We start from the raw sequence: 72,089 nt of genomic DNA on the forward strand, positions 1-72,089 counted from the left end.
TGAAAACTTTCCTTTTTTGGCACTTTCTATATTTGACACTTTTTGGCAGTTTTAAGAGCATTTTCTCCAGAATGTCTCTTTACACCTAATATCTACAAAACATGATTAAAACCACAAAATTAAGCAGAAAATATGTAAATAAACATCAAGAACATAATGATAATATGTACTAAAATATGCTCTATCAAAGATGCATCATAGAAAGTATGGGTACGAGCATAAACCTTGGTTTGGGTTAGGATATGAGCCCATTATTGAAGAAGAAGATGTAAATATATATATGTCAATAGAGATTAATTTTGTCAAAAAGAGAATAGATACTAGGACTGAAGATGCTAAACTACAAAGGGTGATGGACGAAGTTCAAAAGGTGATAACAATAATTAACTTGGATAAGACTATAAGCTAGAAACTGGGTAGCAAGAGTTCCATTTTGAATTTCAACTATTATTATACTATTGATAATAGTAAGGACATATTTATTTTATACGTATTTCTTTAATTTTGAAGTAAAAAAATTAATAAGATGAGTTCTCCATTTACTTATTTATTTGATGTTGATCTTGATAAGTACATACATAGCAATTATAATCATTCAAATAAATTTCTATTAATTTATTAGATTTTTTATAAATTAACTTAGGTATGCAAAAAGACAAAAAAAAAAAAAAAACAGTAGTTTCCAATTTATCTTTAAAGAGTAGAGCTAAATTTACAACATCATTAATAAAGTATTTTAGAATCCTTTGTTTGGTCCTACAAAGATATTACTCAGTATATGATCCTCATCTATCTCAACATCAAGACAATTAAGCAAAAGATATATCATCTTAGAGTCGCATGAGAAGAAAAGATGATGTAAGTGGTCAAGGAGCTAATTGATGTGGACATCATAAAGATAGTGGAATACTTGAGTGGTTAGTCAATATAGTCTCAATTATAAATAAGGGTGGCAAAGTTAGGATGTGTGCTTACTAAAGAGCTTCAAATAAGGTTGAAGGATGATTTCCTTCTATCTCACATTAATGTTATAATTGATAGGGCTATAAGAAAAGCTATATACTCCTTCATTGATGGATTCTCAATATATAATCGGATTTTTATAAATCTATAGGATAAGATAAAGACGTCTTTCATCCATATGGGAAGACCAACTGCTATAAGGTAATGTCAACTAAAAAATGTGGTTATGACCTACTAAATGATGGGCATAATGTTATTACATGCATGATTCATAAGAATTTAGAAGTATATGATACGGTAGTCAAATATAATACCAAGAAAAGTTACTTTAAAGTATTTCAGAAGTTCTTCCAATAGGTCATCAAGTGCAAGCTTAAGATCAATCCAAATAATTGCACCTTTGAGTCACTATAGTAAAGTTCCTAGTTCATCAGATCAGTCAAACGAGGAACAGATAAATCCACATAAAATAAAATCCATTTAAGAGATGTGATGTGAAACTCAGAATCAACCTGTAACTAAGAATCTCATCACATAACTTTGAGAAAGAGGATGTTTAACCTCAAGCTCTGCAATCCTGGTTGAAGCAACCTGGGCCTCCTTAGCTTGAGCCTTTAGCTCAAGAACTTGGCAATGTAACAGGGCCATCTGATCCTCAGTAGTTTTTGCTTGATCCTCAAAAGCCAACTTAAAAGCTTTGGACTCATTTAGCTCAGCCTGGAGCTTATCCACTGACTCCAGGTTCTTTCATGGTGCCCTCAACTTCATCGACCTGAGTCTTCAACCTCGAGCACACTTTAACCAAGAGCCTCATATCCGTCTCCCGAGTGTCAAACTCTCGCCTAAGGACTTTGTGGTGCTCTTTGGCCATAAATACGCAGAGGGCACTCTCCAGAGTAGAGTGCATGTCATTATTAAAAAGCTCGTTTGTCTCGAGCTCATTCAGATGGCGGCAATCCATGGGCCTTAGGTCACTTTTGATTAACAGGATGCCTAAGGTAGGATCATCAAGGAGTGAAGGCGCCCGGTTTAGCTATTAGTGTATTTGCCCTGGGTCATTATCTTGAATATTTTTATATATCATTTTGTTTATTAATAAAAGAGATTTTATTATCATTATTATTTGTTTGCATGTTATATAATAATGATTAACATCCCTAATTACTTATTATTATGATGATAATAATAAAATATGACTAGTATAATTATTGGTTGATAATCATGAGAAGATTATGTGTATCTTGATATAAATCAATAATCATAGATACTTATTAGAGAATATAGTATTGGATGGACTCATATTAAGATCACTACATGGGTTATTATCATAAGTGAATTTCAAGATAGTTATATTTTAATTTTTTAACTTGAGATTGTCATAGTTTCCAACATAAGGATTGTTATGTTTTGACATAACCAAACATTATCTTTAATCGGATAATCATAAAGGTTATGATTGAACATAATACAAATTATATAGAGTATATTGAACAATCAAGATAGAATTTTTCCCTCTCTTTGAGAGAGATATCTTCTGGGTTCCTCGATAAGTGAGACTGAGAAATGCATGGCTATGCTCAAATGAATTGATAATGTGATCAATATCATTTGGTTTTATCAGTCTACTTAGAGATCGAGAAATTATAAGTTTGAACATTATAAGTTTGACATTGACCATGACTTATGTTCAAACTAGATATCGTGTGATAAAGGGAATAATACATGTTCTGTTTATTAGGCTTTATCGGACTATCGATCCTTATATTAATTGGGTAGTCATAATGTCTTGCTAGAAGCCACTTATGATTTATGGATCTTGTGGGACTGGGCCTATTGCCAATTAATATGAACCTATTGAGTCACACACAAAGGAACGTCATTAATGTGCTATGTCATATTAATGGGCTAAGAGCCCATTAGTATAATTAATAATAATAAAGGTGTTATTATTATTAATATTAATTATTTATTATTATAAGATAATAATAATTAAAAGATCTGTAGTCTATCTGTAACTATTATAGATAAATGATTTTTCATTTTCTTTTAAAAGGACTTATCATATAGATATATTAGTATTTGCGATATTGTGATAGTTACGAATACAACTCTTTTATGAAAAGAAGTATGGAAAAACGAAAAGACTTAAAAAACGAATGAAAGACCTTCTTTGAATTGCGGGAGAAAGGTTTTTTGAGTGATCATTTTTCTGGGTTGTAGATTGGGGAGCACATAGCTAATCCATCCGTTGAGAGAACTAGCACTCCAAATAGAAACGTTCGTGTGGATACCATCGAGGGTGTTCGTTTCAAAAGTAGCACCATCAATCCGGAACAATCTCTTTTTATTAAGTCTAAAAGGTTAGTCTCTTATCATTCCTTTCGAATTAAACGAAGCACTTAAATCCTGAAAAGGGAAATATAGATTTTTTTTTGCTACGTAAATTTGGATTGTAGAATCTCTGGGTTTCCTAACATTAGCACCAATGCCAGGTGTTGAATGCTCGGAGGCCATAAGGATTCAACCCCCATGCTCGCAGGAGCAGGTTCAGAAGGAGCGGGAATAGCAACAGGTAGTTTAGAAACTAGGGCAGAAGACGCCGACTGTAAGTGGAATGACTCTTCTACTATAAGATGGGCCGAGGGAGGAGGGAGCATGAACACTTCTTCTATAGGGTGAGCGCGTTTAGCTGGGGGACCAGTAGCGTCAGTAACAGTCTTGCCTTTATGAGTAGCATGTGCCACTTCAACAAATTTGTTTTCAGACCCAACCATATCTGCAAAAAGAGAAAAGCAAGTAAGTGTAAGTAAGACAGTTTGAATTTAAAAAGGCAGAAAGAGAAGTACCATAATCTTTAGCTAGGGAGGTGCCTTCCTCAAGGCTGGAGAGGCTAGGCAGGTGAGGATCCCGAGTTTGACTTGCCTAAAGATGACTCTGCTAGGACAAAACAACGCTCCTCACCATCTAGGTAATATCAATTTTCTTCAGAGACTTAGCCACTGTTAAAAGAGAGGCTAAAGCTCCATCCTCCTCCCTCCTTGGTGGAACTCGATTCTTCCTCAGTTCCACCCAAAAGTACCAACTTGTTTGAAGGCACCCAAAACCCCAAGCGTTTAGTGACGAAGGAAAAAAAATGTATTTTTTTGCCGTTTCAATTAAGAAGGTATCCTGTCAAACATGGATAGATGTTTTTGCCTACTAAAATACCAAAATTCTTTATTCTTGTGGTACCCAATTGGTACAGTTGGAAAAAGAGGGCTACACTTGGCTCGATGTTGTTATTAAGGCAAACGAACCGAAAGGCTTAAGATTCTCCAACTATTGGGATGCAATTGGGCAATCGAAAACTTATGGAACTAAAGAATGTCGATGAAAAATGGGTCCATGGGAAATCGAAGACCTTCCTTCAATTGCTCCTCGAAAACCATAATAGTGTTTTCTGCAGGAAGTAAGTCATTCACACGAATGCAGGGAGAAAGGGCAAAGGTACGAAAGGACTCTCGAGGGATGTGATATATGTCATAAAGGCATTCTACATCTTGCTCTATAGGGCATAGGAGATGTCACTAATAAAACTACCCTCGCTTTCTAGAGCCTCCCTCAATGGAATGATGGGGGCCAGGGCACAGATGGGACCATCGGAGGAGGAGCTTGAAGCATAATCCCCACTATGAGAAAGAGAAGAAGTATTCCTATTCATATTGAAGAGAAGAAGAAAACAGAAGTTACTGAAGGAAGTATAAATGGAAAAGAAGCTTGAATAAGTTTTTCTGAAAGAAAAAGATCACAGGAGAGAAGGGCTCTTATAAGACGGTTTTGATGGCATGCTTTAAATGCAACATGATAAGTAATGTAGTCATCATTAAAGCGCTAGATAGATGAAATGACATAAGCGGCCAAAAGACCAACCTCAGGAGGCCACATGCCCTAGACCTCAAAAACAACTATCTCCTTTGAATATGAAGAATCAAAGACCAGCGGAGGGACATCTGATACTACACAACAATTACTCAAAGTAAGCTATAAATTGTCACCACAAGACAGGGCCACGTGGCAATGACTTGATAAATAGAAAACGTGGTCCAGCACAAGGAAAGGAAGATCCATACACCTTAATAACCGATTCGTCATCAAGACTCGTCGTTCCATTAATAAGGCGAGTCTCAGTATGAAGTTACCGTTAGTAGACATAAACCAGCGTATTTCCATTATGCCTGTAATCACGAGATTACCCACAAATTAGTTGGCAGTATCCCTTATCAAGCAGCCGGTCATATTGCCATCGGATAATTGAAAAATACTATATTTATCCCACCTTCTTACTATATAAAAGGAGAAGAATCACAAAGGTAAATGTACTTACTAAAGTTCTAAGCAATTCATTGCATTTTCTCTATTCTTTAGTATACTGACTTGAGCGTCGAAGTGGCTGTTGTGGGTACTCATCACCTCACGTTCTCTTCTTTGCAGATCTAGCCAATCGCAACGTAACTCTATTTTGACCACGTCATTAATCTAATATCTGCAATAGCAATAAAAATAAATTATCTAATACTAAATAAAATAACTAACATTGAGAATTGAAATAGTGAAAATGAAGAGAGTTAGGAGATTTTAAATTTTGGGAGAGAATTGAGAGAGTTGGAAAGAATGTAAAAGAAGAAATAAAGAGAGTGTAGAGAATATGTAATAAGTATTTGGAGGGTGTAGAGAATTGTGAAATAAATGTGTGGATAGAGTATGAGAGTGTATAGAACAGTGAGATAAGTGCGTGAAGAGTAAGTGTATAGGGTAAATGTTTAAATTGCAAAATTTTTTAAATTTGGATAAATTCTAAAAAAAGAAGCTGTCGTCAGGGCAGATACAAGGGTACAAAGTAGGCGGTAACAAAAAAAAAAAAAAAAAAAAAAAATATATATATATATATATAATAAAAATTAAAATTTTCACATCTCGCTCCGGCTATGGATCTAAAAAATTTTCTTTATACCTAATTTCTTTCATAACTTCCAATCTTGAACATTTTTAAAAAAATTTTTGCATACTTAATTCCATCTCATAATCATTAGTGGTATGTTTATTTTGTATTTTAAATTATTTTTATTTTATATTATTCATTCAACTTTTTTTTTTCATAATAATTTATTATAATCATTAAGGATATTCATTTTTATTTTTTGCCAATTGATTCAAAAAACTCAACGTTGGCGCTTATTTTTACATTTTAATACAATTCTTTTAATTTTGATTTAGTTCACTCAATCTTTATATTTTTGTGCAATTTTAACTAATCTGTAAATTTTTAAATTTAATAGTCTAATTGATATGCCATATGTATTATTATTAGGCTAATTGACTAAAAAAAGTCCAAAGTTTGTGTCATTTTGCATTTTAATATAAAAGATTAAATTTTAGATAAATTGACTTAACATTTGTATTTGAATATAATTTTAGCTAATTTTTAAAATTAAAATTAAAGATAAACAATCTAATTATTAAATATATAATTCACAGCTTCAGTAGTAATGAATTTTGTTTGGCTAAATGCATATTTGCACACTATCAAACACTTTAATTTTATTTGTGACCAAATAAAGACCTAAATTTTAAAAAAATATTACTTCTAAATACAATTTTACTAAATTCATGGTTCAAAGTTGTATTTAAAAGTAATTTTTTGAATCCATAATTAAATTCATGACTTTAAAATTGTATTTAAAAATATTTTTTCAAATCTATGATTTAAAAGTTATATTTAAAAGTAGATTTTTTAAAAGTTTAGGTATTTTAAATAATATTTTTTTTAAAATTTAGGTATTTAAAAATAGTATTTTTTAAATTTTAAATATTTATTAGATTAAGATTAGAGTTGAGCTATTTAATAGGTAAAAATATTAAAATACAGGTGTATATATATTTTGTCAATTTGATTTTATAGTAATAATTATGAATATTTTATAATACACATATTATTTAATCCAAAATAATATATATAGTATATATAAAATAATTAAAAATAATATATTTATCGTCAATTGCATATTTAATAATATCTTTATTGTTAAAATTAAATATATTATTTAATTATATTTAAATATGAATTAATATTATTTATATATATAAAATTAGTTTGTATTTAAAAAATAATAAAATATTACATTTAATATTTTATATGAACTTTTATATTCTAATTTTTAAAAATTAGCTAAAATTTCATTAAAATATAAATATTGAATACTGAGTCCATTTAAAATTTAAATGTTAAAATTAAAATATAAAATAATATAAATATTTTATTTTTTAATCCTTTGATTATTAGTTTATAATTAAAAAATAATATCAATGATACATGTAATATGCCAACTAAATTATAAAAATTTATAAATTGATTAAAATTACACTAAAATATAAAAATTAATTCAATTAAATTAAAATTAAAAAAATTAAATTAAAATATAAATAATAACAAATATAAATTTTTTGAATGAATTTACCTTAATTTTTTTTAATTATAATATTCTCCGGCTATATACAAAATCTTAATTCCTTACTGATTATGGTGCATGTCCAATGCACGAGAGCAGCCTTCGAGAGACGCTTGACGCCTCTTTGATAGCGCCTGCAAGGCGATTAGTGAAGACACTGGCTTGCCTGCGGCCTGTTTGACAAGCGGCAGACAAGCATGCCATCTAGCAAAAAATTTTTGCAAGACGAGATTTTTGGTATGGAGGAGACAATAAGCCTTTTTATCTTAATTTAAAAGAAATTATTCTGCTGGTTTGACAGGTGGCACGACCAATGACAACTTGCTTAATTCTGCTGATGTGGACATTTTGACCCAGTTAGCAAATTCTTCTGTCCCCGATGACAATAATTTTTTCTTTTTCGATACTTTGTAGTAAAAAGCCCTCAGTGTCGTCGCCTTCCAATAACAGTTAATGTAATACCGAAATTGCCCCTCAGTCGGAGGAAAATTTTCCCTTTTTCTACCCATCAGCTTACATTGCAGAGCTCTTTGCTCTTCCTTTCTCACCTTCAAATTTCGACTTGGCAGCGTTCTCCGATCCCCCGATCGGCCGGTCACTATTAACATCCATGACTCTGATGACTCCTCCACCATTAGATGTAATCGCCATAATCTTTGCTCCTTTCTCTGATAACATCTCTCTCTCTCGTCCACTTCAATAATTCAATTTCGATTTTGAAATGATTATTTACTATTTTGATGGTTATCTAATTTACCTAAAAAAAGTTCTTTTTCATTGACTGTGCTTAGCTCTTAGGGTTTCAATCAGCAGATGAATCTCTCGCATTGACTGTGTTTTTTCCCCAATTGAAAATATTTTTAGCAGCAAGAGGACGATGAGATGCTGGTCCCACATAACGACTTCGCTGATGGTCCTCAGACTATGGAAGGTACATTCTGTTCCTGTCCTAAAGAATACTGATTGACTGTTGAAGAATTTGGAAAATCCTATGATTATTATTTTTTTGAGTAGGAGGTTGAGTTCAAATGGGTACTGTCATATATTTTATTTTTGTGTTCTTCCTCGACAAAGATTATGAATGCTGAAATTAGTTTCATGTGTTAGTTTGAATTTGGCAGTTAGTATTACCATGTAATGCTCAGTTGAGTGTAGGATTTTCTCTAGGAGTGCATGTCGCATTGTGGTTAATCCTTTTTAGGCTTTTAGAACTGTAGCAGACGGTTGCTTAAATTGGAGGAACTGATGAGGGCTTTTTATTTTTTTATTTTGGTAAATTGCAGTTTGATTTCTGTTGCTGTGCAAATTGAAATTGTATTTATTTCTTGCTGTTATGCTGCATTTGTTTGAACATTTAACACTTGGTTGTCAAAAATAAAAAAATACATTTTGATATATTTGGTTTACAATTTTTGGTAGCACCGGCGGAAGCCGCAAGTGCAGTTGATGCGCAATCAGTGGATGACCCACCATCAGCAAGGTTCACGTGGACAATTGATAATTTTTCAAGGATCAATACTAAGAAGCTCTACTCTGATACTTTCAATGTTGGAGGCTACAAATGGTATTTTGATCTCATACAATTGCAGCTGACTTTGGTACTGTTTCTGGTTACCTGATTTAGTTAAGATTTTATTGACCATTTAAATATGCATTGGTAGGCGAATCCTGATTTTCCCGAAGGGGAACAATGTGGATCATTTGTCCATATATTTGGATGTTGCAGATTCTGCAACTTTGCCATATGGGTGGAGTAGGTTTGCTCAGTTCAGTTTGTCTGTTGCCAATCAAATTCATAAAAAATTCTCGATTCGGAAAGGTATTGTTTCTCTACTGGTGGCATTGACTGTCTATTTTGTCTCATCTCTCTACATCTCCCTATTGATGTCCTTGTGCTTAAAATTTGCCTGAATTTTTGTTCTTAACTTTGCTGGATTGTGTAACTTATAACTGGTAGATCTATTTCCTTTTTTATTTTTAAACTTTTCATTTGGCAATCCATTAAATTGAGCAAAGCTTGTTATCATATTACCTTAGCTTGTTTGAATCTGAATCCATTTCTATATCAGCTGTGATTTATTTATGTTTTATTTTCAAATTAAGGTTCTTTCTATCCATTTTTTTTCGTTTTTTTTTTCTTTTGGATACATGGCCTCAACTTGTATCGTTGGCAAACTTTGCTTGATATCTGTCAATGGATTTGCAAATGGGTATTCCAGGCCTCTTTTGATTTTCTATACATACTTCTGTTTGCGTGGGATAGAGTTAGGGATTATTAAGAGCGATTTTGAGAGAATGAGAGCTATATTTGTATTGAATTTGGAATTTCAAGGTGAATGATTGCAAATCCATAGTAATGTTTTCAAGAAAATTTCGGAAAGTAGTCTCTCAAGTGACAAAGAAATTACAACAGCAAATTAACCAGAGGAATGCCAAATGCGAATCCTTGGCTTAGCACTCTGCTGAAAAAAAGTTTACTTCTCTTCTATATCCTAGTAACTGATGCTCACAGCCTTTTTATAACTTTTTTTCTCCTCACATATAACACAATGGCCTGCTTCATTTCCCATTTTTCTTTTGGATCCATGCTGATTACTGCCATATCAATCCCAGAAGATTCTGCCACCTCATCACCTTCAGCTTTTCTAGATCTTCTTTGGTATAAACTCTTAATATATCAGGCCCTTGCTTTCCACGGTTGTTGCTAAACTGGACCTGTATCATTGCTGTCCCCATGAAGAACAGCCTCGGCCTCTAGGCTATAATGTGGGAATTGATTCTATAAGTCCACCAAATCCAACGAGGTAGTTTATCCAATGGTTTCCCTTTCCATCAAACCAATACATGTGAAGTATTATCTGCAAGCACGCTTGTGGGTGCATCCTCTTCTTGTTCAATCATGGGTTCATCAACATTTCTTTAGGTAAATTAGTAATAACAAGGTGTTCTCCAAGGGCTTTCTTGAGTTAAGAAACATGAAAAAAAGGGGTGGATCTTTGCCTTAACTAGAAGCTGTAACTTAAAAGCTATAGGACGTCCTATGCAAGAAGGACCAAAATAGCAAGACACTAACTTTGGAACGTCTTGAGAGTCAGTGAAGCTTGTCAAGTGGGTTCAAAACTTGAAATTTGAGAAAGACATGATCACCAACTTCAAAATGGAAATATTTGCAAGTAGCATTAGCATATTTCACCATGTGCTGTTGTGCTCTAGTAAGGTTATATTTAAGTTGGCATAGGATCTCGTCTCGCTTTGGTAGTACTTGAGATATATATAGAGTCATCTACCCTAGTTTCATTAGGTAAGTAATGGGTAAAAGTAGGTGGTTGCAACCATAAATAGCCTCGATTGTGTAATACTGGATCCTGAGTGGGAGCTAGTGTTGTACCATACTCAGTGTCTCAGCCTAAGCCTGCCATTTACTCCTCTATTTTGGTTTCTCTAAAGTAAAGCATTAAAGATATGTTTCTAAGCATCTATTAAGGACCTCTATTTGGTAATATGTCTCCTGGTGGTGTGTAGTACTCATTTTTCGGTAGGTGCAGTGGAGATAATAATTCTTTTCAGAAAGAGAGGGTTTCTATTGTATACAATAGAGGCAAGCTACCCATGAAGTCATGCTATTTCTTTTACAAAAAGATTTGTTATTGTTTTCGCATGAAAGGGTAGTGTAACGGGAGGAAATGCCAATATCTTATTAATCAATCCATAGTAACCAAAATACAATCAAAATCAATAGACCAAGGTAATCCAGTAATAAAGTCCATCGAAATATCCTCCCAAATTGTTGGGGGAAGCGACAATTGATGTAAGAGGTTTGCATGATTCATTGACTAATATTTGTGTTTTTGATAGATTAAGCATGGTGCAATAAAAAAAGCTTTGGACAGATTTTATCTTACTGTGCTAGTAGAATTAACAACAAGTGGATATGTGTAGCACTATATTGGCGCCCCCATTAGAGTAGAGGGAAATTCTAATAAGAGCATTGGAATTGCTGGAGAATCAACACGAAGCACCAACCGACCTTTGGAAAAAAGGCACTGTTGAGTGAGAGTGTACAAGGGGTGAGAGTTAGGATCTTGATTCAAATTAGCAATGATTTTGTTGTAGCATGCTCTAGGCGTATTGCTAAATCCAAATTTGCCAAATTAATCCAAGTAGGTGTAGAAATGTTTTGACATTCAAATTCTTCATTGCATTTGGGAGAGCATTTGCCTCGTGATTATCAACTCTTAGTTTATAAATGATTTCAAAATCATAACCCAAATTTAGCTAACAAATTTTTGTTGAGCAGGAGTGTTAATGGGCTGTTGAAAAGGGTGCCCTAAACTATGTACGACTGAACTCGAAGTAATTAAATAAGGCCTCCAATGGTTAATTGCTTATCCTAGAGCCATTAATTCCTTTTCCTAGTGGATGTGAGCAAAGAGGCAGTGAATAAGGCTTTATTGTTGAATGCAATAGGGCATTTACCTTGCAATAGTGCCACCCTTAGCCCATGATTTAAAGTGTCACATTCAAATAGAATAGGTTTGAAATTGGAATTGCTAGTACTGGAGCAGAAGCGTTAGCTTGTTGCAAAGCTTCAAAAGCTCGTTCTTCTTTTTGTGTCCAAGTAAATGATGCACGGCGATCCTTTGGCAACAGTTCAGGGAGGGGTTTTGCTAATTACTATTATCTCGGATAAAATGGCAGTAATAATCATGAGACCTAGAAATCTCCAAGCAGCCTTGATGTATTTAGGCCATGGCCAAGTTAGAACATTGCTGATTTTCGAGGAGTCCATTGCCATCTGTTGACTTATTTGCTGATCCTAGCTGATTCTAGGGATATGTTTTGATCTGATTAAGATCCTTAATTATCTCTGCAATTATTATTTGATTATTTGCTTCCTGTTTAGATATGATTCTTTGTATATAAATAGTCATGTAGACCAATTGTAAAGATTAAGAGTGAAATACAAGAATACTCAAAATTTTCCCAAAATTCTTCATGGTATCAGAGCCTTTTCCTGATTTTTGGGTCCAAATTCAATTTTTCCTCTTTAGGGTTTCAAAACCCTAGATCTACCTTTTTTGGTACTAACCCATCTAGGAGCCTGTCGCTGCTTCGCCGCTCCGATCACTTCGACAATGATTCCGACCATCTTTCCGGCCTTCCTGTGCTATTATCCGGCCTTTCGGTGAATCGATTGGGCTGTGTACAACCTTGGGTACCTCCTATTCTTTCACGGTTCATAAATCTTTACCATGGCAGAAGGTAAAAGGGTCTCGATTCCTAACTCTGATAATCCTTCCTTGCAAATTAGTCCCATAAAACTTGATGGAATCAATTATCTTGTTTGGTCAAGGTCTTGTTTGTTGTTTATCAAGGCTAGAGGACTGCATGGCTATGTCACTGGTAATAAAAAGCAAGTGATCCAAATTTTCCTCAATGGGACTCGGATAATTGTCTTGTTATGACGTGGTTATTTAACTCTATGCAACCTCATATCTCTAAGTCCTATTTGTTAATTGATACTGCTGCAAAAATATGGAAGGCTTTGTCCTTAACTTATTCCAATATTGGGAATGATGCCCAAATTTATGATATTCGAATAATATTCATGGTACTAAGCAAGGAGAAATGACTATCTCCTAATTTTATTATGAGTTATGTGGCTTATGGTAGGAACTTGATTACTATCAAGACTTCCAGGCAGACTGCATTGGAGATACAGTCAAATTTCGAAGAATGATTGAAAAGAAGCGGGTCTATGATTTTCTTGCATGGTTGAATAACGAATATGATCCAATTCGGGTCCAAGTGTTGGGAAGAAATCCTTTTCCTTCTCTAGAAGAGGTCCACGTCCATGTTCAACAAGAGGAAAGTCATTGACATGATATGCTCTATACTGCACCAGTTGAAAAGGCTGGGTTGACTACTAGTTTGAGCACACCACAGCCTCCTACTTTTGAGAAAGATAACTTAGACTGTGACTATTGTGGGAAATCGAGGCATACCAAAGAGACTTGTTGGAAGTTACATGGTCGTCCCACTAGAGGCTGTGGAGGAAAATGAGGTACCTCCAGAAATCAAGCTAATTTAGCAAAAACTGTGGAGGAGCCCTTTAAGGAGACAACAACGACTGAGTTCCTTTCCCCTAATGAACTTCAGAGTCTCAAGCATCTCTTATCTCATATTGACACCTCTTCATCCTCTGGTGCCACATCTAACTTTGTAAAGTCAGGTAATGCTTTCTCTTTTAATAACGTTCCATGGATTATCGATTCTGGTGGCTATAGACATATGACAGGCTCTTCTATAGGCTTTCTCAATTGCTCTCCTTCTATAATCAAAAATAGTGTCAGAATTGCTGATGGCTCTTTTACTCCCATATCCGGAACAGGTTCTATTATTTGCACATCTAATATTAAATTATCATCTGTCCTTCATGTTCCCCACTTTCCTGTCAACCTTTTATCTGTCAATGCCATCACCAATGCCCTTAACTGTAAAATTGAATTCTTTCATGATCATTGTATTATTTAGGATCTTTGCACAGGGAAGAGGATTGGCAATGGTAGGCTGCATGATGGCTTATACATGTTGGGGGGAGATCCAGGTTCTTCAATATCTCAAGCCTATTTTAGAGAAAATAAGGGTGTTAATCAGGAAATAATACAGTGGCACAATTAGGGCATCCATCATTTTTTGTCTTAGAAAAACTTTATCCTAATTTGTTTGCTAAAACTCAGTTTGGCTCTTTATTTTGTGATGATTGTGAGTATGCTAAACACACTAGAACATCCTATCTTTTGAGTCATAATAAAAGTCAAATTCCTTTTGTAACTATTCATTCTGATGTTTGGGAGTCTACTCAAACTGTCTCCTTATCTGGTAATCGATGGTTTGTCACCTTTATTGATTGTTGCACTCGAATAACTTGGGTCTATCTAATTAAAGCTAAAAGTGATGTCTTTTCTTGTTTTCAATCCTTTCATAAGATGGTTTGTACTCAATTTGATACTAAGGTGAAAATTTTGAGAACTGACAATGGAAGAGAATACATGAATAGTAGTTTTTCTGCTTATTTGGAGAGTAATGGGATAATACACCAGACTAGTTGTCCTTATATTAGTGCTCAAAATGGCGTTGCTGAGAGGAAAAATAGGCATCTATTGGAGGTAGCTCGATCTCTTATGTTCACCATGAATCTAGTATCTGCTTATCTTATAAATAGGATGCCTCTCAAGGCCCTTGACTTTATGATTCCTTTGGAGGTTCTACAAGGGAAGAATTCATACGTTATTCCACCAAAAGTATTTGGGTGTGTTTGTTTTGTCCAATTAGGACAGAAGGGAAATTGGACTCCAAGGCCCTTAAATGTGTGTTTGTTGGGTATTCTCTGACACAGAATGGATACAGGGGTTATCACTCTCCCTCTAGAAAATACTTAGTCAGTATGGATGTTACCTTCCGAGAAATTGAACTCTACTTCAGTATCACACATTCACCTCTTCAGGGGGAGAATAATGAGCAAGAAGAGGTGATACCGAATTCTGTGATTCTGGATAATATGGTTCAACTAGAGAGTTTGAGTTCTAGCAGACAGGGGGAGATGTCTAATCAGGGAGAAAGAATTAGTCGTTTGGATAAGCCAGATTTGAGAAGGTATTCAAGGAGAGACAAGGCAGAAGAAGTCATTATGCAGTCTACTCAGAGTCAAAAATCTTCTTCTGGTGAGTTACCCAGAAGAATCTTCTTCTGGTGAGTTATCCACAACTCTTGAATGCTTTAATGACTTAGATAAACCTATTGCACAAAGAAAAGGGGTCCTATTTCTAACTTTATTTCTTATGAATCCTTGTCTCCTTCCTGTAGAGCCTTTGCCTTGTTTATTTCCTTTGTGTCTATTCCACAGGATTGGAAGAAAGCTCTTGCAGATCCTAAATGGAAGGAAGCAATGATTGAAGAGATGAAAGCATTGGCTAACAATAAGACTTGGGATGGGAGCTTGTCACTCTTCCACCTGGGAAGAAACTCGTTTGCTGTAAGTGGGTGTTCACAGTGAAACACAAAGTTGATGGTACAATTGAATGATTTAAGGCCAGATTGGTTGCTAAATGATTCACCCAAATCTATGGAGTGGATTACCAAGAGACATTTGCCCTAGTTGCAAAAATGAACTCAATCAGAGTTCTGTTATCTTGCGTAGCCAACTTGGAATGGGACTTGCAATAGTTTGATGTGAAGAATGCTTTCCTCCATGGAGATTTAGAGAAAGAAGTGTTCATGGAAATTCCTCATGGGTTCGCTGATGAGAAGACACAAAGAAAGATGTGCAGGTTAAAAAAGGCTTTTTATGGGCTAAAACAATCTCCCAGAGCCTGGTTTGAAAGGTTTAGCAGAGCCATGATGTCCTTTGGTTATCAACAAAGCAATGCTGATCACACTCTGTTTATCAAACATCATAAGGGTAAGATCACCCTTCTTATTGTGTATGTTGATGATATAGTGGTGACAGGTGATGACAAAGAGGAAATGGCTCAACTAAAGAGGTTATTGGCTCAGGAATTTGAAATCAAAAATCTAGGAAAACTGCAATATTTCCTAGGTATCGAGGTGGCTAGATCAGAAAAGGAATTTTCATCTCCCAAAGAAAGTACATTCTGGATCTTTTGGAAGAAATTGGTATGATGGGGTGTAAACCAGTAGAATCTCCCATTGAAAGTAATCACAAGCTGGAAGCAGGTACCGGTGAGTCCTTGGATATTGGAAGATATTAGAGATTGGTAGGAAAGTTGATTTATCTCTCACACACTCGACCGGATATAGCCTATCCTGTTAGCTTAGTCAGCCAATTCATGCATGACCCTCGCGAGACTCATATGCAGGTTGTACTTTGCATTTTGAGATACCTAAAGTCTGCGCCAGGAAAAGACTTCTTTACTCCAAACATGGTAACCTCTGAATTGAAGCTTTTACAGAAGCAGATTGGACAGGATCTCTCGATGACAGGAGATCCACCTCTGGCTACTGCACAGTTGTGGGAGGGAACCTTGTCACCTGGAGGTGCAAAAAACAAAGTGTTGTTGCTCGGTCAAGTGCTGAAGCAGAATACAGAGCAATGGCCCAAGGTGTGTTTGAACTCTTATGGTTGCAGAAGTTATTGGAAGAGTTGAGATTTCCCGAGAGAGACAAGATAACCTTGTATTGTAACAATAAAGCTGCTATAAGTATAGTACAAAATCCAGTCCAATGTGATCGGACGAAAGCACATTGAAATTGATCGGCACTTCATTAAAGAAAAATTAACGGACGGTGTCTTGAGCCTAGTTTATGTGACTTCTACTGGCAACTTGTGGATGTGTTTACTAAAGGGCTCAACAACAAGATTTATCATAATCTGATTTGCAAGTTGGGCATGTGCGACATCTTTGCACCAACTTGAGGGGGAGTGTTGACTTATTTGCTGATCCTAGCTGATTCTAGGGATATGATTTGATCTGATTAGGATCCTTAATTATCTCTGTAATTATTATTTGATTATTTGCTTCCTGTTTAGATATGATTTTTTGTGTATAAATAGTCATGTAGACCAATTGTAAAGATTAAGAGTGAAATATTAGAATACTCAAAATTTTTCCAAAATTCTTCACCATCTTTTCAATTGAGTGAAATGGGTGTCATGCAGATTGTCAAGGCACTAAATTTATGGGCAGAGTGATATTGTCATCTGTATTGGCCGACAATTTGTCGTCGCCTCATTGTGACACCCATATACTAGATAATATGGTTGCTTGCACTTATAACCAAGGCTTTTTGCTATGAGATCCAAAAATTTCTGATAGAAAGCACTTTGTGCCTCTATTACAAATGGCAGAGGTTGTGAACGCACTGGCAATGGATGGAGTGTAGGCGGTGGAGAATGTGGATGGGGTAGTGGAGTGGGTATTGAGCTTGGAGAGGAGTTGATTGTTTCAATATCATGTTTGTCTTTCTGAGGCTAGGAGTCAATGGTAGCAGGCTTAGAATTGGAAATGGGCTTTGGAAGGTGCTTGTGGAAATGGGTTTAATGACTGGTCTAGTAGAGGAGCTTCATCGTCTTCCTCCATTAGCCTGAGAATGGAAGGAAAGCTTGGTGATGCCAGCATGTCAAAGTTCCCATTCAATTTCTCTTCCAAAGTCATAGGACAGTGAAGATCAGTAGCATCTTGGCTCTTGAGAATGAATCTGAAGCCACATTTTGGGTTTTAACCTATTAAGAAAATATCATAAATAATGTTGTTTTGGAAGGCCAATTACTTGAGAAACTCTGACAACAATTTCATTGTTGAAATCTTTGATAGTCCCTTCTTGTCATAGTGCAGTTAGGTGCTCAGATATTTGTGAGAGTGCTAATGCTAAAGATGTTATAAGGATAGGCGTTTTCGAGTAATTACACGGAAACATTGTTGTAACTGGTGAATCCAATGGAGCGTCATTAACAAGCTTATAAATGAGCCTATTATCAAACCTATTCACAAGTCTTATAAATGAGCTTGCTCACGAGTCAACTCACGAACTTGACTAATCAGCCTGCTCAACAAGTCTATTCACGAGTTTATTTACGAGTCTGCTTATGAACATCGAAACAAGTCGAGCTTATGACTCTTAATAAATTGAATATTGTTGAGCTTAAGCTCGACTGGTTTACTAAATGAGCCTAAAAGTGGAGTTTGAACTCATTTGTTTAAAAAATGAGCTGAGCCCGATTAAGCTTTTATCTAGTCAAGCCTCGAATAGCTAACGAATAGCTTAATCATTTACACTCTTGCTACTAGTCAATCAACCTTCGCAGATAATCTCTAGCAGTTGTTAGCTACCAGCAACAAACACAAATTTTCTTTTTGTGTAATTTTTGTGTCAATTGCAATTAAAAGAATGAATGCACACGCCTTGTGCGTCTAGGCTTCTCATAATTTTGTTAATTGAGTAACCCCAACTGATTTTTAAGTGTTTCTACTTAATAGTAGAAAGTGACTCACTTTTTTGTTTTTTGTAAAATGCTCTCTCATTTATATATATACATACTATAAATAGATTTTTTGTAAACCAAATGGAACCTAAATGAAAAATGTTTATGTATATTTCTTAACAAGGAAGTGATGTTCTTTAAAATTTGTTATGTTCTTTCTTATGGATACTTTACAATATAGCAAAAACCATTCGTTATTGTTGGTTACTCATTCCAAAAGAAATAAGTTTTATCCATATTACATATACGTTGCTATAACTCTTTAAATTGTTGGTACCGATTATGCTTCATTACTTTCCACAGACACTCAGCACCAATTCAATGCACGGGAGAGTGATTGGGGCTTCACTTCATTTATGCCTCTAGGGGACTTGTATGACCCTGGTAGAGGATATCTTGTTAATGATACTTGCATAGTTGAAGCTGATGTTGCTATCCGTAGGATCATTGATTATTGGTCGCATGATTCCAAAAAGGAGACTGGTTATGTAGGTCTTAAGAACCAAGGAGCAACCTGTTACATGAACTCTCTCCTTCAGACATTGTACCATATTCCCTATTTCAGAAAGGTTACTGTATTTGGTCTTTCTGGTTTGAATGAATGAAATTATTCTCAAGCGGATGACTGGAAATGTTATTTGCAGGCTGTATATCATATGCCAACAACTGAAAATGATGTGCCATCAGGAAGCATTCCTTTGGCTTTACAGAGTTTGTTTTATAAGCTTCAATACAGTGACACTAGTGTAGCAACAAAAGAGTTGACAAAGTCTTTTGGTTGGGACACGTATGATTCTTTCATGCAGCATGATGTGCAAGAACTTAATAGGGTTCTTTGTGAGAAGCTTGAAGATAAAATGAAGGTATATGACTTTCATGATTTCACGGTTTATACTTTGTTTTAGTATATATATACACCTTTGTTTTATTGGTTCAGGGAACAGTTGTAGAAGGCACAATCCAACAGTTATTTGAAGGGCACCATATGAATTATATTGAATGCATCAATGTGGACTATAAGTCCACGAGAAAGGAATCATTCTATGGTACACATTTGGTTATGTTGAGCAACTAAATTTTATCAGGATTCAACTTGTGGGCCTCACAGGATTTTATATATAATTGTAGATCTTCAGCTAGATGTCAAAGGCTGTAGGGATGTTTATGCTTCTTTTGACAAATATGTGGAGGTGGAACATCTTGAGGGTGATAATAAATATCATGCTGAACAACATGGGTTACAGGTGAGATGATTTTTGGACATTGGGACTTTAAACTTTTGCACGTTTTACTTGCTTCATGGAGACTCTTTTACTAATGTTTGTTGTCAGACACTTAAGGGTTTGGATGTGTTGATTTCTTTGCACTTGGCAGCTCTTCTCATTCTCAGGGATTTCATTCATGTCTCAAATATTTCATTTGCTTGTTTAATTTTTGAAATCATTAAACATTAATGAAGTGCATTGGTTAATGCTTCTCTTTCTAGTTTTGCTTCTTTCTTCAATCTTAATATATTCTTTGGAAAATACTTTCTAGTCTTTGCTTATTTTGTTGTTTTGGAAAATATTATCTAATATGCTTGATATATTTGACCCTTTCAGGATGCTAGGAAAGGCGTCCTATTTATTGACTTTCCTCCTGTTCTTCAACTTCAGTTGAAAAGATTTGAGTATGATTTTATGCGGGACACCATGGTAAAGGTTAGTTGTTGGCCACATTTTTTTCTTTCTAATAGGGTGAGTGCTGGGATTCCTTAATTGTAGGGTTAGGAGATTAAGTTATTTACTTGTATATTTTTCCCTTTTTTTATATGTATTTATTAGTTTGTTATTATTTTAGTTTCCTATCTTGGGTAGAATGCTTGTATATCAATAGGAGACATGTACAAAAGAATTATCAATGTAAAATACACAAATATTCTCTCAAATTTATTTGTTTTAACAAAGTCACACAGATAGAAAGCTCTCCATGAATCATTTTGTGTGTGTGGGGGGGGGGGGGGTTGGTGGTGGTGGTGGTGGTTTCTCCTTATGCAATATTTGGCTTGGCTTTTGATTTCATGGCTTTATCTAGGTTTTTGGGCTAACAATCACTCTTTGACCCATGGAAATGAAAACTCGAATCAATTTTGACACTTCTAGGCTGGCTAAGTGGAATTAGTGCTTATTGCTTATCTAAATTCATTATGTTTGTCCATGCTTTCTTCCCTTAGTTGATAACTGAGCCTTCACTTTTGTATCCTAGAATTTGTTCTATTGAGATTGTTAATCTTAGGGATTGCAGTTTCTCCTGCCTTGATTAAATGGGTCAGAGGTAGGTTTTGATTTTAGAATGAAGTTGGTTCAGTTTGGGATGGGAAATGGAAGAACCCTATCCATTTATCTATCACATATTTTTCAAGATTATTTTGAATAACAAATATATCAGTTCATTAATTTCTTTCAGTTCATATCCGTGCACTATGTGAATAGATGAAATATAAAAGGTTAAAAAGTATGGAAGTACATGTAAATGCGGAAATGAAACTGAAAAACAAATCTTAATCCCTCTGGCAGGAAGTTGATGATATTCAATAGTGGGTTGAGTACGGGTTTGGAAAAGCTTCCTCACACCTGACCTTTTGGCTGTATCTGTCCTAATTTTTATTCATCACCACCCCTTCTTTATTTTTGCAAAAACTTTTTGGTATGTGATGCACAGTGCTTCTTTTATGTGTGTGATTAGAATGCTGTGGAAGATGGTGTGAAGCAGCAAATGTCTTGTGACTAACTTTTTTAAGTACACTTATTTGAAAGGTTGGCAGGATTGACCTGACTTTTCAGGCTTATGTATCGACCAAGCCTGGCCAATATAATAGAAAAGGGCAAATATTAGTACTTTGATGACAGGACATGCTGGGAATAAACACAAATCTGTACTGTGCTTTCCCTGGAACTGGTCCTCAATTCCTTGAGCTAAGCAGTTTGGGCCTTTGAACAGGTCTTCATTAGGGCACAGGAATGCTCCTCCATGATAAACATAAAAAAATGCCCAGCAGTTTCTATTAGATACAAATAACAGGTGCTTAATTAAAGTCATGATAACAGCCTTTTACTGCTGGAAACACCTGAAGAGATGTGGGTGCTGATTAAAATGTTCACATCTAATGAGAGAGGATTTTTGTTTGGAGCAGTTTGTAGAATCTAGAATTATTTTTAATTGTGAAGTGGATTATATGTTAAGGAGTTGAGTCATCTAGGGATAGCAAGTCAATCCTGTGGAGATGTCAAGGGAGTGGCACTAGCAAGTGTTCTTCAGAATTGAAGAAAAAAGAAAATCCCTTCTGGTTACGTAACGTAATGGCCGTTATTTAAAACCATGATAAAAAACTCTACCCTTAATGCATTGATTTCTGGGAAATGGAAGGAATTTAATGAAGAAGATAGGCAAATATGGAGTTTTAAAGCTGCTGAAGCCATGGAAGTATACAAGAAGGAATTGAACATCATGTGGCTTGGCCTTTAGTTCCATAGCGTGATTTTCCTTTGTAGCTATTGAGCTCTCAATCTCTATTTTGTAGTCAATTTTAAATTTGGATTCAGTGAATTGCTTATCATGAAAAAAAAACCCACCACTTCCTCTCTCAACAGTATCATAAGACAGGAACCCAAGTCATGCCATGCAAAAGAATATTCTTCCAAACTGAACTAAACTTTTCGCTTGATGTAAAATTTTGTATAACAAAGTCTACAATGATCCATAGTCTCGCCCTTCATGTCTTCTTCATGTTCACCATCATCCCTGCTATTGAACTATTATTGTTATTATTATTGTTATTGTTGTTATTACTCTCATTAATCAATTGTTGCGGTGGTGATATTGCCCTCACGATGGAGGCGGAGGTGGTGGTGTCGATATAGATGAGACAGAGGTCCCAATTTCTTCCTTAGTTGACGCGTGAAAAGGGAATAAAATTTGTGTTGTGAGAGAGAAATCCAAGAGCTTGTTGAGGAAGGAGACTAAGGGGTAATTAGGGTATTATGAAGTTTTTTTGATAGAATAACGGCTAAACATTAAATTTTAGACGGATGTCCTTTATGGTTAATAGAAGTAAAATATAGAGATATTTTAGTGTAATATATAAAATATAGGGACAATTTAATTAGTTAGATAAAACCATAGGGACAAGTTGGTAATTATCCCTTACGAGAGCGCTCAAACCATGCATTAGGCGAGTGCCTTAAAACATACAAAGCTTTCTTCTACAAGCTTTCCTATGTATGTTCTCATTATCAAATCCTGGAGGAATCTCCATGGACACCTCCTCTAAATCTCCCTAAAGGAAGCAGTTTTAATGTCAAACTTTAACAAGTCCCAATCAAGATTAGTTGAGCAAGATAATAATATCACGATCGTATCAAGAGGGAGACACTGTAGCCCCATCTCTTGAGTTTGCTAAAAAATGAGAGAAGGAAAAAATCAAAGGAAATGGCAGTAGCAGCAGTGCTGGGACTGGGAGAGAGAATACTCACCTCCACAAAGAAAGCACCGTCTTTGATACCATGAAGAATTATAGAGTATAGACTACTCTTTCTTGCTTGTATATTGAACTAAGAAATTTACAAGGTATTTATTCATGTTCTCCGGCCCAAAAAAGAAAACTACACTAATACTCAATCACAATATTTTACATAAATTAAGCTAATCAAATCAAACGTCTCTAGCCCAAAAAAGGAAACTACACTAATTACTCAATCACAATATTTTTCATAAATTAAGCTAATCAAATCAAACAAATCATGCTGAAATCATGTTGAATATTGCTGGAATCTTGCTCCAGTCAACAGAATGCTTTTCTGATGCAAACTTGGCAAGTTTGAAAAGTTGATAGGAGATCAATGACGGAATATTATGTATTTTTGGGAGGTACTAAATGTCATGGAGGAGTAAGAAACAAAATTTGGTCTCTCATTTTAGCACTAAATCAAAATATTGAGTCATTTGACAAGTTGTATGTTGAGTATTATGGGTACGTTGATTGTTACAAGAGGTTGGTTTCAAGATCTCTTTGCTTGCTAAATTGTGGTGTGGTAATTAAATGCATGTCCATATTGCTTCTAGTCTAGTATTTCGTAAAGTGGACTAAACATGTAGAAATTGATTGTCACTTTCTTTGTGAAAAGATCCAATAGAAAATAATCTCATTAGGACATGTCACAACGGAAAATAATTAGGAGACATTTTCACTAAAATGCTAAATGAAACTTGAGTTGACTACATATGTAATAATTTGGGAATGATTAATATATGAGCTGCAACTTGAGGGGAGTGATAGGAAATCAAATATATCTATATCTTTATATAGTTCTTTCCTACTTAGGCAGCTTGTTTTAGCGATTTATATTCTTATTTAGTGGGCATACATGTAGATAAATATTTACTACTTTTGTATGTGGAAATACATAAAATTAAAGTCTTCTACAAGTACTGATGAAATTGTAAATAAATGGCACCTGTGATGTTAAATTTAAATAATTTGCCTATTTTTTTTGTACACTACCAATGAGTAGTATTGAAGCCCTCGTGAATTGAAAGCTGTGACACCATGTTAAAGTTAGGAAAACAGAAAATAAAGAAGAAAATAGCAAAAGAAGGTTTACGTGGTTCGACTATGAGAGACTTTATCAGTTATCTACAAATACAAAGGCTCAAAAGGCTACATTTTTATTCAATATATTTTATATCTCCTAATGACATTAGCTTCTATATTTATAATGGAATACCTAAGACCTCAATTACTTGGACTCGGTATGGGTGTCAGATATGGGTACATATCCATATGTTTGATTTGTCAACTTTCTAAATACAAAGGATGGGGATATGGCTCTAAATTTAGATATGGTGCTCGGATATGATATATTATATAAAGTAAAATAGGATTAAAAAATATAAAATTATGTAACAATTATAGTCCAAAATCCAAATAGACGCTCAAATACAACTAAATACATCATCCAAAATACAACCAAATAACTATTCTCTATCTAAGTACATACTCATTATTTTAAGAGAAAAGAATGCTCTATTAACTATATATGAATATGTGACTCAAGTGTTTGGCTGCATGAGTATGTGTTGAACACATATTCCATGTATTTCATGCCATGTCGAGTTGAAATCGGTACAGCGTGGCAAAATAAAGAGTCAGAGTATCAAAGCCTGAGACATATATGTCATGGTTCCATAAATTAAGGGATTCTCTAACTAAATAGGAATATATATAATTTCTTTATGTAAGATATGTATTGCCTTTCTATAAAAGAAATCAAGCGATGCGAGTGTTGGTGGTTTTAGTTTGTGGAGCTTGAGCTCAAAACTTAGCTTGCTCTACTTTCTTGGAGCCTGCTTGATGTATGATTTTGATTTAAATACCTTATGGTAGAGTTGGTAAAGCAATGGTCTAACCTGTATATGCCTGCAGTTTTGAGAAATGTGAAAATGGAAGAAAAAATATATATTTAAATTTTATTAAATTGAGAAGTTAATATGATCAAGATAAGTTGATGCGTAACTTAGCTCTTAAATGAGCCAGGTATCCCGTTTTTCTGCAAGGTTGTTTCTCCTGTTCGTGAATTTAAACAAGTTCAGAGTCAAGTTTGAGTTTTTCATTAACATTAGCAAACCAACAGAAGATTTGCAATTGTAAGTGGCCAAGTTTAATTTTTCCATGAATATTGCCTCGTCTTTTGTTCCAATGACATAGTTTGAATAGATCACTTAATTACTTGATCTGTTTCTTGATGATTGAGAGCTAAAGCATTTTGTTCCAGATTTTCTAACCATGTGGATCATCAAATCAACATTCTCAAAATAGACTCAGGTCTCAGAACCCACATAACCTTTCTATTTAATAATTGAGTTGGGTAGTTGGATTTGCTAAGTGCAAGCCTCTCTGAAGGACTGGATGAATCGCGTATGTTAGAGAAAGTTGTGTGATCTCATTTGGAGAAGTGTGTTAGCTAGATGATTTTAGGGTGTTGATTATAATTGAGAAAGGCTATGGATGGAACTTATTTTAGTTAGTTATTGACAGGACACAGCAAATCCTGACATAGAAAAGAAATATCGTGCAATTCTCTAAATAAGGTATCAATGAAGAAAATTCACATTGTTGCTTATTTCTTGTCTTCCTTACTTGGTAAGATGACTTTCACAGAAGGTGCACCTACTGGATTTGGACTGTCCCTCCTCTCCTTTTCTTTCTCCTCTTCCCTAATGCAATGCAATGCAATGCCATACCATTAGCCATGCACACAGTCTGACAGGCCTCAAACAACATACACAAATGGCAGTAGTTTTCTTGCCCACTGAATGACAATGGTTCCTAAAGAGTTACAGAATAGTTTTTCTGAAAAGTTAAAAGTTTGCTACCTTTTTCTTCCTAATGATGGGTCATTGTAATACTTTTGCCATTTAGTGATAGTCTTGTCTCTGGATATGTTACCTTGTAGCTACATGTACTTTTTCATGTTTTCCTCTTTTTTCAGTTTTCTTCATCTATTCCATTGATGTCTTGCAGGTAAATGATCGCTATGAGTTCCCTTTGCAACTTGATCTTGATAAAGAAAATGGTAAATATTTATCTCCTGAGGCAGACAGAAGTGTCCGCAACCTGTACGCTCTTCACAGGTAAAAATTTATGTTGTAAAAGAATCTGAGAACAAATTAAAATATCTCTTGTTAAACTGATCTACAAGTAAGAATTCACTGGAAAGTGAATAGCACTTGTGAATGCACTTTGAGGACCCCCTTTTTGAATGTGAGAAAAAGATGTGGTGCATGGGTTCATATGTACTAAAGACCGAGTAAGCTGCACTGACTGTTGAAAAAAAAAAAAAAGAACATGTCATGACATGATGATAAAAGTAGCTAATAATTCGTGGCTGAGGCAAAAGTGCAATTAGAGCTTCAAGGGTCGGAACCATGCATAAGGATCACAGATGGACAATCTTGAATAGTTGAAGAGGATGCTTGAAATTTTTTAAACAACAGATTATCTTGCTATTGATCCAAATCAGGTTTAGATTTGTGGACCACCTTAATTTGATCGTCATGTACAAGTATGCTAAATTTGTAATAGACTACTGTCCAACAGTCTTAACATAGTTACTGCCTTTTGGTTCTAGTCATAAGCCTTCTTTTCCCTTTAAATTCTCTTCTTCGTCTTCCACTTTTTCTTCTATGCATTCATAAATTGATTGCTCCCATAGGTAGTCCTCTATGGCGGTCAAAATGTAGTCATACGCTCTGGTATTTGAAGCCCCTTAAAGTCTGTATGGCCGTTAACATTTCTTGTTTTTCTTTGTTAGTTTATCTTGTGATGGTTTTTTTTTGTGCTGATGGCATAGATTTTCTTTTGATTCATTGATATACCATAATCTTTAGTTACAGTTATTTATGTAATTGTTTTCTTCTCTGTGCTGCTTGGTTAGACGTGTCATTCAACAAAGCAAAGTATACTATTGGGTTTGTTGTGTTGGATGCCTATGTTAACTGATGAATATGAGTATTTTGTTGCTGATATGCATATTGGGATCATAATTATGAGCTGTTGTTTGCTTTCAGTGTTTTAGTTCATAGTGGTGGTGTGCATGGTGGGCACTATTATGCTTATATCCGGCCAACTCTCTCAGATCAATGGTATGCATTGTGTTCTGCCTAGTTCTAGTTTCAGTGGTAACATGAGCGCTGCTATAATTTTTCATTTGAAGCATTTATGTTACACTTTTTCTAATTCTTTTGTTGAAATGAGCATTTATTATCATTTATTCCATTCTTGTTTGTTTTATTCAGCATTGCTGAATGACTGTTATGTTACTGTTTCTTGTTACCATTTTTCCTTCCTGCTTTTCAAACAGGGTCAAGTGCTCATTCATGTTACTAAATTACTAGTGTTCTTAAACTTGAATTTTTGAGCATGCTCTTTTGTACCTGTTCTCAATTATTTCCTGCTTTTTATGTTTGCCACCTCTTTGTATTTAATTTTTATAATTCATGATTTTTCTTTGTTGCACCTCTTTTTTTTTTTTTTTCACTCCTTCCTGCACATTTGGCTTTGTGCATATAGGTTTAAGTTTGATGATGAGCGGGTAACAAAGGAGGATATGAAAAGGGCGCTAGAGGAGCAGTATGGTGGAGAGGAAGAGGTAACATTTTTAAGCATTACTTGATAGCTTTCATTTGATTTCAAATGTGTTTCAATTTAGCTTTGTGTAGCAGTTACCACAGGCGAATCCCGGTTTGAACAATTCTCCCCTTAAGTTTACAAAATATTCAAATGCCTATATGCTTGTATATATACGTGAAAGTGACAAGGAAAAGATAATCTGTAATGTGGATGAGAAGGACATTGCAGAACACCTCCGGGTGAGATGATGATATTTTTGTCAATTGTATTTTTGATATTCCATTTTATAGCAATGTTTTACTGTGCATATCTAATATGTAATTTCAGATAAGGTTGAAAAAAGAGCAGGAAGAAAAAGAACAGAAGAGAAAGGAAAAAGCTGAGGCTCACTTGTATACTATCATAAAGGTAACAACTCTAAATTTTATCCTTGTATCCCTCTGGGTCCACCCAAGACTCATGCATAGAGGGAGGGAAAAGCATTTGACTCAGAGATTGCCACCCATCTAATTGTACGCTCATTCACACGAACTGGCACATCATTGTTTATCATTGGTATGGTGCTAAAATATCTCTCATGGAACTTCAGTCAATGGTTTACTTATAATGTACTTCTAGGTTGCCCGCCGTGAGGATCTATTTGAACAGATTGGGAAAGATATATATTTTGATCTTGTGGATCATGTCAAAGTTCGTAGTTTCCGTATCCAGAAACAGTTGCCCTTTAATCTTTTCAAGGTATCTCTTTTCTTTCTCTTTCCTTCCATGCTGGCCCTCTTGCATTCTAGAACTTGGAGATGTCTGGCTTTTTCTAATTGGATCAAGCTCTTTCCTTTCTTGGAATATTAGTAAGCCAACATTTATGCCTTACTACTGTATCTAATCTATTATACATCTGCTGTTTAATCCTAAACGGGAAGATTTATAACTGCATAAACAATCTGTGTTAACTGGTGGCTTCTATTGGTGTGCAATTGATTAGTGGATTGAAATCTTGAGTTTGTTTTCTGTCATTCAGATGGCCAGTTGTTTGTTGCTTCATTATCACCTTGCACTCCTTTGTCAATAAGTATGCATCTAATATGTGGAGCCGGATGCAGTCAAATTCTTGCTTGATTTAATATTTTTTGGCGCAGATAATGTAGCTGTGTGAGTTCAGTTTTGAAGGAATTCATTTAATGGAAATTTCTAAATGAATAGTTCTTCTTCTGGGTCATATGGTATAACATATTGGTACAACATGATGATTGTAGGATTTGATCTTATACTGTTGCAATCCTGACATGCACATACGTATAGTAACATGAAAAGTAAAATATAAATTTTCACACAAAAAGTTATTTTAGAGACAACTTTTTGTTGAAAAGCTGTATTTTACATTTTTCTAAAACTTGAAACTGTTGTGTATATGAGATAATTTTGATATTGAGTTCTGTTCTCTATTTAATGTCGGTTTGACTTGTTTTCTGTTTTTGAAAATGTAGAAAGGTAATATTTATTGTCCATTACAATAGGGATTACAACATATTTATAATCTGTTTGTTATGGATATAATCTATCCGTTATCAATAACTCATTCATTGAACTCAAAGTCCTGTAAAGAGGGGTTGTTAGTCATTCACTGAACTCATCTTTGCTTCAGCTACCATTTTTAAAAAAAATAAGATTCAAAATACAGACAATTGTAAAAGCGAAGGAGAAAAAAAGAATCAAGAGGCAAAAAAGAGCAAACCAATTGAGAGAAACAAGTTGGGAAAGGCGCAATACATGAGGGAGATCAGCCAAAAAAAGAAGAAGAAAGAAACAGCTGGAAAAAGGTCGCGTAAAAGGGTCCACTCGCCGTGAATAGTATCGTGAACCATACCAATGAACAATTAAAGGCCCTAATGCATTGAATGATCTGGTACCATGTTGAGGGGAGATTTGTGGCAGAATATGTTTTCTTGTATTTCATAAATAATTCTTAATGAGTACATATGTCTATTTATATTCGAGACTAAGTCCTAAATAGGAAATAATTATAAATACAAATTCTCCTAAATTAGATCCTATAATTGATTCCTAAAATTAGCACCTACAAATAATTCCTTTTCCTATACAGGATTCTAAGTAGGAAAAAAGAAGCTAGCAGATAGAAAAACCATTAGACCCTAAGAAAAGTAAACCTCTGCCACTTTCCTCCACCCCCTTTATCCTCTGTTATTCATTTTCTTTTGGCTTCATTCCAGGTTGTTATGGCTATTACATACACTTTTTTCCTAATGTGTATGCTACATATTGTTATTCATAATAGGATTCTGCTTCACAATGAATTCCAACTGAAATAAAAAATTCTCTCTGTAAAAAATGCATTAGAAGCCTTAAAATCTGTTGGCTTCTCTCTCTGTCCTCTCTCCCCCTTTTTGTCTTACTACCTTCTAATCTTACTATTTCTGCTTGCTTGAAAATTAGAAGATAAAGCTTATGCACAAAAGACATTGTTACAGCTCTGGGATTCTTGTACTGTACTGAACATGGGTACATTGTCAAACTCTAGAACATTAGAAATTGGTGCCTTTGCTCGGTTGTCTTTTTTTCTTTGGCACCTCATGTGTACACGCTTTAAGAGGACTCCGCCTTGAGTGCAAATTGTGGCTTTGACTGCTGCCTTCTTAACATGTGTGATATACAAAATATAATGAATAAAATAATTTGTTTATACAGTAACCTACTTTAGACCACACAATCGATGGTATTTCATGTATAAAAATGATAGATATAATCACAATCCCCCAAAGGGCAAAAGAAATAAAACAATGAAGGCATGTATATAAATTTTGTTCTTTTTGTATTCTATTTGTGAATTTTGCATGCGTCTTTTGGGACCTTTGTTATCTGTAGTATTCCAATTGTCAAGTTCTTTGCAGGAAGAAGTTGCTAAAGAGTTTGGAATACCAGTGCAATTTCAACGATTTTGGCTGTGGGCAAAGCGCCAAAACCATACATATCGCCCAAATCGACCATTGACTCCTCTTGAGGAAGCACAATCTGTTAGTACATATTTATTGTCTTTTCACTGTGGCATTTTGTGTGGTTTTAAATACTATTGTAGTTGTACCATGTTGGTTGGACTTTTGTACGGGCATCCAGTACGTGTCAACATGCTAGGCTTACCTATTTTCCAAATTCGCGTTAGATTTTTCCCAACTAATTTTAAGTGTGCAAGTGTTTTACCCATGTTGTGGTATATTATCAAACAAGGGTACTTCATTGTAAAGTGAAGGAGTTCACTTGAATTCGCTTGGTAGAATATATCCATTTTTAAAGAGTTGTTTTAGATAAAATAAAACCTATAAATATCTAATTCAATATATATTATTTTGAGTGAGTGATGTTCTTTAGATGTTCATGAGTGATATATTGCAGTGGAGTTGTTATTACACTTGAACATTACACATTATTCCATTGATTTTTCTAGAAAATAATAAACAATTAGGACGTTGTCGCACATTGTTGAATCCCACATCGGTTGTGGGAAGGGGTAATGTGCCCCTTATATGGGTCATGGGCACTCCTCCCCCTTGAGCTAGCTTTTTGGGTGACACTCCTCCCCTTTGAGCTAGCTTTTTTGGATGGGCTAGGCCTGACCCAAATTTAACATGGTATCAGAGTCTCCCATCCGATGTTGGGCTTTCCATAAATATGTTACGCACCGGTAAAAATTCTGGGTGTGAGGGGTGTGTTGAATCCCACATCGATTTGTGGAAAGGGGTAATGTGTCCCTTATATGGGTCATGGGCACTCCTCCCCTTTGAGTTAGCTTTTGGGGTGAGTTAGGCCTGACCCAAATTTAACACACATTATGTTTCACATAATTATAGAAAAAGATAATTATGAAAGAAATAATTAAACTGTATGATTTTTCTCTATATTATGTACAAGTTGCTCCTAATCTAATTAGGAATGCAAATCCGTAAACCTGTTATGCAATCACTTATACAAGGAATATGTATTAACTTTATTGACTGTCCTTAACAGAAGTATTACTATGAAAAAGTACAAATGTAAAGATTCATTTGAAAGGGAATTTTTTTTTTTTATCAAATTAAAAACTAAGAGAACTAAAGAAAACCAACAAAATAAAAAAATATATAATTAACCCAGCTAGCAACTCAATTTATTTTATTGCTCAAGTAATTTGTACTTAATTTCTCATTATTTTGTTGTTTTTACATTTTATGGAAGTTTTGTTTTACTAAGACGACTATAGGTCTTATTTACCATAAGTTACTGTAAATTTTATTTGAAGTGTTAAATATTAAAATATTAATTATTATTTTTTCAAGTGTATAAATAATTTTAAATTTTTTTAATATTTGGGTTTTTAGAATAATTCTAAAAGTTAAAATTATATTACAGTTAACTTTATAATTAATTTACTGATTTTATATATTATTATAGAATTTCTTTTATTTATTTGTCTTCAAATGTGATGGAATTTAAATATACTTGTGCAATGCGCAATTTCAATTTTTTCTTGTTTTTGTGAAATGCTCTCCAAGATGTTTTTATATAGGATTTTTTTTTCCCATTTGATGTTGACTGCGTTCTCAATGTAGACTCATGAGATTTTTGTTGTGATTATATGCTTTATGCCTAGCACATGTGAAGATATGCTTGGTTGTGATTGTCTTGCGCTTGTAAGTTTGTTTGCCTGTTTTCTTATTTGTAACAGTAAAAAGTCCATTGCAGGTTGGACAAATAAGAGAGGTTTCCAACAAAGCAAATAATCCTGAGCTAAAGTTGTTTTTGGAAGTAGAACTTGGACAGGTAGTGTTGATTAGCATATGTTATAGTTATCTATTCCAATGGTTTTCTTGATGGATATTGATGATTTTTTTTTTTTTTTTTTTTTGGTTGGGGGGGGGGTGTTCATCCTTAATACCTTATCGTCATGATAATCCATCTTTTTCTATGGCTTTCATGATGGATATTGATGATTTCCTTTTTTTTTTGTTGGCTCATCCTTAATACCTTATCATCATGATAATCCAGGATTTGCGGCCAATCCCTTTACCAGAGAAGACTAAAGATGACATTCTTCTTTTCTTTAAACTTTATGACCCTTTGAAAGAGGAACTACGGTAATCTCAAATTATGGGTTCTCTTACTTTATGAGAATGTAGTTATCTGACACTATTTGATGACAGGTTTGTTGGGTGCCTGTTTGTGAAGGGGAGCGGCAAGCCAGTGGAGATATTGACAAAGCTAAATGAAATGGCTGGCTTTAGTTCTGATCAAGAGATTGAACTTTACGAGGTCAGCCATCCAGATTTAGTTTGGTATAAAATTATGTTATTGATGTGTTAATTGGTTACAACAATTATATGGCCCAATAAATATATTAGGCCAAATACTCTAAAACCTTGTTCAATTTAACCCATCATACCCTTGAACTTTTCAAGAAACCTGTTGAGTTTTCTGGACTAACAAATTGCAAAACACTTGCACACAAGTTTGCCTTATCAGTATGGAGCCTGGGTGCATGCCCAGTTGCCCATCTAAGCGGTTGAACGGTAAATGTGGAACATTTATGGAAGAACAAAAAGAAAATGCAGCAGCTGATTGTCCCTTGCTTCTCGTCTCCCTTTCTGTAAAATAAAGGCACTGGCTATCCCTTGTTACAATAATAATAAGAGAGTAGAAGCTACGAGAATATACTATAAAATGAATAAATTTGGAGCATTGTAACTGATTTCAATTGTGAAGAATTCAATAATACAACAATATCTTCTCTCTCTCCCTCCCTCTGTCTCTCTCTCAATTATATTTTTTCTTCTCATCTAATTTGATTCTTTCTCTCATCTCGATGTAATCTTTTACTTCTCATCTCAATTTCTTCTCTTTCTCATCTCTAAATTTCATTCCCAGTCTCTGTTCTTGAAAAAATGGTACCTGTGCTCTGTTGATGATGGGCTTTGGTTCTAAGTGAAATTATTGGATTTGCAAATAAGTCCTGATCAAAAGTCAGTCTTTCCAAATTCCAGGTTTCTCCTTCAGTTCTTCCCTACATTCTACTTCTTTTGTCTTTCTTGAAATTCTTTCTCTTGAAACTCTATATCTTTCTTTGTTGCTTTCGTCCTCTCCTTTTATGAAATTCTCTATTTCATCTTCTTTTCCTTAATTTCTAATTTTTTGTTTTTCCCCTAAAATTCTCTTTCCTTAATCGCCTATTCTTCTTTCCAAAAATCAGGTCTTTTTATTTTCTTTATTCTCTTTCCTTTCTTGAAGTTCTTGAATTTATAACAATTACTTTTTTCTGTTCTCCTTCTATTTCTCTTCTCGTCCAATCTTTTTCTATGACTATTCTAGGGATTTGTTTCTGTTTCCTGCTCATAATTACTGTTTCAGGGCTGACCTTGTTTTGAGTTCCTGTTTCCTTATTTCTGATTATGGAAGACTAATATTGGGAAGAAAAGCTAAATAAACTTGAACAAGCCATTGGTGAAGCTATTGACAGAGCATTTAAAATAATAGAGGAGAGGCTGGATAAAAGATGGGAGAAGTTGAAAATATTGTCTCAAGAGAAAGTAGGAAAATTGGAAGGTTTAGTTCAAAGGAATATGGAAAATGTGACAGTAGATTCCAATAAAGAGATCTTTGATGTGCAGTTGTTGAATTTAGATGAGGTGCAAGTGAAAGTTCATGTTCCACTTGCTACTGCTACTATCAAAGAGAATATAGAAGTGGCTTGTAGCCAAGAGGTGGATGTTAAGGCTTGTAGCCAAGAGGTGGATGTCAAGGCTCATACCCCTGACCTAAAGATCTTCTGTTGTGATATCCTAGGAAAACAATCCATGATGATTTCTGTTAAAGTTATAATAATAGAAGAGAGAAGAAAATAACATAAAATTATTTACGTGGTTTGATTACGAGAGTCTATAACCATGGACATAAAACATCAAAGAGCTATATCTTTATTGAATTGGATTATATTAATATTCCCCTTGATTGTAGCATGGAATCTCATTAATTCTAATACTCTCTCTTGATGAGATTCTAAGTAGAAGCCAAAAACTTCCTCATCAGAACTTACAATCAGCATGCTACAATCTCATTAATTCTAATACTCTCTCTTGATGAGATTCTAAGTAGAAGCCAAAAACTTCCTCATCAAAACTTACAATCAGCAACTCATGAAATACTCGCACAAAGGCACCAAAATACAAAACAACTCGTGGGAAATATAAATGCAAATTACAGTTCCCTCTCCAAAGGCAATGCCAATGATGAAACATCAACACAAAATCCCTCTCCAAAGACAATATTAGCAAGGAAATATCAACACAAAATCCCTCTCTAAAGACAATACCGGCAAGGAAACATCAATACAAAACAACTCGTGGGATTATATAAACCACACAATCGAACACAAACATAAGTGTGAATAGTGCTCATAAACAAAGCAAATAAATAGTGCCCATGAATAGTATATGTGAACAATGCCAATGAACGATAACAATGAATAGTATCCATGAACAATACCCAAGCTCTAAAGAATTGAAAGCTCTGATACCATGTTATAGTTAGAATAATAGAAGAGAAGAAAATAACAAAAAGGATTTACGTGGTTTGGCTACAACCACGAGAGCCTACATCCATAGACACAAAACTTCAAAAGGCTACATTTTTTTTTTTGAATTGGATTATATCACTCATAATACAAAGACTTCTCTATTTATAATGGAAGATCCAAGACATATATGGTACGGTATCATAAATTAAGGGATTATGCACCTATAATAAGAATATATGAAATTTTCCTATTTAAGGAAATATATACATAGATTATTTTATCTATTTAGGAATACAAATCTTATATTAAATAGAAATAACTTTCCATAACACTCCCCTTTGATTGTAGCATGGAATCTCAGCAATTCTAACAATTTTCAATTGTGGTAAGATAGAGGGCATGGGGCCTGAACTAATGAACTTGGAAGGCGAACAGGTAGATGTTTCTACCTCTGATGATGCTGAAAGCTGACCAAGTTTTACTTTGGAGCATTGCTTTTGCTACTTGCAGTCTTCTACAAATTCATGGCATAAGTTGGAGAGATTGACCTTGAATTTCACTGTTGTGAGTTGGTGTGGGTGATGGTATGGTGGGTGATCGTTATAAGAGAATAATTGCAGAACAACCAGCACACCCACATTTCAATTTGAAGGGAAATTGGATCAGATAAAAAAGGCTGTACTAGCATTCCAAACACCTGCAGAAGATCTTTCATTCATGGAACTTTTTTGTCACATTCATTCTTGAGGATAAGAATGATATCAAGAGGTGGGAAATGTTATAATAATAATAATAATAATAATAAGAGAATAGGAGCCTTGTGAATATAGAATAAATTATATAAATAGGGAGCATTGTAGGTGATTTCAATAGTAAAGAATTTAATAACCCAACAATTCCTTCTCTCTCCTCCTCCTCCATCTCAATTCTATTTTCTCTTCTCATCTAATTTTATTCTTTCTCTCATCTCACTTTAATCTTCTACTTCTCATCTCAATTTCTTCTCTTTCTTATCTTTAAATTCTGTTCTCAGTCTCTGTTATTGACGTCCTTGTCTTCTTCTGTAAACAAATGCCTCATGTTTAGAAATTTTACTTCCAAATTTCCACTTGGAAATGTTAAGCAAAATGAATATCATTCGAGCAAAAAAATGCAACAAATAGAGAGCAAGGGAGTGCATAGAGTATATTTTGTTGTTTGCTGACCATGCCTTTTCAAATGAAGATTTATCCAATCAATTCACATCCCTTAAGAGCCACTAGGTTGGAGCCAGTGGTGAAATTGTGCCTTGCTGTTTAAGTTTCAATCTGAGAAATTCCACCCCATCTCCACAAGAATGGTGCTAATGGCTTGACTAAGTTTGAGTCGAGCTCACTATGCTTGGTGAAGATGGTATAAAGCTTCAAGGAAGCAAGTGTTACTGTCCGCTGCAATGAGGTGTGGCTGCAATCGCTGCATTTACTCTGTCAAGGATTATAATGACTTCTTGGAGGACAAATTCCTAGCCATTGTGGTTAACTTTAGATTATTTCTTTTCTCTTTTTTCTTTCCTAACTCTTCAATTTGGGTTCATCCACTCATCAGCAAGGATCATGGTACAGAAAGCTATGGATTCCTCATGGAAGTGTATGGCCTCTTTAGATATCCCAAGTTATGTAAATTGTTATTTGGGTTGGAGTAACTCCTCCGGTATGAACCCACGTCCAAGCTTTACAGTCTCTTTCTCAATGGTAGTGAACCTCTCTCTGCTGTGGGAAGAAAAGTCGTGCTTCACCTTTCCTTGGTGCTTTCTTTTATGCCTTTCCTCAGGATATTGCCATCAAAGTATCTTAGATCCAGTTTATGAGGCTTTCAGTCTATAGTAACTAGTACAGATTAAGTGTCTGTTCTGTTTGGTCGCCTGAAGAGAGCCAAATCATGGAAGGAGAAAAGACGGACCATGAGGTGACCCTTAAGGGCACAGAAGCTGGGGTTTTGCTACGTCTCAAGGCATTGGAGGGGAGACTCCTTGAGGAGGAGGAAGAATCCTAGATGAGAAAGGATTGGATTAATGGCATTGCTAGAGCTTGGAAAATGAGAGAATTTTTGCAGTTTTTCCAGGTAGATGAGTTTCTCCGAGGAGAGAGAATTTTTCTTTCTTTCTATAAAGAGATGGAAAGGGGAGAGTGACACAGTGACGTGTACATTGACAAGTGGATTGTGGCCATGTGTTTGGGATGTGCATTACTGCACTGGGAACAAGGCACATTGTGCTCAAGTATTATGAAATTTGTACTTTTAGAAGTTCAATATGTTCCTTGACAAGTTCAAGGGTATGATCGTGATATGTTAATTGAACAAGTTTACAGGTAATTAGGTAAAAGAATGTACTTGTCGAGTATCTTACTATCTTCTTTTGTGTCCAGGAAATAAAATTTGAACCTAATGTCATGTGCGAACACATTGACAAGAAGCTCACATTTCGTGCTAGTCAGGTATGTGAAATCTATTTCTAATTGCAGTTTTTCCCTTGTTTTCCAAATTGCTCTTTAGCAATTTTTTTTTCTTATTTCTTCTTTCTTTGTGCAGCTTGAAGATGGAGACATAATTTGCTTTCAGAAATCCCCTAAAGTTGGAAGTGGTGAACAATGCCGCTACCCTGACGTTCCTTCATTTCTTGATTATGTGCATAACCGCCAGGTATACCATGGAGTATACTGATTTGGAGTGTAGTTTTCCATACAATTTTCTTGCTTGCTTGCTGTCCAAGTTTATGATTATGGTTTAACAATTCCTTTCTTGTTGCAAACTATGCATTCCCTATAATTTTACAACGTTTGAAACTTGTGCAGATCCATAATAAATTAATACCCTGTTCTTACCAATGATAAAAAAAGATTTAACTTCTTGCGACTACTTCATTCTAGAAAAAAATTTCCCAGGACTAACTTAAGCCTGTGGGTTTTGAACAATAGAGCTGGACTAAATTGATTGCTGCTATTGTGAATTGCTTTGTAAAATTAGCCTTAAATACTCGCTCATTGATCAACACTAAATTCATTGCTGCTATTGTGATTTGCTTTGCAAAATTAGCCTTAAATACCCGCTTATAGTAAATATGTGAACACTTTGACTGTTCCTAATAAAAGTATTATTGTGCCTTCATCCCCTCTTGTCTTTCCCAAATCACAGTTCAACGTTTAGTGGAACTGAGAGCGGCCAAAAGAACATTTAGAAAGTCATTAACATTTACACGTATGTATAACAGCTCAATAATTATTACAAGCCTTTTTTTTTTTTTGTGAATAAAGAGAAATAGCAAATAAATCAGTCTAACTGGAATTTATCACAAGCTTTTGATGTATTACTCCAATGAAAATTGAATTTTCATTTTCACTTTTTTTTCTATAATATATATAAATGTGGGAAGGGGAGGGGAAATAATGGAATTCTCAATAGTGTCCTTCCGTTTTTTATATTATTTATGTACATTAACAAAAAGCTATTTAAATTAATTTGTTTTAAATCTATTATGTAAATTAATTTTAAATACTTTCAAAATTCTAAAAAGGTTAAAATTTTGCACTCCTATTTAATATAGAAAGAAAATCTAAATTTTGTACTCCTATTCATGATGAATATAACAATAAGAATAAAAAATTTAAAAATAAAAAAACTAAAATAATTTAAAAATAAAAAAAAACTAATTATTCTTTAAAATGAACTTCAAAGTTTATTTAAGTTTAAAACAATTAATTCTAATTCAAATTTATTCCTACTCATGATGAAGTTGTAATTTTATTTCAAATAAATCTCTATTTAAATTAATTATTTAAGATAAATTTCAAAGTTTATTTAGATCTCTAGCATATTTGTAAGGCTAAAACAAAAGTTTTTGTTGTTAAACATCATCAGGGAAAATCCCACCTTATGTTCACTAAGAAAACAAATATACAAAAGGTTTTAACCACCAATAATCATGTCCACATATTTTCCTGTAATTTAATCGCTAAATATAGCCACAATCCAATTAGTCAGTGTCTATTTGTACTAATGGAAATACTTGCATTTAATATGTGATATAAGTTTATATGCATATTTGTAGATTTATATTTTAAGAAAATTATTTTAATTTTCAAATGAAAATTTTTTACGAGAGGAAAGTCAACCATTTTGGTAGTTTCCTCATTCCTCCAAACATAGTGTATGATTAAATCATTTAAATATGGCATAAGAATAGTAGTCATTGTCCCATTCATAGAACAAATACATAGAATAAGTGAATTTCAATATAATTAGAAAAATTAAATTGAAATTACAGTTCTTCTATTTTAATTTGACAATTATGTTTTATTATACTTGTTTAGAAAAATTGTGCTTTATTATACTATTTTTCTTTCTCAAACTTCTAATAACGCAACGTATGTAATATTATATGATATTACATATAAAAAAATAAACAAATATCATTACGTGTATCGCACATTAATTAAAAGCTAGTGTATATAAAAGAAAGCAGTTTACATTTAGACATTGCCAAAGTGTATTTGCAAAGAATCCTCGTATATTAAGAGATTTATTTTTATATGATGATTTTTTATCATATAATTTATTGTTATTATATCTATTAATAATTATATTTATTGTCACAAATTAATTCTAGATTTGGCAAACAATTATGTTATAATTTTTAATAACAATAAATATAATTATTAATATATGAGGATCCTTTGCATAGCAATGTCTAAATGTAAATTTCTCTATTTTTATGCCAAAAAAATGTGTAAATGGAAAATTATTAATACGAGGATGCTTTGCATATATACTTTATGTCCGTCCACGGCTTGCCGTTGGTTATTGTGCTTGTAATTTATTAAGGTAGGTTGTAAATTGATATAAGAAATGAAAACAAGTTCTGAATCTGGATTAAAGTTCTGAATCTGGATTAAATATTCAACAAATGAATTTTCAAATAAGCAAAGAGTTCTCCGAGATTGGGCTAAAAACAAAACTTAGTTGTTGACGTGTGAAAGCCTTACAATTACTCCCCAATGTTTAATTCCTTTACTTAAGTGGTATCTCCAGACAAAATCAGCTTAATTTGCTGTTAGCCATAGAAAATCAGCTTAATGGGTAACGGACCCCTTAAAAAAACCTATAAATAATTGCCATTACGTAACAACCAATACTTAAAACCATGCGATGCACATAATTATTTTGAATATAAATTAGTTAATGATAATGATGTTTAAGAATAATAGATTTTAATGTATTTATTTGATGTATTTATACTTATTATATAGTTGTGTATCTTAGTTCTACTTGTATCTAGCAAAATCTACCTATTTCATGAACTTAACAATTTAGTTTAAAAGAAAAATTGAGTAATGCTTGCCTACCATTGCACTATGGCCCTCATAGGCCTGTTTCATTTGCTTGTAACCATGGTCGCAAATGCGGCTGCAACTGTAATTTAAAACCATGGTAAAAAATACCTGTCATTCCAAATTACTTTCAGAAAAATGTAACTGACAGCTCACTGTTTTTTTTCCGTCTTTTCTACCCATCCTCAGCCTTTCTTCCATTCCTCTATCATGATATCACAGCACCCTCATCCCCTCCAACATGCAGAACCAAGAGGGTAAAGAAAATCCAGTGCAAAAATAAACAACACAATGAAACTGTGGGCCCAAGCAAATTAGAAAAATAATTATTACAGCTTATTTTGCTGAAGATTAAAATTTTCCAACTTCTCAAGCACTATAGCTCTTGGACAAAATCTCATGGGTCAGCATCAGATCCCAATTAAAACTAGAAGTTTCTTTGCAGATCTTCAACAAAAGAGAATAGGAAAGCTCTAAATTCTTTAATTGACCAATGTCCTGTCCAATTTAAAAATGAGTTGTGGCTTAAACCACTGTGAAACCCCTCTTCCTTATCTATTTTTCTCAAACAAATCAATCTAGGTTAGTCTACTTTCTCTCTCACAATGAGTAGTTTTGTTTTGTTTTCCTCCAAGAAGCATAATTTTTCTTACCTAACCCTCCATCATGGCCATTGCAACTGATGCATACTTGAAGCAATCCCACAAAGTCAGCTCTCTTTGCTGAAGTTTAAAGATAACAATGAAAACACTAACACAAGCACCATTCTTTCCAAGATATTCCTCTATCTTTGAGAAGTGCATGCTCCTCCAAGGATCCTCCTTCGTAGTTGGTAGTGTTATTAAAGGCATTAAAAGGGGCTGAGCGAGGTGTCAGGCGAGGCCTCTTGCAAGAGATGAACACCTTTCCTTGCTTGGCCCGAGGCGAGACGAGGCATCGCATCTTGAAAATAACATTCATGCATTTTTTTCTTTCTTTTTAAAGACTGAACTCTAATCCATAGCGGTGAATTTTAGGTACTAATTAGAGGATATATCCCCATATTTATGCTAATTAATTAGGAATTATATCCTATAATTGGGTAATTAATTAAAGATGTATGTCCCCATAATTATACTAACTAATTAGGGAAATATTTCCTAGTTAGTTAGCATAACACTTATATATATATATATATATATATATATATGTTAACTAATTAGGAAAAAAAATTATATATCTCAACACAGTTGACTTCCAATGTTCAAGTATATTTCAATATTAAAAAAGATTATATATTTATATATAAGTATGCCTATAATTCAGCTAACTGATTAGGGATATATATCCTTATAATAATTACTAATTGAAAAGGAATTAATATAATATCTAAAACATATATGTATACGTGTATATCTATACGCATATACATACATATACATGCCTATGTGTGTGTATATATATATAAGTATGGTGCCTTACTTCAGAAAGGTGTCGCTTCTCGCTTGATAACATTGCTCCTTGGTCTCAAGTTTCTTCAGCCCCTTGTTCCAAATTTGATGACATCATTTTAGTACATCAAAAATTTCCCCATTTCATAAATTACATTAATTTCCCCAAAGTGATCAAAAGGAAATCAAATCCAAGGTCCAAACCCAAATGATTTTCCTGAGAAAAATCATAAAGAAATGAATCCTAGCTATCAAAATCAATTTTGTCCTTTCCATTCAATATTGCTATCCAAGTCCTTAGGCAGGGAAGGAAGGGAGAAGAGAAAACAAGGGGGGAGAGAGAATGGCATGGCATGTTTGGAATTCAAATTTATTTTACTGTATTAGTTTATTTTGGCCTTCTATTAACAATAAATTTCATTTATTTTTTTGGAGAGGCCAAAAACTGTTCATCAAATTAGGAAGAAAAACATGGATTTATTTTTTCTTTTTAACCTTAGGGATCTTTTCTGAAAATGTCTTTAAAGTTGTGGTAGCTAAATGTGAATCTAAATAGAAATTAGAAACCTATTACACCTTTAGAGTTCTAAAAAATAAAGTCATTATATAAAAATTAAGAGGAAAAGAACCTGATAGATGAAAACATGGTTAGACATCAGGGCTTATATTGAAACTAAAAGGGAGAAAAAAGGTAAAAAAGAGACGCGACATAACATTGTATACAACAGGTGATGCTTTCTCTTATTTTGTCTTATTCAGGACCTTTAAATGGTGATACCCTCCCTTCTATACAGATCTCAAAGGTTCCAGATCTCCCAATCCCAATTTTCTTCCTTCTACTTCCTCCTTTGGGAAGCAGAGCTCTGGTTGGGTGAAAATGACAAAAGCAGGGGGTCTGCCTGCTTCCTGACTCTTGTTGTCTTTGTGCTGTTTCAGTTAACCTACTCACTAGATGTAACAGTCGATATCTTAAAACAATAAATCAATAAATAAACTGAACCATGGATGAGTATATGAATTTATATCTACCTTTTAATTGGAGACGAGGAATGGTGGCACTTGGGTGTTGACTATTTGAAGATTCCATTACGTCTCATATTTGACATTCTGCTAGAGGGTTCATGTATTTAGCATTGGCTTTAATTTTCCTGATGCCATGCAGGTTGTTCGCTTTCGATATTTGGAGAAGCCAAAGGAAGATGAATTTAGTCTTGAACTGTAAGTCAAACTTTGTAATGTTCATTTGTGAGCCTCTATAAACACACTTTTTTGGGTTCACAGTCAATTTATTTTACTTTCTTTTTATGTTCATTAAAATTCAGGTCCAAGCTTCACAATTATGATGATGTTGTAGAAAGAGTAGCTCACAATCTTGGCTTGGATGATCCATCTAAAATCAGGCTTACATCTCATAACTGTTATTCCCAGCAACCCAAGCCCCAACCTATCAAGTACCAAGGAGTGGATCATTTGTCTGACATGCTGGTCCACTACAACCAGGTAAAACAGTCACAGAAGTGTAGACCTGTATCATTATTGTTTCTTTGTGTCCTTGATTAATGGTTAGAATTTAGTGGTTTCTTTTATTTCATGATAGACATCTGATATTCTGTACTATGAAGTATTGGATATCTCTCTTCCAGAATTGCAAGGCTTGAAAACATTGAAAGTTGCTTTTCATCATGCAACCAAGGACGAGGTTTGTGTGTATCATTAAAATTAGTTTTTCGAATATCATATTTTTTTTTTTCTTTTTTAATTCTTCTGACCAGTCTGATTTTTTCAGGTGGTGATTCATACCATTAGATTGCCAAAACAGAGCACTATAGGTGATGTCATTAATGACCTTAAAACAAAGGTAGCTATGTTAAGTTGGTGGCTTTTTTTTTTGTACCTCCATATATTTTGTTATTGATGTATGAGTTGCCTTGATTGGCATGAATGCCAATGACATGCTTCCTATTAAGGTTAGGGCATCTTAATTTTGAATATGATTGCTTTTAATTATCTTTTCTCTTTTTCCCGTTATGCCTTGATTTGGAACAGGTTGAGTTATCTCATCCCAGTGCAGAACTTAGATTGCTCGAGGTTTTCTATCACAAGATTTACAAGGTATCAAGTATTTTTTCCAGTAATAATGTTCTATTCTTAAATAAGATATCCTGTTGCAAAGATTTTAACTGCATTTGTGCTATTCTTGTCAAATATTTTTTTGAAAAGAAAATTTGTATTTTGTTATTATTGTCCAATATTTAAAAAAAAATATATATGAGAATGACTAAAAGAATAACATGCAATCTCTTCTTTTGTGCTTTTGGCATCTCATTTCTGAGCCTCCGTTTATTTTCAGATCTTTCCACACAATGAAAAAATTGAGAATATTAACGACCAGTACTGGACATTACGTGCAGAGGAGGTGACTCTCTCTCTCTCTCTCTCTCTCTCTCTCCATACATCTCTATATGTTTGCACCATGCAGTTTGAAACTGTATATTTTAATTAACTAGATCCATTGTGAAATTCACTCAATGAATGTAGGATGGAGAGGCCCTTCTATTTGACACATGTCTGCTTTGGTACTCCATCCACCAAATTCCATTGGTCCATGAAGGATAACATTCTAACTTAAATTCCAGCATTTGTGTGCTTGAGCTTGAGAATAATCATAGAAAGGTGTTCCTTTTTGTTCTTCATCCCTGGTTCTATGTAAGAGTTCTCCTATTGAGTGTTTAAACAAAGTACTAGCTAGTTTGCTGTTTTTATCTCATAAACTGTATAAAAAACACCTTTCGTTGAATAACCTTCCAAATGCTGGGAAATAGGAAGAGAGATTGGCAAGATAGACATGGGATGTGTGGTTGTCAATAAGTTTGTGAACAATTTTTTGAAGTACTTGTTTATTCTTGTTATCATGCCAACTTATTCATGCTTTTATCTATTTATTTATTTCATCCTATGCTTACATGAACATCTTCTGAAATATTACCTTGTTGCCTCAGATTCCAGAGGAGGAGAAAAACCTTGCTCCTAATGATCGCTTGATTCATGTTTATCATTTTATGAAAGACCCAGCTCAAAATCAGGTAGTATGATTTAATTTAATTTTCTGTTTGATTTTTATGTAAGAAGTGGATCTATATTAGCCAATCCAGTTAGTTCTGGATTAAGGCTTAATTGAGTTTTGGTGTCTCTTGCCTTCTACCTCTCACTAATTATTATTTTCTTTAAAATAAATTTGTCAGCAGGTTCAGAATTTTGGGGAGCCCTTTTTCCTGGTTATTCATGAGGGTGAGACATTAGCTGAAGTTAAAATACGTATGCGAAAAAAATTGCAGGTTCCTGATGAGGAGTTTGCTAAGGTATTTAGTTTAATAAAGAAAGCTGTTAGTCTATGTTGATTATTTTTCTTTTTTTTTAATGGGCCTTTTCATTTGTTTCTTAAGGTTTGGATTGGAAATGTTATTTCACTGTTTTACATTTTAAGAGGCATGGCCTGTTCCTTTATCTCTTATTACTGTATGAGAAAAAATTGGCTCAGTGTTAAAGACATACTTCTTGTACTTGTACCATTTTTATTTATGGGGCTTCTTTTGTTATTCAGTGGAAGTTTGCATTCTTGTCACTGGGTCGTCCTGAATACCTCCAAGGCTCTGATATTGTATCCAATCGATTTCAGGTCTCTCTCTCTCTCTCTCTCTCTCTCTCTCTCTCTTGTGTACAAACGGGCATACACACATTGCACAGAAGCAGCTCTCCTACTTTAACCACCTGTCAATTGCATTGCATTTTGAGCTGTCTAACAACTTCAACTTTGGATTTTCTCTTTTGTTCAGAGAAGGGATGTCTATGGTGCTTGGGAGCAATATCTTGGGCTGGAGCACTCTGACAATGCTCCTAAAAGGTCATATGCAGCTAGTCAGGTATTTAGTTTCTTTCTTAACCGAAGATAGTTTCCTCTGACTACAAATAAGAGCTAAACCTACGAGCTAGATTATGAGGTAAAAAACAATAATTTTAAATAATGATGGATAAGGACCTTAATGCACATGGACTGACTATGACGATAAAAAAAACTTGCTAGTCCTTCAGGAAGTCTTTTTGCTGACATTTTCTTAATTTTGCAGAACCGCCACACGATTGAGAAGCCTGTGAAAATCTACAATTAGGAAAGAATGAACTATTCCATTTTTTATCTAGTATCGCAGTGGCATTTACATTGCTGCAAAACTAGAGAAGCTTACAGTCAGGGGAGAACTATTACTTCTTTAGATGTGTAATTCTTTCCTGTAGGGCATAGAGGACTTTGGGAAAAGACCTCTATAGTCTTGGCTTCTTTTGTGCCCGTCTCAGGTGAAATCAGGGGCATTCGATCATTGTAATTTATTACATGAGATTTTGTTGTGGGGGATGTACAGAAGGTATAGTTGTGTGTCCTTGGATTATTTCTTCTTCTTTTTTCTTTTTATTTTTTTATTCCCTTTTTGGATTGTCATTATTTGTAGGAGGGAATTGTTGAAGGTTGTCTGTATAATATGTTATTTGTGCAAATACAATACCAATTCGATCAAATGTCTGCACTCTTCGCTTTTCCTTTGTTCTCTTTATTTTCAGTGTTTTTTATCTGCCAGCTTACTCGCTGATAATTTTATGCTTTGACGATTCCAGTTAATCTCCAAGAAGTGGCTGAAGTGAATAAAAATAGTGTTATAATTTCATTTCTTCCGTTGTGCTTGACTTTGATTTGCAGGGATGACTAGAAAACTGTTTAAACGAAAAATTAAACTGAACCAGTTAAATTCAAATTTTCAGTTCCATTTTTTGGTTAATTAGTTTGATTTTAATTATAATTTTCTAAAAGAAATTGGTTTTCAGATTCCGTTAGATCAGTTTTTTAAAGAAAAAAAAAATTGAATCAATTGATTGAATCAAATTTAAAAGAGCAACGTGTACATATAGGGAGAGTACGAATCGAACCTCTCCTTTTATCTCACTCCCAAATCTCGAAGGCCTCATTGCTTCAAATCCCGTCCCTCCGGCAGTTTCATTCTTTTCCATCATCATCATCATTTTCTATTTCTTCCACTTCTCGTCTCTCTGACCTATCATATGCTAATATTTGTTGATGGATTTGAGACCTTTAATATATGGACTTATAGGTTTTTTTTTTTTTTTTTGGTTATTTATTGATGAAATATTTTAATTATTGATGATGGATGATTAGGTAATGAATTGGTTTAGAATTTAGGGTTTAGGTGATGAATTGGTTATGATCATTTAGTTTGAGTGTTTCAACTTTGTAATTGTGGCTCTATAAACCAACAAACTGAATCGGACCGAAATTTTTTAGTTTGTTTAAATAATGCTTTCTTTTTTTTCTCATTTGGTTCAGTATGTAAACTTATATTTCAGTTTTTAAATTATTTGAATCTAAAATTAAACCAACCGAAAATAAAAGTAACTAATAGTTTAATAGCAGAATACCACAATAACATAAGAGAAAATATTTTTGAAAGAGAGAAAACAATTTATTAAATAAAATTATTCAAAGAGGAGAAATTTAATTTACTGAAATATTCAAATAAATAAGTTGAAACTAGCCCACTAAAACACTATTGTGCTAACCCTTGATTCACTTTTCTTTTTTATTTGAAAATTAATACCTTACATGACTGTCTAAAAAAGCAGGGCATCTAACTTCGAAGGAGTATCCATCAACTAGTCACATGGCAAAATATTTTTCAAACAAAGTTTGGCTACTATGTCAATAACTCTATTACTCCATTGATACATTAATTCAAATGAGAGATGAGACAGTTGAGAATGTAGAGCTGCAATAGTAGCAATAATAACTACAATGTCTGAAAGAGGTGAAAAATCAGGCTCCGTCAATACTAAAAAGAAAACCTTTGCATCCATAGAACAATTAGGTGATTGTGAGCCTCTAGCCAAAGTTAATTGAAGAGTCTCAAGTATTGCAAGAGCTTCCATTGCTAGAGGAGAATAACTCCAAACATGCTTGATCACCCCATCCAATAAAGCACTAGTAATATTACAAACCACTACAACAATAACAATAGAAGAAAATTAAATCTTCCAAGCTGCATTAGTATTAAATTTCAAGGTCTCATAAGGAGAAAGTAACAAGATCTCATGTCTAAATAAATATCAAAAAGAGCAGGATGGAGGGACAGCAAAAACAACATACTGTTGAAGTTCCAAGTGGCTTAGTGTAATACAAGATGAAGTGATAAAGGTATTTAGAGGAACAAATTTGAAAACTCCTTTATTATGTGCCTTTCATATATTCTAAAGAGTAAGAGAAATAAACTGCATAACAGATCATTTCGAAAAGAGCCCCAAAAAGTCTCCCACATACTAAAAAGCATGAAAACTCTATAAAATCTAGCTTATAAGAGTAAGACTAATAAACCAGGTAGCACTAGCATGGGAGCAGAGAAAAAGAGCATGCTCCAGTATTTCTACTTGTGCAGAGAAAAAGGGACACATAGGAGAAACTTTAAGTCCATACAATACTAAATTATACAAATCAGAAACTGCATTATGCAATAAATGCCAGAGAAAAACCTTAAGTTTAGTTTGAATAGGAAGAGCCCATTTTTGTTGTTAAATAGATTTGAGAGGCAATATAAAGAGGAAGGTTGTGAGATATGAAGCTGGCCATATGACTTTGAATGAGATACTTATAGCTAGACTTAACAATATACTCCTCTATTTGCGTAAAGTACCAGACCAAGGAATCAATGGTACCTATAGGAGCCACTACTATAGAGAGAATAGCGCGAGCTTGAGCCAATGGAAAAAAATGGTGCACTGATGATTCCAGTCTAAATAACGGTGATTCACCAAATTTGCCACCCAATTAACATGAAGGACAGTGGGTGTAACGACCCGAAAACCGGTACCCCTCAGTAACGGTCCGAACCATCACTGGCACTAGGATCCAGATCGGCTTAAGGCCGCCGGGACCCGTAGTCAGCCAACTATACTCTCTGTGTACCTGATAAATCCCATACATGATACAAAACGACTCAACAATCCTGTAAAACTCTGTAGGCTTAACTGCTGCTACTCAGATATGTCAATCTGAAATGGCCCTCAGGGCCTATACCAGGGACTACTATCTGCTGTGGGTCAAGGGATTGAAACCCTTTTAATCTGTAACACATCCCATTGGTATCTCATCAAAGCCATACGTTAAGCCCAACGCACACATTTCTCATCAAGAAACGTAAAACAGGATGCATGTACCAAGGGATTAATCATACATCACACTATGGCAAAGACACTAGAGAAAGCACAAGTCTATCCAGTAAATGACAGTACATATCGATACATTACATGACAACTAATCTTTTAAACATCATGTCCACTATGCTATTACAAACATACATTCATGCATCACTGTTCTCTGTACTCTTGCTGACTTTGACTTCCCATAACTATCTCAGAACCTGCAAAACTGGGGTTAAGGGAGTGGGATGAGCTACTACAGCCCAGTGAGAAGGAACAGTAAACAGTTCATTAATTACATGCTTTCATGAAATGTATCACATCACAAACATATCACCTCAAGGATGAACTTGTCACCATAGCCCTCTACATACATAATAGTATGTCCAACTGTGCCAGGGGCGATTAGGCCTCACCTGGACTACTCTGAAGTAACTCATATCATAACATGTCCAACTGTGCCGCGTTCTTCCCTTCTGAATCAGATAGATTCATATCCAAAAGAGGTTGACAATAAGTTCTTTCAAAATTGACTATTTGTCCCTCTGTGGGCGATTAGGCCTCACCTGGACTACTCTGATCTCTGATCTGACAGACTGTCTGTCTAACTCATAGTACCAGGAGCGACCTGGCCTATCCAGGAGCGACCTGGTATGGCTACCTCATGCCATAACTCTGTATCTGTACTCTGTGCTCTATCAAGGGCTAAGGATCATCCAACATTCATCCATACAAATATCATCTTATGCAATGCATCATATTCGTGAAACGAATGCAATACAACCTACGATAAAACATGGCATTATGATGCATGGAACATGCTAGAAGTATGTCATTTCTGAATTTAAAATTATAAAGTGTAGTTCCACTCACCTGTAGCCTCTGCTTGGCTAACTCTGGGCTAACTAGCTCTGGACCAACTCTAACTCTGAAGCAGCTACTACTGCTAAATACCTCGTTTTCTCGGGTCCAATCCTACAATGGAGGACTTAAATGAGGTACCAAACATACTCTATACAACAGATAAACATCTCTTATACACCTTCCCAAAACCCCTCTAAAACACCTCAAAACATGCATGCAAAACAAGCAAAGGAAGGCTGGACAGGGCACCTTCGGCAGCACCTTCGGCGGCTGAATGTCTCCTCCAGAGACGAAAGTCAGGCATGTTCGGCGGCCTAACTTGGACTTTCGGCGGCCGAACCTGAGTTCATCCAGAACTCAGTTTCGTGCACAAGGACGCCTGCCAGTCCCTCCATCATCTGCTCAGCCCTCAATACATGCATTTAACCCCTCTAAAACATGCATAAACACTTTAACAAGCATAAAGGAGCTTAAAACAACTTAAACTCCAACAAAACAAGCTCACAAGGCACACATCAAACATTAAGGATTCATAAACCCTATTATGCCCATCTCATGCAAACTCATGCCTAGCTCCCTTTTCCCTTTACAAAACTCATATAAAACATCATAAAAACCATGGATCAACACTTACCTCTTGAAGAACAAAGGCTGGTATGATTCAAACTCAAAGATATGGAGAAACCAAGCTTCAAAAGCATCAAACTCCAAAACCTTATTGAAAGCTCATAACTTTTCAAAACAAGGGTCAAACTCATTAAAACCTTGAAAGAGTTGAAGAAAAAACCATGAAAACACTTCAAGGAGATCAAGAACTTACCTAGGCCAGAAGGAGAGAAGAAGTCTCCCCCTTTTTCTGCCACTCGGTGCCCTTATAGATGAGCAACCGCCTCAGGTTCGGCGGCCAAACCTGCATGCAAAACCATGCAATGTTCGGCGGCCAAACATTGCCTTCGGGGGCCGAAACTAGGGGACTTTCGGCGGCCGAACTTTAACTTTCGGGGGCCGAACCTGTATTCTGCCTCCTTGGCCTTTTCTCTTCAAAACTCAATTTAAACTACTTGAAAATATTTGAGAAACCTTTCTCTTACCCTTCTAGAAACCTCTGACATCCTCGAATTCCACCGGACGGTAGAAATTCCGATGTCTGACTCTGCCGGACCTGAAAACCGGTACCCTTCAGTAACGGTCCGAACCATCACTGGCACTAGGATCCAGATCGGCTTAAGGCCGCCGGGACCCGTAGTCAGCCAACTATACTCTCTGTGTACCTGATAAATCCCATACATGATACAAAACGACTCAACAATTCTGTAAAACTCATATAAAACATCATAAAAACCATGGATCAACACTTACCTCTTGAAGAACAAAGGCTGGTATGATTCAAACTCAAAGATATGGAGAAACCAAGCTTCAAAAGCATCAAACTCCAAAACCTTATTGAAAGCTCATAACTTTTCAAAACAAGGGTCAAACTCATTAAAACCTTGAAAGAGTTGAAGAAAAAACCATGAAAACACTTCAAGGAGATCAAGAACTTACCTAGGCCAGAAGGAGAGAAGAAGTCTCCCCCTTTTTCTGCCACTCGGTGCCCTTATAGATGAGCAACCGCCTTAGGTTCGGCGGCCAAACCTGCATGCAAAACCATGCAATGTTCGGCGGCCAAACATTGCCTTCGGGGGCCGAAACTAGGGGACTTTTGGCGGCCGAAACTAGGGGACTTTCGGCGGCCGAACTTTAACTTTCGGGGGCCGAACCTGCATTCTGCCTCCTTGGCCTTTTCTCTTCAAAACTCAATTTAAAATACTTGAAAATATTTGAGAAACCTTTCTCTTACCCTTCTAGAAACCTCTGACATCCTCGAATTCCACCGGACGGTAGAAATTCCGATGTCTGAATCTGCCGGGTATTACATTCTTCCCCCCTTTAAGAACATTCGTCCTCGAATGTTCACACAATAAACACACATGCAAAGAAGCCGATCTTGATCCTAGTGCCAGTGATGGTTCGGACCGTTACTGAGGGGTACCGGTTTCCGGGTCGTTACAGATTGGTATCAGAGCTTAGGGCCTCAAGAGTACGGTGTGCTGAGCATCTTTGCTCAAGGACTAGAGATATCCCACATCGGAAAGAGGTGTTGTCTGGTATAGGAAGGGAAGCACAATAGGTAAACTCATGTCCACAAGGATAGGATGTGGAGTCCTGTCTTGCATGATGATGTGAAATGCCATGATGAGCTGCATGTGCATTATTGATATGTTTGATATGTGCTGCGGATTCATGTGTTCTCACATGGATCATTTGATGATATTTTTGTGTGATGTTGTGCTTGTCAGAGGCAGGATGAGAGGAACTCGTCGATCTGCTCGATTGACTGGAGCTCCGCCGGAGAATGAGGGCATGGATGCCCAACTCCCTGTTCTGCAAAAGGCAACATCAGATAGTTTAAGCAGAGAAGGTACATCAAGGGACCCTAGAAGGTCTAGTGATGAGAGTAGAAGGGGAGTTGTGCAGAGTGGTATGTCAGGGATGTGCAGAGCAGAGATGGTAGCTTTGGCAGGAGCAGGTTAGGAGGAGATATGGATGAGTCTCAAGGAGGCACTCAGGCCTCGAGATTTGTTCCACCTCAGTATCCGCCCTACCAGTGGGGGGCAGAGTACCCAATGAGAGGTACATCAGAGTTTCCTAGTTATCACCCATATCCCACCTTTATGCCCTATCCTTCCTTTTATCCGCCATATCCACCGCCACATCCACAGTATACCATGTTTCCACCCTTCTTTGGTTATCCAAGTTTAGCAAACCCTACCTCAGGGAATGTTGCACCTCCTCCACCACCAATAGAACCAGTAGCCCCAGTTGTCCAAATACCTAAGCCTAGTTCACCTGGAGGAAATAGGGTACAGATGACAGACTATTTGCGGTTAGATGTTCCCAAGTTTGAGACTGGTGATGACCCTTTTGAGTATCTCAGAACGGTCAAGATGATAACTGATGAGTTGGGAGCCAGTGAGCGTAGAGCCATTCAGATGGCAGGGGTCACATTGAAATGTTAAAAGGCAAGGGAATGGTTCAACCAGTATGTGAACCCGAGGGTAGAAAGCTTATCCTGGGAGCAGTTTGCAACAGAGTTTGCCGAAGGGGCTTTTCCAGATAGCGCAAGGAAGAGGTTCCATGATATAGTAGATATGGCACAGAAGAGAGAAGCTAGTGCCAAACTTGCAGGGACAAGTGATGTGAATCTCTCCCCTCTGCACGAGGCTGGTATAGAAAGGAAGAAGGGAGGTAGAGGCCTCAGACGATCAAAGAAGAACAAGTTCTGGAAGCAGATCAAGTCTGGTCTGGGAATAGGTGAGGGATCGAGCTCTGGTTTGAACAACTCCAAATGTCCGAGGTGCGGTAGGCCGCACAAGGGAGTCTGTTTAGTAGGGACAACAACATGTTTCAGGTGCGGACAGGAGGGGCACATAGCACGTGAGTGTTCCACCGCGACTTTGATAACACAGTCCCAGCAAACAGCCTCAGACAGAGTGACTCAGCCAGGAGCTTTAGCCTTGGCATTGGGCAGAGGCAGAGGGAGCGAGATCACTCCTTCTTCCATAGGTTCCCCAGGTGAAGGTCCATCAGTACCAGCACGGATCTTCTCTTTGACGCAGCAGGAGGCTGACACATCGGACATGGCGGTAATAGGTACTTTTCACTTCCATATGTTTTGATGTGTCTACTCTTAGAGACTCTGATGCTTCGTTTTCCTTCGTGCTTGAGGGATTAGACTGTCCTCTTTAGGTCAATAGACCCAAGTGTGATCCATCAGCGGCAGAGGTAGTCTGCCAGTTGAGTTCAGTGCTAGTTCAGTGCTAGTTGTGAGTAGGTGCCTTCCAACTGACCTAGTGGTTCTACAGAGTTAGGAAGTATAGATAACCCGAGAGGGTTTCCGTCAGTAATCTCTGTGTCTTTTTGCAGAGGTAGGTGTTAGGTTTTCCTTACTTGCTTATTTGCATGTGTGTTTATTGTGTGACCATTCGAGGACGAATGTTCTTAAAGGGGGGAAGAATGTAATACCCGGCAGAGTCAGACATCGGAATTTCTACCGTCCGGTGGAATTCGAGGATGTCAGAGGTTTCTAGAAGGGTAAGAGAAAGGTTTCTCAAATATTTTCAAGTATTTTAAATTGAGTTTTGAAGAGAAAAGGCCAAGGAGGCAGAATACAGGTTCGGCCCCCGAAAGTTAAAGTTCGGCCGCCGAAAGTCCCCTAGTTTCGGCCCCCAAAGGCAATGTTTGGCCGCCGAACGTTGCATGGTTTTGCATGTAGGTTTGGCCACCGAACCTGAGGCGGTTGCTCATCTATAAGGGCACCGAGTGGCAGAAAAAGGGGGAGACTTCTTCTCTCCTTCTGGCCTAGGTAAGTTCTTGATCTCCTTGAAGTGTTTTCATGGTTTTTTCTTCAACCCTTTCAAGGTTTTAATGAGTTTGACCCTTGTTTTGAAAAGTTATGAGCTTTCAATAAGGTTTTGGAGTTTGATGCTTTTGAAGCTTGGTTTCTCCATATCTTTGAGTTTGAATCATACCAGCCTTTGTTCTTCAAGAGGTAAGTGTTGATCCATGGTTTTTATGATGTTTTATATGAGTTTTGTAAAGGGAAAAGGGAGCTAGGCATGAGTTTGCATGAGATGGGCATAATAGGGTTTATGAATCCTTTATGTTTGACAGGGCACCTCAAAACATGCATGCAAAACAAGCAAAGGAAGGCTGGACAGGACACCTTCGGCAGCACCTTCGGCGGCCGAATGTCTCCTCCAGAGACGAAAGTCAGGCATGTTCGGCGGCCTAACTTGGACTTTCGGCGGCCGAACCTGAGTTCATCCAGAACTCAGTTTCGTGCACAAGGACGCCTGCCAGTCCCTCCATCATCTGCTCAGCCCTCAATACATGCATTTAACCCCTCTAAAACATGCATAAACACTTTAACAAGCATAAAGGAGCTTAAAACAACTTAAACTCCAACAAAACAAGCTCACAAGGCACACATCAAACATAAAGGATTCATAAACCCTATTATGCCCATCTCATGCAAACTCATGCCTAGCTCCCTTTTCCCTTTACAAAACTCATATAAAACATCATAAAAACCATGGATCAACACTTACCTCTTGAAGAACAAAGGCTGGTATGATTCAAACTCAAAGATATGGAGAAACCAAGCTTCAAAAGCATCAAACTCCAAAACCTTATTGAAAGCTCATAACTTTTCAAAACAAGGGTCAAACTCATTAAAACCTTGAAAGAGTTGAAGAAAAAACCATGAAAACACTTCAAGGAGATCAAGAACTTACCTAGGCCAGAAGGAGAGAAGAAGTCTCCCCCTTTTTCTGCCACTCGGTGCCCTTATAGATGAGCAACCGCCTCAGGTTCGGCGGCCAAACTTGCATGCAAAACCATGCAACGTTCGGCGGCCAAACATTGCCTTCGGGGGCCGAAACTAGGGGACTTTCGGCGGCCGAACTTTAACTTTCGGGGGCCGAACTTGTATTCTGCCTCCTTGGCCTTTTCTCTTCAAAACTCAATTTAAAATACTTGAAAATATTTGAGAAACCTTTCTCTTACCCTTCTAGAAACCTCTGACATCCTCGAATTCCACCGACGATAGAAATTCCGATGTCTGACTCTGCCAGGTATTACAGTGGGTGGCCAAACAAGATGAAATCCAGGCATACCAAAAACTCATGGATCGTGCCAGAGTAGAGTATTACGACTATCACCAATATTCATTCTAACACCTCCCAAGAGAACATCCCTACCAGCTATTATACTTTGTCAAATCCAAGAGCATCGCTTCTGAAGGGGAGCATAATAAATAAAAGATTGAGGAAAATGTCGAGCTTTGTGAAGGCGAGCCCACAAAGTCGATGGATTCTGAATAAGGCGCCAACACTGCTTAGCTAAATATGCTAAATTAAATGTCTTAAAATCTCAAAATCCCATACCTCCACAAAACTTAGGTAAGTAAGATTGTTGCCATCCTAACCAATACATCTTTCGGATTTTCTCAATTCCTCCCTAAAAATTGGCTAAATACTAGTCAATTTGGTGCAAACTTATTTAGATAGCGAAAGAGAGCCATAGAGTAAGAGGGAGTAGCTGTAAGAACTGGTTGAATTAAAGTAGTTTGGCCAGCCTGAGAGAGCAGCTTCCAAACCTGATTCTTAGAGCGAATACGATCCTGAACCCAACACAAGGCATATTGTTTAGGCCTACTCAATATTGCAGGTAACCCTAAATATCTATCATCACATCACATTTCCTGCATATGAAAATGCTACAAAATTTCCTAATCTATAGCAGAGAGTGTCCACCAACTGAAATAAATATGAGATTTAGTGAAATTAATGCACTGACCAAAGGCCAAAAAGTAAGATTGAATAACATCCAACAAATAGTTAGCCTCACTTTTAGTTGCTTTGGCAAAGAACAAAGTATCATCAACAAACAGAATATTAGAAAGAGGAGCATAACGAGAAATCCGCAAATCCTAGAGGCGACCATCTTCTTTGGTAGTAGTAATTAAATAGGAAAGAGCTTGAGATACAAAAAGAAACAAATATGGAGATAAATGATCCCCTTGTCTGAGCCCTCTTAATGGAGAAAAAGGCATAGTAGGAACTCTATTTACTAGAGCAAAAAACTCTATTGTACACACTGCATTAATAATTGCATAACTTGATTAGCAAAACTCAGTTGTTGTAGTACTTGTAAAAAAAAAAAAAAAAGACCACTCCATCTTATCATATACCTTATGCATATCTAATTTAATTGCCATTGCATGAGATTTACACCGAGAAGTTTTAAGATAATGAAAAACTTCATGAGCAATAATAATATTATCATGATTCGGAACAAAAGTGGCTTGGCCTTATGAAACAAGGGTATTCATCCACAGCTTTAATCAATTAACCAAAATCTTAGAAAAAACCTTATAAATGAAATTGCAAAGGGTAATCGGCCAATATTGAGATAAAGCAACTACAGCAGCACACTGTAGAATGAAAACAATATTAGTTCTATTAATTTCCTTCAGCAAATAGCTCTTGGTATAAAAGCTACGAATCATATTATATAAATCAGGTGCAATTAAATCCCAATTACTCTAATAAAACAAACTTAAAAAACCATCAAGATCAAGAGCTTTAGTGCTACCTAATTCAAAGAGTGTCTTTTTAACCTAGTGTCATATAAAGGTGCTAAAATCGCTGCATTTATTTCATCCGTGACTAATTAAGAGAGAAGGCTAACCACTTTGCTGCTGCCAACAAGTTTCCCAATAGTATATAGCTGCTAAGAAAAATCTCAAACTAAAAACTGTATTGCATAATCATCTTCAACCCACCAAAAAAAAATTGTTATGCAGTTTACTAATGACAATGCATTGTCTCCTTTGTAAGGTGGTCAAATGAAAAAATTTTGAATTACGATCACTTTTTTGCCACCATTGCACCTGAGATCTCTCTTTCCAATAAAACTCATCACATTGCCGCAAATCATGAAGAGCAGACAACAAAAAAGATTTAAAAAAATGCATTCTGAGCATCAAAAGGCTTGGAATATATAGCCTCCAACTGTTGTTGAATAGATTGCATCTATAAAAAATCGTTGCTAAAGACACTGCTCTGCCACCAACTCAAAGAGGATCAACTAGCTCTCAATCTTTGCATAAAAGAATACATCAAAGAACCAGAAGGCATACGCCATGCAAAAGAAATAATATCTGAATTTCGCCTATCTGGAGAAGGGTCCAAAAGCAAAATTAGAGGTCTATGATCTGACTCTACTAAAGATTCATGGATAAGGTGAGCCCTTGAAAAATAATATTGCCACTCTATTGACACCAAAACCCTATCCAATCATTGTTGTATAGTTTGAGCGCATAAATAATTATTGAACCAAGTAAATGAATATCCTTGCCATGACAATCCCAACATAGCATAACACTAAACAAAAGCATTGAAAATTAATACCTGAGAATCCGTTACTATACATCCACATAATCTATCTGTAGAAGATCAGATAACATTAAAATTACCAATACAACACCATGGCAAAAACTCATCTGGTTGTAAAGCAACCAAGTCATTTCATAAACTATCTCTATAAACTCTATCCGGCCCAATAAACTAAAAATTATTTTTCAACATTGCTTAGTAACAATTAAAGTGATATGACAGTCCATAAAATTTGTGCTCAAAAACGAGAAAGGTTCAATCATTCAACCAATGAGACAAATTTCCTTGAAGACCCATTGGATCAACAAAAAGGATAACCATAGTATCTCTAGAACATTGTCACATGTTGTCTTTACTTTGTAGCTTTCATAAGAAAAATTGCACATGGCCAATATTTACAAAAAAGTTCATGCAAAGTTTATGCAATTCAAAATTGCCTAATTTCTTGATAGTTCCAAATTAAGGTAGTCACGAAAGTTTTTGTAGTTGTACGCCAGACATCTCAATGACAAATAGCAAACTAGTAAAATGCTCCTTTAATCGTAACAAAAAACAAGAGATGAAAAGCTAATTATTTCACAGAGACATTTCATCAAACCCCTGGAGTGGGTTGTTGAAGATGTAATATTGATTGGCACCAAAGAACAAAGAACCCATTTCGCATCTTGTGACTTGGACCACTCTCTCAATTTCTGTGCTTATTCCCTACTTATTCTCTCACCATCGCTTCCCTGTTTAGTTTACCATCGCCTCTTTCTCATCTATTTCATGGTCTGGTTCCTTCCATTTCTACTGGCGTTTTACTTGATTACTTAGAGAAATCATTCCTCTGATCTCACTCGCTCTCTCGTTCTCACTCTGTCACTCAATCAATATTCTGTTAGAAGACCCACTAATCTCACTCATCTCTTCTTCACATCATTCTCCTCTCTCTCTCTCTCTGATTCAATATTCAATTGGGAGAACGGGGCAAGAGCCAGGCCCCGATGAGTAGGAGGGTGCGGCGGTCGCTGCAAAACCTGGGGCGCAAGCCCGGGCGGAGCGGCCGTCGGTGCAGATCTTGGTGGTAGTAGCAAATATTCAAATGAGAACTTTGAAGGCCGAAGAGGGGAAAGGTTCCATTGTTTTCTGTACTGAACAAGCTCAAGCTTGAATACTTATACAATGACAATATCTTTCACACACGAGAAAAATATTGACCAACATTTTGCAATGGTTGGCTCACATGCTTGGACGCACACTTGCCATCATCGCGGAAGCCGGGTTACGGTGCCCAACTGCGCGCTAACCTTGTAATACCCGGCTAGACTCCGGTATCGGAATTCCTACCGTCCGGTGGAATTTCGGATGTCGGAGACCTCTAGAAGGGTAAAACCATGTTTTCATGAAATGTTTTAATGTTTTTGATGATTTTAAGTAAAAAAGGAAATGAGTTTTTGCATGAAAACAACTTTGGAGGAAAACTCAGGTTCGGCCGCCGAAACTCAAAGTTCAGTCGCCGAACATGCATGCATTTCGGGTGTGCCTTAGGCCCCCAAAGGCATAAGTGAGGGAAGTCCAGGTTCGGCCGCCGAACATGGCATGCATGCGGAGGCACGTTCGGCCCCCGAACGTGGCCTGGCCAGCCACTATAAAAGAGTCTCTTAGCCGAAAACGGGCGAGTTTTTCTCCCCATTGTCGGCCAAGGTGAGCTCTCCGCCGTCCCTCACCAATCTTGAGTCTTTTCCTTCAGATCTTTCAAGATTTTCACAAGTTTTTACTTTCTTTTGAAGATTTTCAAGTTTTGAGCAAGTTTTGAACTTGGAGACCCAAGGAGCTAAATCTCTCCCAACTCCAAGTTAGATCGCCTCTACTCTCGATCTTCAAGAGGTAAGAGTCGATCTCTAGCTTACATTATGTTTTAAACAAGTTTTATGCAAGTTCATGGGGTAGAAAATGCATGAGTAAGCTTATGTTGAGTTTATGGGTTTTTTATGAGTTTTTGAGCAATGTGGCTTGTAATGTGTGTTTGATGTGTTGTAGTTGGGGTTTAAGGTAGTTGAGACCCCTAGGAGCTTGTATGCATGTTTTGGTTGAGCTAAATGCATGATGGTTTGAGTTTGGAGGCATTTGTGCATGTTTGAACCAAGTTTCTGCCCTTTGGGAGAAACCAGGTTCGGCAGCCGAAGGGACTTTCGGCCGCCGAACCCTCTTGTGGTGGCAGCCTTCAGCTGCCGAAGCTTGCCCCCGAAAGGAGACTTTCATCTCTGTCTGGGAGTTTCGGCCGCCGAAAGTGCCGCCGAACATGCATGAGTTTCGCCTCTGTCTGGGAGTTTCGGCCGCCGAAGGTGCCGCCGAACCTGCCTGACTTTCGGCTCTGGAGGGACTTTCGGCCGCCGAACCTGCCGCCGAAAGTGCCCTGTCCAGCCTTCCTTTGCATGTTCTTGCATGGATGTTTTGAGATGTTTTAGGGGGTTTTTGGGGGATGTTTTTAGAGTTATGTTCTAGTTGTTTGGTCCCTCATTTGAGTCCACCTGTGTAGGTTCGGACCCGAGGAACCGAGGACCTCAGCAGTGAGTCAACTGCTTCAGTCAGTGTCAGAGCTAGCCAGAGGTGAGTAGAATAACTCTTTATGTTTCAAGTAAATAAGTCAGTTTTGAGCATGTTCATGCATCACGGATGCCATGTGATATTTTAGGTTGTTTGCATTAGAAATCACGAATATGTTGCATTGCATAATATGTTGTTGATGTGGATGAATGTTGAATGATCCATTAGCCCTCATATGTTATGACGTGATGATATGATATGGAAGTCCAGGTGTGGCCTGCACTACGCCCCTGGCACTATGTAAGAGAAAGACCGGACGTGGCCTGCACTACGCCCCCGGCACCATGGATTATGTATGTTATGTTATGTATAAGAGAAAGACCAGGTGTGGCCTGCACTACGCCCCTGGCATGATTGGAATATGTAGAGGGCTAAATGGTGACAAGTTCATCCTTGATATGATTAGTTGTGATGTGATGCATTTCATGTTATCATATGTTTTAAATGCTTTATTATTCTGCTCACTGGGCTCTAGTAGCTCACCCCTTTTCCCTAATCCCCCAGGTTTGCAGGTACGGGTTAGACAGAGAAGTCAAGAAGAGTAATGAAGTCTTATGTATGTAATAGTTAGAATGTGGACATGACAGATTGTATAATGATGTATAGATATGTAATGTAACGATATTAAGGTTAGAAGTGTGCTTGACCATAGTATATTGTAATCCCTTTTTGATACATGATCTTAATGTTTATTGATGACTATGTTTAGCCAACTCAACACTTGTTATGCCACCCATTGGGGGCATTGATGAGATCCCACAGAGGGGTCAAGTTTACGATTATGACTATGTTCAGTGCATGCACAGGTTGAGTTTGGTGTATGATAGAATGTATGAAAGAATATTTTTAAATTTTTATGTTTGATTGTTTATTATGTATGGGATTAAACAGGTTTGCAGGTTACATGTCAGGCTTGCTATGGGTCCCGGAGGCCTTAAGCCGATCTGGATCCTAGCGCCGGTAGCGGTCCGATTTTCGGGTCGTTACAGAATGGTATTAGAGCCCTAGGTTCATATGGTCGGACCTAGAGTGTCGGGCTCATAAATGTTATAGAAGGTCAAGCACAATAGGAAGATCATGTCCACTAGGATAGGATGTGGAGTCCTGTCTTACATGATGATGTGAAATGCCATGATTATATGCATGTGCATTAATGATATGCTATGATGTGTGATGCGGGTTCATGTTTGCCCACATGAACCATATGATGCTAATGTTTATGTGATGTGTACTGTTTTTCAGAAAACAGGATGAGAGGAACTCGTCGATCAGCAAGATTGACTGGAGTACCACCTGAGGATGAGGGCACGAGCGCCCGTCCTCCAGCATTGCCTAGGGCAATGTCTAGTAGGTCTAACAGAGAAAGAGCAGTAAGAGACCCTATAAGGTCTTTGGATCTGGGTAGAAGCAGATCAGTCAGAGGAACAGTTCAGGGAGGAGCGTCAGAGGACATGGGGGATGATATGGATGTAGAGCAGAGGAGGGATGGCAGTTTGGGAGTTAGCATGTCAGAAGAGGGAATGGGAGAATCCCAAGGAGGCACTCAGGCCTCGGGATTTGTTCAGCCACCTTACTACCCACCCTTCTCACAAAACCCTGGGTATTCGATGGGAGGCACATCGGATTACCATAGCTTTAGCCCTTATCCCACACAGATGCCATACCCACCTTATTATCCACCATACCCACAGTACCCAATGTATCCACCTCCACCTTACTATCCAAATCCAGCAAACCCTACCTCAGAAAATGTTGCACCACCTCCACCACCTACAAAACCAGCAGCCCCAGTTGCTCAACCTTCTAAACCTAGCTCAGCCAGTGGGAGCAAGGTCAAGATGACCGACTACATGAAGTTGGGTGCTCCCTAGTATGAAAAAGGGGATGACCCATTTGTGTATCTTGAGAGGGTCAAGGTGATCACAGATGAGATTGGGGCTGATGATAGTAGAGCCATTTAGATGGCTGGGTTCACACTTAAGTGCAAGAAGGCACGAGAGTGGTTCAAGAATTATGTGAACCCGAAAGTGGATAGCATGTCTTGGGAGTAGTTTGCAAACGAGTTTGCAAGATGGGCTTTCCCAGATAGTTCAAGGGAGCTGAAGATGATAGAGTTTGAGCAGTTGAGGCAGACTGATGAGATGGGTGTAGAGGAGTTCACAGACAGATTTTTGGAGTTGTTGCCATTTGCAGGGCAAAACCTTCACTCAGACCAAAAAAGGTCAAGGAGGTATATCATGAAACTCCACTCCAGATATTCCTCCTTGATCCAGTCAGCAGATAGGGAGAGCTTCCATGCCATAGTGGATATGGCTCGGAAAATGGAGGCCAGTGCCATCGTTCAGGGGACAGTTAAACAGTCAGTGGCACAGCCTTCTGGTTCTAAGACCCCAGGCTCTTCTTCAATGAGTGCAGCAGCTTCAGGTAGCAAGAAGTGGGACAGAGGTCCAGGAAGTCTAAGAAGAACAAGTTCTGGAACAAGGTTAAGTCCAGTCTGGGACTAGGGAGTGGCTCTAGCTCTGGTGCGAATAATGCAGTTTGTGCAAGGTGTGGTAAGCCACACAAGGGAGTATGTCGGTTCGGGACGACAGCCTATTTCAGATGTGGTCAGGAGGGGCATATGGCTCGAGAATGTCCAAGAGCAGTCCCGATGGCTCAGTCCCAGCAGACAGCTTCAGGTAGTGTAGCGCAGCCAGCAGCTCCAGCCATGACTCAGGCCAGTGGCAGAGGCAGAAGGAGAGGGGCAGCCTCTTCTTCAGCAGGTTTCAGAGGTGAAGGTCCATCAGCTCCAGCACGGATCTTCACGATGACTCAACAGGAGGCAGACGCATCTAACACCGTGGTGGCAGGTAACTTAATCATTGGTTGTTCAGATGTGTATGCCTTGATGGACCCTGGTGCATCTCATTCTTTTATTGCTCCGAGAGCCGTCCAGAGGTTGGGGTTGATGATCTCTGAGTTAGAGTGTCCTCTCTGGGTCAGTGGATCCAAGTGTGATCCATCAGTGGCAGAGTCAGTCTGCCAGTGTAGTCCTGTGTTTGTTGAGGGAAGATGCTTGTCCGCTGACCTGGTGGTTCTAGATTTGACAGATTTTGACGTCATTCTAGGGATGGACTGGTTATCTACCCATGGTGCTACCTTGGACTGCAGGGACAAGGTAGTCAGGTTCAGAGGTCAGGATGGGTCAGAAGTTGTCTTCAGGGGAGACAAGAGGGGTACACCTAGAGGTATGATATCAGCTCTTCAGGCTCGTAGGTTGCTTAGGAAGGGATGTCAGGGGTATTTGGCTCATGTGAGAGAGCTTAGCAGTCAGGTTAGAGAGCCTGCCTCAGTGCCAGTGGTTAGAGAGTTTCTAGACGTCTTCCCAGACGAGCTGCCAGGCTTACCACCTACTAGGGAGATAGAGTTCGAGATAGAATTGATGCCTGGAACCTGACCGATCTCTATCCCTCCCTACAGGATGGCTCCAGCCGAGTTGAAAGAATTGAAAGAACAGTTGCAAGAGTTGGTAGAAAAGGGCTTCATCCGACCGAGCACTTCACCTTGGGGTGCACCAGTTTTGTTCGTGAGAAAGAAGGATGGATCCCTTAGACTTTGTATCGACTACAGGCAGTTGAACAAAGTCACTACCAAGAATAAGTACCCATTGCCAAGGATCGACGATCTATTCGACCAGCTAGCTGGAGCAAGTTGTTTCTCCAAAATAGATCTGAGATCGGGGTACCATCAGCTGAGGATCAGAGATGAGGATGTGCCAAAGACAGCTTTCAGGACCAGATATGGGCATTTTGAGTTCCTTGTAATGCCGTTCGGGTTAACCAACGCCCCTGCAGCATTCATGGATCTCATGAATAGAGTGTTTAGTCAATACCTGGATCACTTTGTTATTGTCTTCATAGATGATATCTTGGTGTATTCCAGGAATGCAGAGGAGCATGCCCATCATCTGCGGTTGGTTTTGCAGACCTTGAGGGAACATGGCTTGTATGCCAAGTTCTCTAAGTGTGAGTTCTGGCTGAGGAGCATTTCGTTCTTGGGGCATGTAGTGTCAGAGAATGGGATAGAGGTGGACCCCAAGAAGACAGAAACTGTGGCTAACTGGCCTAGACCCACTTCAGTGACAGAAATCAGGAGTTTCTTGGGTTTGGCAGGTTACTACAGGAGGTTCGTTCAGGACTTCTCGAAAATAGCAGCTCCTCTGACCAGACTAACCAAGAAGAATCAGAAGTTTCTGTGGACCGACCAGTGTAAAGAAAGTTTTGAAGAGCTTAAGAAGAGATTGACTTCAGCACCAGTTTTAGCTCTGCCATCTAGTGATGAGGACTTTACGGTCTTTTGTGATGCGTCCCGTGTGGGACTGGGTTGTGTACTGATGCAGAATGAGAGGGTGATTGCTTATGCTTCTAGACAGCTGAAGAAGCATGAGTTGAATTACCCCACACATGACCTTGAGATGGCAGCAGTAATCTTTGCACTCAAGATGTGGAGGCACTACCTCTATGGGGTAAAATGTGAGATCTTTACAGATCATAAGAGCCTGCAGTACATCCTGAGTCAAAGAGATTTGAATTTGAGACAGAGGAGGTGGGTAGAGCTGCTGAGTGACTATGATTGCAAGATTCAGTATCATCCGGGTAAGGCGAATGTCGTGGCAGACTCCCTAAGCCGGAAGTCACTAGGCAGTCTATCCCACATCACGACAGAGAGGAGACCAGTGGTGAAGGAGTTTTACAAGCTCATTGATGAAGGTCTACAGTTGGAGTTGTCTGGTACCGGTGCTTTAGTGGCCCAGATGAGAGTGACAGCTGTGTTTCTGGAGCAAGTGGCTCAGAAACAGCATGAGGACCCAGAGTTAGTGAAGATTGCCAGGACTGTTCAGTCAGGCAAAGACAGTGAGTTTAGATTTGATAGTAAGGGGATCCTCCGCTATGGGAGTCGATTGTGTGTACCAGATGACATAGGGCTAAAAGGAGACATTATGAGGGAGGCTCATAATGCAAGATACAGCGTTCACCCCGGAGCCACCAAGATGTATCAAGACTTGAAGAAACTTTATTGGTGGCCAGCGATGAAGAAAGAAGTGGCACAGTTTGTGTCAGCCTGCGAAGTGTGTCAGAGGGTGAAGCTGGAACATCAGAAGCCGGCTGGAATGCTTAACCCGCTACCTATTCCAGAGTGGAAATGGGAGAATATAGCTATGGACTTCGTAGTGGGGTTACCGGCAGCGTCCAACAGATTGGACTCCATATGGGTGATTGTGGACAGACTAACCAAATCTGCTCACTTCATCCCTGTCAGGAGTGGCTACTCTGTGGACAAGTTGGCTCAGGTATATGTGGATGAGATCGTCAGGCTGCATGGGGTTCCTGTTTCGATAGTGTCAGATAGAGAGCCCCAGTTCACCTCCAGGTTTTGGCGGAGTCTGCAGAATGCCATGGGTACCAAGTTGGATTTCAATACTGCCTTCCACCCCCAGACGGACGGACAGTCCGAAAGGACCATCCAGACTATCGAGGATATGCTTAGAATGTGTGTGCTGGACTTTGGCGGTTCTTGGAGGCAGCATCTACCTTTGGTGGAGTTTGCCTACAATAACAGCCATCATGCTAGCATCGGGATGGCTCCATATGAAGCTTTGTACGGAAGGAAGTGCAGGTCACCTATTTGCTGGGAGGAAGTTGGAGAGAAGGCCTTGGCAGGGCCTGAGCTAGTAGAGATCACCAGCAGGGTGGTACCCATAATCAGAGAGAGAATCAAGACTGCTGCCAGCAGACAGAAGAGTTATGCAGACATCCGCAGACGGCAAGTAGTGTTTCCGGAGGGGGATCTGGTATTGCTCAAGGTGTCTCCTATGAAAGGAGTGGTTCGCTTCGGGAAGAAAGGTAAACTAGCCCCACGATACATCGGACCCTTTGAAATCTTGCAGAAGATTGGGAATGTGTCGTACAAGCTAGATTTGCCTGCTTCAATGGCAAGAATCCATCCGGTTTTCCATGTTTCAATGTTGAGGAAATTTGTGTCAGATCCGGGCAAGGTTCTTAGTGAGCCTGATGTGGAGATCCAAGAGAATCTCACCTATGTTGAGCAGCCAGTGCGGATCATAGACACCCAGATCAGAAAGCTGAGAAACAAGGAAATCCCGATGGTGAAAATCCTATGGAACCACCACAATTTGGAAGAATGCACTTGGGAGACACGGGAGTCCATGCTCCAGCAATACCTTTATCTTTTCTAAGGTTAGTTCTTTGTGAGTTTTATGTGCTTTACATGTATGTTATGTGTATGCCATGCTATGTGCTAGTTGAGGAACATTCGGGGACGAATGTTCTTAAGGGGGGGAGAATGTAATACCCGGCTAGACTCCGGTATCGGAATTCCTATCGTCCGGTGGAATTTCGGATGTCGGAGACCTCTAGAAGGGTAAAACCATGTTTTCATGAAATGTTTTAATGTTTTTGATGATTTTGAGTAAAAAGGAAATGAGTTTTTGCATGAAAACAACTTTGGAGGAAAACTCAGGTTCGGCCGCCGAAACTCAAAGTTCAGCTACCGAACATGCATGCATTTCGGGTGTGCCTTAGGCCCCCGAAGGCATAAGTGAGGGAAGTTCAGGTTCGGCCGCCGAACCTCAAGTTCGGCCGCCGAACATGGCATGCATGCGGAGGCACGTTCGGCCCCCGAACGTGGCCTGGCCAGCCACTATAAAAGAGTCCCTTAGCCGAAAACGGGCAAGTTTTTCTCCCCATTGTCGGCCAAGGTGAGCTCTCCGCCGTCCCTCACCAATCTTGAGTCTTTTCCTTCAGATCTTTCAAGATTTTCACAAGTTTTTACTTTCTTTTGAAGATTTTCAAGTTTTGAGCAAGTTTTGAACTTGGAGACCCAAGGAGCTAAATCTCTCACAACTCCAAGTTAGATCGCCTCTACTCTCGATCTTCAAGAGGTAAGAGTCGATCTCTAGCTTACATTATGTTTTAAACAAGTTTTATGCAAGTTCATAGGGTAGAAAATGCATGAGTAAGCTTATGTTGAGTTTATGGGTTTTTTATGAGTTTTTGAGCAATATGGCTTGTAATGTGTGTTTGATGTGTTGTAGTTGGGGTTTAAGGTAGTTGAGACCCCTAGGAGCTTGTATGCATGTTTTGGTTGAGCTAAATGCATGATGGTTTGAGTTTGGTGGCATTTGTGCATGTTTGAACCAAGTTTCTGCCCTTTGGGAGAAACCAGGTTCGGCAGCCGAAGGGACTTTCGGCCGCCCAACCCTCTTGTGGTGGCAGCCTTCGGCTGCCGAAGCTTGCCCCCGAAAGGAGACTTTCATCTCTGTCTGGGAGTTTCGGCCGCCGAAGGTGCCGCCGAACATGCATGAGTTTCGCCTCTGTCTGGGAGTTTCGGCCGCCGAAGGTGCCGCCGAACCTGCCTGACTTTCGGCTCTGGAGGGACTTTTGGCCGCCGAACCTGCCGCCGAAAGTGCCCTGTCCAGCCCTTTCTTGCATGTTTTTCTATGATTATTCCATGATGTTTTAGGGGGTTTTTGGGGAATAGTTTAGAGTTATGTTCATGTATGTTTGGTCCCTCATTTGAGTCCACCTGTGTAGGTTCGGACCCGAGGAACCGAGGACCCCAGCAGTGAGTCTGTGGCCCCAGTGTCTGGTCAGAGCTATCCAGAGGTGAGTGGAATAACTTATTATGTTTTAAAGCAAAGAATGAACTTTTCAGCATGTTTCACGCATCATGAATGCCATGTGATGAATTAGGTTGCTTGCATTAGAATTCACGAATATGTTGCCTTGCATATGTTAAATGTTGATGTGGATGAATGTTGGATGATCCATAGCCCTCGATCTATGATACGATGATGTGATATGTACGGTACGGAAAGTAAGACCAGTGGGACCCATTCTACGTTCGCTGGCACTATGTAAGAGAAAGACCAGGACCCATTCTACGTTCTGGCACAGTTAGACCATGTTATGTTATGCTATGTAAGGGAAAGACCAGGACCCATTCTACGTTCTGGCACAGTTGGACCATGTAGAGGGCTATTGGTGACAGGTTCATCCTTGATGTGATTAGCTGTGATGTGATGCATTCCATGATATCATATGTTTTTAAATGTTTTATTATTCTGCTCACTGGGCTCTAGTAGCTCACCCCTCTCCCATTTTCCCCAGGATTGCAGGTACAGGGTAGACCAGGAGGTTTACAATAGTAATGAAGTCTGGTATATGTAATAGATAGTGTGGACATGATAAATGTATTAATGTGATGTAAAAGTACAGTTTCAGTCATGTATTGATATTGAGGATTAGATATTGTGCTTGACATTGTGTATGAGGTATCCTTTTTATTACATGATCAAAAATGTTTTATAATGTTCATGAAAGCCAACTCATCTTATGATGTATCGCCCATTGGGGCATTGATGAGATCCCATAGAGGGATCACGATTATGATTATGACTATGTACAGTGTATGTTCAGGTTGAGTTGGATGTTTGAAGGAAAAGTTTTAAATTATTATGTATGTTGTTGATCATGTATGGGATTAAACAGGTTTTCAGGATGAATGTCAGGCTTGCTACGGGTCTTGGCGGCCTTAAGCCGACCCGGATCCTAGCGCCGGTAGCGGTCCGATTTTCGGGTCGTTACACACTAGGCAGTCTATCCCACATTACGGCAGAGAGGAGACCAGTGGTGAAGGAGTTTTACAAGCTCATTGATGAAGGTCTATAGTTGGAGTTGTCTGGTACCAGTGCTTTAGTGGCCCAGATGAGAGTGACACCTGTGTTTCTGGAGCAGGTGGCTCAGAAACAGCATGAGGATCCAGAGTTAGTGAAGATTGCCAGGACTGTTCAGTCAGGAAAAGATAGTGAGTTCAGATTCGACAGCAAGGGGATCCTCCGCTATGGGAGCAGATTGTGTGTACCAGATGACATAGGGCTGAAAGGAGACATTATGAGAGAGGCTCCTAATGCAAGATACAGCGTTCACCCCGGAGCCACCAAGATGTATCAAGATTTGAAGAAGGTTTATTGGTGGCCAGCAATGAAGAAAGAAGTGGCACAGTTTGTGTCAGCCTGCGAAGTGTGTCAGAGGGTGAAGCTAGAACATCAGAAGCCGGCTGGAATGCTTAACCCGCTACCTATTCCAGAGTGGAAATGGGAGAATATAGCTATGGACTTCGTAGTGGGGTTACCGGCGACGTCCAACAGATTGGACTCCATATGGGTGATTGTGGACAGACTCACCAAATCTGCTCACTTCATTCCTGTCAGGAGTGGCTATTCTGTGGACAAGTTGGCGCAGGTGTATGTGGATGAGATCGTCAGGCTGCATGGGGTTCCTGTTTCAATAGTGTCTGATAGAGGGCCCCAGTTCACCTCTAGGTTTTGGCGGAGTCTGCAGAATGCCATGGGTACCAGGTTGGATTTCAGTACTGCCTTCCACTCCCAGACAGACGAACAATCAGAAAGGACCATCCAGACCATAGAGGATATGCTTAGAATGTGTGTGCTGGACTTTGGCGGTTCTTGGAGGCAGCATCTACCCTTGGTGGAGTTTACCTACAATAACAGCCATCATGCTAGCATCGGGATGGCTCCATATGAAGCTTTATACGGAAGGAAGTGCAGGTCACCTGTTTGCTGGGAGGAAGTTGGAGAGAAGGCCTTGGCAGGGCCTAAGCTAGTAGAGATTACCAGTGTAACAGCCCGGAAACCGGTACCCTCTTTGTAACGGCCCAAACTGCTCGGCACTAGGATCCAGATCGACTTAAGGCCGCCTAGACCCGTAGTAAGCCTATCCTGAACTCTGTGTATCTGTTAAAATCCCATACATGATCCATAACTGTTACAACTTGTCTGTAACACAACCAGACTTAACCTGTAAAACACTCTCTGGAGGTCCAATCATATGAACCAAAAGCTCAGACATACTAGTCTGAACTACCCCTCAGGGGCTAACCAGCGACGCTCTACCAAGTAATCTCCATGCACTATGCGCACTGCAGCATAGAACCCACTCTGTAAGGGTCAGCATATCATAAGTTAACTTGGTTACCATAGAGTCACAGGAATCAAACCTGGTCTTCTCTAGTGGTCTACTCTGTGGATCACAGGAATCAAACCTGGTCTTTCCTCTGTATCTACTATATGTCACTGGGTTTTCGAAACACAACATATAGTCAGTCTGGTCTGACTCATTACTCATCAAGAAACTTAAAACAGGATACATGCATATACTCAAGGGATCAACATACACTACTATAGGCAAAAGCACATTCTATCTCATATACAACTCAACTGACTATCTATTACATCTTTTCCAAATAGCTCTTTAATATACATCATGTCCACTATTCTATTACACATGCAATACTGCAATCGACACTCTGCTGCTTCTCACTTCCCAGCTACTCTGTACCTGCAACACTGGGGTTAGGGGAAAGGGATGAGCTACTAAAGCCCAGTGAGTAGAAACACTGAAAAACAGTTCATTCATACGCATTTACTATGAAAATGTATCACAACTCAAGCATCTCAATATATCTTGGATTAGACATGACCCCAAAACTCCCTTGACGGGCTATTGAAGTCGCCTTGGTCCAATCCCCACTAAGGTAGACATGACCCCAAAAATACCCTCTGTCAACACTGACCTGACACAATGACAGGAGCCGAAGCTTAGGCTATTGGAGTCGCCTGGGTCCACCTAATCTCTGATCACATAATATGCAATGCAACAACTTCGTGATTCTAATGCAAAGCACCCTAATATAAATCATAGCATCCATGATGCATGAACTATGCTCATACAGTCTGTGTCTTTTACTAAAATTAAGTTTAGTTCTACTCACCTCTGCTCCTCTGGCAGAACTGTACTGACTCTGAAACCTCTAACACTGCTGACCTCCTCGCTCTCTCGGGTCCAATCCTAAAATCAAATGGACTCGAATGAGGTGTCAAACATACTCAGAATCACTCTTAAACAATCCCCTATAAACCCCTCTGAACCTCTGAAAACCATCACATAAAGCATGCAAAAGAAGGCTGGACAGGACACTTTCGGCGGCAGGTTCGGCGGCCGAATGTCCTGAACAGAGCCGAAACTCACATACTTTCGGCGGCCGAATCTCCTCTTTCGGCGGCCGAACCCTTTCGGGGGCATGGTTCGGGGGCCAAACCACACTCCAGAGACGAAAGTCTCCTTCCTTCGGCGGCACCTTCGGCGGCCGAACCTTCCCTCCAGAGACGAAAGTCCAATCCTTCGGGGGCAGGATTAGGCAGCCGAAACCACCTCCTCAACACGTTCGGCGGCCGAATCCTCTTTCGGCGGCCGAAGCTGGGTTCTCCAGTTAGGCAGAACCTTGCTCACCTCATACTCAACTTCCCCCAAACCTCACTCAACATGCATCTCAACACACATA

The 72,089-nt window shown here is 37.6% G+C and overlaps 1 protein-coding gene across 8 annotated transcripts; it reads left to right on the top strand.

Moving 5' to 3' along the window:
• Positions 1–7,852: 7,852 nt before the first annotated feature.
• Positions 7,853–46,533, top strand: LOC110624477 (ubiquitin C-terminal hydrolase 12). 8 transcript variants are annotated; one of them, XM_021769646.2, is made up of 32 exons: positions 7,855–8,088; positions 8,313–8,379; positions 8,868–9,012; positions 9,110–9,267; positions 18,754–19,019; positions 19,095–19,313; positions 19,388–19,496; positions 19,579–19,694; positions 20,052–20,150; positions 26,009–26,118; positions 27,055–27,129; positions 27,557–27,635; positions 27,709–27,855; positions 27,944–28,024; positions 28,235–28,354; positions 30,523–30,645; positions 32,348–32,425; positions 32,651–32,739; positions 32,806–32,914; positions 37,577–37,645; positions 37,740–37,850; positions 43,127–43,182; positions 43,287–43,464; positions 43,562–43,663; positions 43,751–43,822; positions 44,011–44,076; positions 44,315–44,380; positions 44,964–45,047; positions 45,207–45,323; positions 45,566–45,640; positions 45,798–45,884; positions 46,089–46,533. In XM_021769646.2, the coding sequence occupies exons 1-32, from the start codon at positions 8,059–8,061 to the stop codon at positions 46,128–46,130; spliced, it is 3,345 nt and encodes a 1,114-aa protein (XP_021625338.1). In that variant the 5' UTR covers positions 7,855–8,058; the 3' UTR covers positions 46,131–46,533. The 8 variants fall into 8 exon arrangements, 4 of the variants coding, with proteins under 4 accessions (XP_021625338.1, XP_043816983.1, XP_021625339.1 ...); XM_043961048.1 differs by having other exon boundaries at positions 45,210–45,323; XM_021769647.2 differs by having other exon boundaries at positions 8,316–8,379.
• Positions 46,534–72,089: the final 25,556 nt, after the last annotated feature.

The sequence above is a fragment of the Manihot esculenta genome, chromosome 10 (assembly GCF_001659605.2).
Source record: "Manihot esculenta cultivar AM560-2 chromosome 10, M.esculenta_v8, whole genome shotgun sequence".
Taxonomy (NCBI): domain Eukaryota; kingdom Viridiplantae; phylum Streptophyta; class Magnoliopsida; order Malpighiales; family Euphorbiaceae; genus Manihot; species Manihot esculenta.

Excerpts from the sequence above, each read along its gene's own strand:
- LOC110624477 (XM_021769646.2), top strand. The coding sequence starts at position 8,059 with ATGACTCTGATGACTCCTCCACCATTAGAT. Across the intron at positions 9,268-18,753 it reads AAAATTCTCGATTCGGAAAG|ACACTCAGCACCAATTCAAT; the intron begins GTATTGTTTCTC and ends TACTTTCCACAG. Across the intron at positions 19,497-19,578 it reads GAGAAAGGAATCATTCTATG|ATCTTCAGCTAGATGTCAAA; the intron begins GTACACATTTGG and ends ATATAATTGTAG.